The sequence below is a fragment of the Lytechinus pictus genome, chromosome 15 (assembly GCF_037042905.1).
Source record: "Lytechinus pictus isolate F3 Inbred chromosome 15, Lp3.0, whole genome shotgun sequence".
In the NCBI taxonomy this organism is placed as follows: domain Eukaryota; kingdom Metazoa; phylum Echinodermata; class Echinoidea; order Temnopleuroida; family Toxopneustidae; genus Lytechinus; species Lytechinus pictus.
The window spans coordinates 29,931,751-29,996,681 of NC_087259.1; the positions used below are offsets into that span (position 1 = coordinate 29,931,751).

General features: G+C 34.1%; 2 protein-coding genes across 2 annotated transcripts; one reads left to right on the forward strand and one right to left on the reverse strand.

Moving 5' to 3' along the window:
- Positions 1-15,660: 15,660 nt before the first annotated feature.
- Positions 15,661-28,236, forward strand: LOC129278068 (LIM/homeobox protein Awh-like). The gene is made up of 5 exons (XM_054914285.2): positions 15,661-16,363; positions 20,170-20,354; positions 20,850-21,076; positions 24,332-24,751; positions 25,707-28,236. The coding sequence occupies exons 1-5, from the start codon at positions 16,262-16,264 to the stop codon at positions 25,784-25,786; spliced, it is 1,014 nt and encodes a 337-aa protein (XP_054770260.2). The 5' UTR covers positions 15,661-16,261; the 3' UTR covers positions 25,787-28,236.
- A 14,414-nt stretch (positions 28,237-42,650) lies between these two features.
- LOC129278069 (TBC1 domain family member 13-like) lies at positions 42,651-56,204 on the reverse strand. The gene is made up of 12 exons (XM_054914286.2): positions 56,155-56,204; positions 55,970-56,043; positions 54,280-54,320; positions 53,905-53,966; positions 52,574-52,667; positions 52,121-52,203; positions 51,558-51,717; positions 50,894-51,098; positions 49,164-49,406; positions 48,718-48,799; positions 48,176-48,233; positions 42,651-47,240 (listed from the first exon to the last, which is right to left on the reverse strand). Exons 1-12 carry the CDS (start codon positions 56,175-56,177, stop codon positions 47,172-47,174), a joined length of 1,194 nt encoding a protein of 397 aa, XP_054770261.1. The 5' UTR covers positions 56,178-56,204; the 3' UTR covers positions 42,651-47,171.
- Between the last annotated feature and the right edge of the window lie 8,727 nt (positions 56,205-64,931).

The window sequence follows — 64,931 nt, forward strand, 5'->3', positions numbered from 1 at the left end:
CCTACCTGAGGAGTTCAAGCATATGTTCTCCGTATTGAAAAGTGTGAGGTGTGCCAGCTTAGAGTGGTTACTTTGAAGAAAAAAATGACATGTAGGCCTATAGCTGGAAATCGAATACTAGCAAATTTCTTGGATCTTTCCACTAATTAGTAATTAGCATGAACCATATCAAATTTGACAGATCTTGAGAAAAATTGTGATTAGAATTTTCCTCCGTCATTTCCGTGGTTTTTCAATGAACCTTGATGCGACAATCCCCTGTGCATGCTGTAAGTGATCTCTCTCTTTATAATGCCCTGGTGTGACATGTAAGCATAAAACAGAGATTTGACATATTAATATTCAAATTAAAAAAATGTTCAAGGGTGACTAATTCGCATTATCTGGTATCATATCCGCGCCTTTATTTCATAAGTATAATACTACTATACGCATGATTATTAGCCTATATTCAAAATGGCATCAAAACATCCTTGTAAGAAATGGGACGTAACTCTTACCTTTTCAATTTTTTTCAAAATATATAATAAATCAATTTTATAATTAGGATCTAAAAACATCCGTTTCTTCCTAATCTCGTCGTGAAGCTAAAAATCTTGTAGTTTTTATTCATCAAGACAATACCAAAGTGATAATTCATATCTTTCTTGGGTATTATTTCATTATCCGCATTTCGTAACCTATAACCTTGATAACAGTTGATAATAAAAAGGACATAAAAACATACTCGTTTATAATTAGTAACTTAAAACATGTTAATCAGAGTGCGTCTACAAAAGATTTTGTATTTTGTTGTAGTCAAGGGAAGGGGGATCCAAAAACACATGAATTAAAGCCTCTTATAACATTGTAATCATGGTAATATAGGCCTGTCGATATTTCATTTGTGTGCGTGTGTTCTGCGAAAGTGAACTGAGAAAGAGAATCTTTATTCATTCCAACCCCCCCCCCCCAAAAAAAAAAATCATATAAAACATACAAGGCAAAATGCTCATAGTTTGTAACCCAGTAGGGTAAACAAAAATGAAAAAAAAAAACCTCATGAAAGAACGAGGGAAACTATACAACATATAATCCTTTTAAAACATGTTAAACTGTTACTAGTATACAACGCTGTTCACTAAATTACATTTACAATGCCTTTAAACAATAAGCGTTTAAAATCTTAAACAGATTTTGATTTCATTATTTAAACTTCAATAGATTAAACACGGTTGTGTGAACTGTTAAACAACATTAAAGAACGTTGTATAACAGTTTAAATAGCAGTGTATAAAAGTTTAAATGGCGTTTTTACTGTAAATGATTATTGAAATATGGACAAGGACAATATAAAAATTGAACAAGGTTAAAGTCCAAATATGACCAAGGATTTTTTTAATTAAATATGCCAAGAAAAATAATAAGAAAATGTATAAGAAAGGCATTCTAAATAAACGAAGAGAAAAATGAACAAAGAAAATTTCAAATATGAAGAACAATGAAATATACAACAACACAAAAAAAGAGAGAAGACGAACAAAGAACGATGTAAATTAATGGGCACGGGATTTTCATACCAATGTATAAAAAAAAAACACCACACAACAAAACAACTATAACGAAATGAATGTAGATTATAATTTACTTGACAAACAATAAATTGAATGAGTATATTGCACCAAGGCCGGATCTGTAAGATTCCACATACGGGCAATTCTAATGATAGAACTTTTTGTACGTCTGTGGTACTTCCATTAGTGACTCGAACGCAGTGTCATATTCAGCACCTTTGTCCTCCATATTGTATATACAGATTATTGACATAAATTAAATACTAGTATGTTTTTAATATGTATTCCGATTGCTCACCAATAATAGCATTATGATATTAGGAAGCAAGTAGTGAAGTGATGACCCAAATGAGTCGCTTTTACAATTACAATCATGATATGCTATACAAATGCGAATAAAATGGCTTCATGCTGGAGCTTATTCTTTTCCACGACCACAATGTTGTCTCTCTCGTGAAAAGAAGGATTTCAAATTTCACACGGCACTTCTTCAAAGGTATGTTTCATTATTGAAAAGAACCACTGTATTCTTTCGATGACTTTCTATGACATTGAATCTTGGTGGGGCATGTGTATACAAATCCCATGGGTGATTCCTTTGTGGTAGGACAGATTATGTTTATAATAAAAAAGAAATGTTTAGCTCGACTGTTCGAATAACCGATCATCTAGTATCATCCGCGCATATAATGTTCATAACTTTATTATTTGACATGTATTAATAGGTATGAAATCGCAATATCATTGCACATTGCTTTTATTGTTACTTGATTAATCAATTCTATTTATTTATTTCACTCATTTATTTATTTCTTTATTTTATTAATCTAGTCTGGTCAGCATTAAAAAATGCCAAGCAAATATAAGAAAACATTGCATGATTTTTCAAATTTCGTGTATTTTCCAACGTTTCGTTCGTACATCTTAATGTGATAAGCAACAACACATAGAGCAAATTTCTACGTATACAGTGCATCCCACAAAAAAGGAAAACCGTTTTCAAAGATAAATTTCACAATGATTAAATATCATACAAACAGGTTGGGAGTGGAGGAGGCTGCTAAAATAGCGTAGCTTGTAGAGTGCAGCCTCTCTATTCTTATATACCCTAAAACAAACAACGATTCACTGATCGACAAGAAAATGAAACCTAAGGCATGCGCAGGTTTCAGGGACGGTGAGTTGAATCTTTTGATCATTATCTTTGAGAATTGTTTAACTTAATTATAAGGATTGGGGATTCTAAGATGGCATAGTGGAATCGAATACCACGCATGATATAAAATCGGATGTTACGGAATTTGGTACGGAATACGAATAGCAAGGTTAATAAGGTGACATTGTACATACAAGCTGGTCTTCTTCAGTCATGTCAGGACTATGTCTAGATCTAAATTGCGAAAATGAAAGTATTTCTTAGTATAAGAAATCACAATGAAATGCACATGCAGGATACGCTCTGAAAACATAGAAGGCATTACACTGCACAGTGAGAAACAAATTAATTTAGGCGATCACTCGCTCGCATGCATGATTCCTGTATATTATCCATTGCAATATAGCCATCGAAAAAATCGTTATAGCCCTTAAGATGGTAGTATTATGTACACGGTTATATACCCTCATACAATATAGCCCTTGGTGTTGCGGTGTCCCCCAAATTTTCAATTCTCAGGTCAATATATTGCTATCACCCCCCCCCCCCCCATTGCTCGGACTAGAGTGCTTTACATAACTCCGATGAGGGTCCCCATTCTGATCAATGTAACGCGTTCAAGCAAGCATTTTAGTAATTTTCACAAAACAAGTATAAAAAATACTGTTTTTGGAAAAACATCATTTTTGTGTTCATGCTGTGCTCATTAAGCAACGTCAATTCTTTCATACTTATTGTCTTTTATATAAAATAGTCGATGATTTGTCGCCTGCCTATTTAAAACAAAGATTTATTTTATTAAGACATTGAGATACCATACTCGGAAAGGTAATCAAGTTGTCTTACCCAAACCTAATACGGAAAAATGCAAATGTTCATTTCAGTATCGTTGTGGAAAGTTATATAACAATTTACCTCTATACATTAAAAAACTTAACAATTTTTCTTCTTATCAAAAAAAGTTTTGCAAATAACCGGTGAAATGTAATGATTGTTTCATGTTAGGACTGTCTAGAGGGGGGGGGGGGGGGGCAATGTGATCTTACACCGCAAGTTCATTCATCAATTCTTTTACATTTTTATATTAATTTGTTCTATATGTATTTATCAATAATTTTTCATACTGTAATGTTGATTTAATTTATTTATTTTTAGGAATCCCTGGGAAGAATAGGTTGGTTATAAACAGCCAATCTGAAACGGGTCTATCCCTGCGATATATATATAATGTATTACATGCATTGTTAAGTTTAATTATTGTTACATTGTTATATTGTATATAATTATTTGATCATGTAGTGTTTAGTTTGTTTATATTTATGTATTTTTTAAATCGTGAATAAAACCAAATCAAACCGAACCAGGTCACGAGATGTCGTTAATTTTCGAAACAAAATTCTTCCTAACAACCCTAGCTGCATCCCAAGCTTGGCTTAAACTTGAATCATTTGTTATGCTGGAAATTAAATTGGGTTCTTTAAACTTTAGGGGGAACTTACCTTCCATGTTGTGTTTATTTATGATTTAAAAAGCAGAAATGAAATTAATATTTTAATTTTCGTGTCGTTATAGGCTGCATGTGTTTCTATAATCTCTTTTTCCATTCTTTTTTTTATAATTTTTCCCACTCTATTTTATTACCCGGCTATTTTGGATTCCAAGTATATTACCAACAATGAACACTAATAAAGCATGATGAGGTTCACAAAGGAGTGATAACCGTGTGTTTGAAATATGCACAATATAATAATGTTTCAAAGATTACAGTCTGTATTAGCCAGTGTGTGCTGAGATTCTTGTAATAATTACGGTGATAAAAATAAATGTTTTAATAATTATGTCTGAAGATGTCAATAAAATTGATGTCCATAAATGATAAGGATGCAAAAATGTTTGCATTCAATATAGGGTGCAAACAAAATGTAACCTTTGACAACTCTGCTTCTATGTCAAAATGTAGCTACCCCCTCCCCCCATAACGGGACAGCTTCTTATAGAGTGAAAAGCACATTCTGACTCCATAAAATAAAAATAAAAAATCTACGGCAAAATTGGTTTAAAAATGTATAGGCCTACTATTAACATATTTAGGATTTTTTTTTGTCAACTGCAAACTTCTTGACTTGTCATGGATTTGCCAACTGCAGCTAACATGGCTGAACATGAGTTGTGTTCTGTTCTTTTTAAATCTGAATTTTTCCAACTGGGCAGTAATTTACCGACTGGTAGAGCCTATAGTGTTTTGCCACTTTAATAGGCCTACTCCATAATTTGCCAACTATACTATGGCTTCAATTACTTAACTTTGACTTTGGAAATTCACCTACCCAATTTTATTTAGGCCTTCCTAGTTTTGCCTCTCCTCATTATGCAAAACTAGTGTGTAGGTCAAATTGTCAATAATTGTGGTATAATTTGCAAACTCATTAGCTTTTTTTTGGCTAACTTTGTATTTTGCTGACTGGGAGGGCCCTAAGCCTGTCCATGAAATGGACTTGGATGTGCCAACTGGAAATCTTTACCAAGTCTCCTACATTCTGTAACCTTCTTCGAAGGTAGTGTCAGGCTCTCCCCCCCCCCCTCTGTCTCTCTCTCTCTCTCTCTTTCTTTCTTTCTTTCTTTCTTTCTCTCTCTCTCTCTCTCTCTCTTTTTCTCCCCTATCCTCCATTTTGCCAACTGGTATATGATTTGCCAACTGCCATAAATGCTGGGGATGTCACACCCCCATAAGCCCCCCCCCCCTCTCTCTATCTAAGGCCCTGGTACAACTGCAATCATTGCAATTCAATCTTAGGAAGGTAAAAATTTATCTCCTAAATACAACAGTTTGATCAAAGCAAATTCTATTTGAAAAATAAAAATAAAGAGAACATATTTTAACAAGTTCATAGTATTCAATTCATGTCGATCAGGGGCGGATCCAGGATTTTCCAAAGGGGGGGGGGGCACATATATCCCGAGCAAAATTTGACAAGCAAAAAAGGGTTTTATCCTAAATTTGAAGGTCATTTCATTTCGTCCACAGAAAATTTGACAAGCAAAAAAAATGGGTTCTCGCTTTCAAAAAAAGGGGGGCACACTTGTGTTAAAACGGCAAATTTACATTAGAAATTTTGTTTATGCATCTCAAAAGGGGGAGGGGGCACGGCCCGGATGTGCCCCCGCGGATGCCTCCCCCCCCCCCCCCCCTGGATCCGTCAGTGATGCCGGTGATGAGTATGATTTACAGTTACATTTACTTGCTAATGATTCACCTCTGTTTTTTCTGCTCGCCGCATTCCAGGAACTTCAAAATAGCGAGTTAAGACAAAACTGCATGTACACTAAACGTGGGCGTATACACAAACAGTTGTTTCAAGAGGACTTCGGTATCACAAACATTTTCTGCTCCTGTTGAGCTGGAGGTCCTGGCTCTTGGTTTGTCGATTATGACCCATAGCGAGACGAGGGATCTGGCGAGAGCTGCGAGCCAGGTGACTGCTCTGGGTGCTCTGGCTCGCCTTCAGAACTCCCAGCCATGGCGAGCAGAGCAATTAAGGAGCTTTAAAGCCCCTTTAGCGGAGTATTGGCTAAAATATCAGCCGCCAGGCCAGGGCCTCAATAAAAGGCTATACCAGGGGCAGATCCAGGAATTTTCGATAGGGGGAGGGGCACATTTTCCTAAGAAAAATGTTGATAAGCAAAAAAAAAAGGGTTTTAACCCCCAAATTAAGGGGATTTTGTCCACGAAAAAATTTGACAGGCCAAAAAGAAAAAAGGTATTCACTATCAATGGGGGAACACACTTCTATTTAACTGCATTATTACATTACAAATTGCAATTGTGCCTCTCAAAGGGGGGGGGGGGCACGGGCCGGCTGTGCCCCCCCCCCCCCCCCGCCGGATCCGCCAGTGGGCTATACTACAGACTGAATCGCTCCATATAATATGACTTATCGGAATCCTTCTCTGATCCACAACATGATGTGAATTTCAATACAGGGTCGGTATAACTATCTGAGAAATGCATTATACAAAACAACATCCATAGTGTACTTACGTCTGAATGAGCTGTTATCCAGGTTGTTATCCGATAAATTCGAAAGTCAGAAGATATTCGCCAATCACTGTCCCCAACTGGTTAAATGCCTATAAAGAAGACGAGAATCGACTTTCTAAAACGTGATACATAAATTGTAATTTCATCACTATAAATTGATATCTCACTAACATGGAACGATGGAAAAAAATTGTATCGGTGAGCCAGTCCGGAAACTAGAAGAATTAAGTTACAACAATGCGGGCAACAATGACTTACGTTACGCACCTTCGTATCGTATACAGATTCATGCATCAATTAAATCTGTTGTATGCCGGCCGGCGGCTGCTCAACTATATACGGAAGCAAACGGGGCGTAATGATCTGAAATGAGTCGTTTTACAATTACGAATATTCCTTGCGAAGAAATTGCTTCACTGGAGCTTGTATTTATTTTTTCCCCTCCAGCTCAAAAATAAATTATAATTGATAACCTGTTGTCGATCTCGCTATCGCTATTCAGCTAATGTTTCTTCGATGACTTTCGATGACAGTGAACTGTGTGGCGCGGCTATTATTTGTACTCAAATCCCATGGATCATGGTGGATGGTTCCTTTTTGTGTGGTTGGAGAGATTATTATGTTTATGATTAAAAAGAAATGTTTAACTCGACTGTTCGGGTTATCTTGTATCATCCGCGCCTCTTTTTCAGAACTGATTATATAAGCGTATATATTAATCGCAATTATCATTCTTCTGGTATTTGTTTAGTTAATTCATCTATTTCTAAATTGATTAATTAATCAATTGATAATTGATTAACTAATTAATATATTCATTTACGTATCTATTTATCTGTTTATTCATTTAGTTTTACATAGTAGCCTGATAAAAACAAATGCCCTCAAATAAAATAACACAGCATGATTTTTTTCATCATTTCGTTTATTTCAAACGACTACAATTTAATGGTTAATTGGTTAAGAAGCAATCAAAGTTAACATATGTAATGTTATCATTCAAACAGTTTGGGAATGGAGGAGGCTGCTAACAAAGTGAGGCTTGTAGAGTGCAGCCTCCTATTTAAAATATTCTAATCAGTGGTGTAATGAGCCAACAATTTTGAGAGGGCCAGATATGGTTTATCGGGCAAAATTAATAAAAAGGTGCTAGAGAGCGAAACGAGTGAGCAAAAATTTCGAGCTTTTTTATTTAAAAATCCATGCAATTTGAACACAATCTTCAGAAAAATCACCTTCTCTCTTTCCTTTTCTCTTTATTCTTGGTCTTGAATTTTTTTTGGGGTGCCCCCATCTGTACGCCACTGATATTATAAACCCTAGAAATACAAGATGACAACTAGAGCATAAACCAGTTATTAGTATTCACAAAAAAAATAAAAAGGGGGAGAAAAAAGAAAATGAGAAAGAGAGATTCCTGCCTCGGCACAGACAACGATTCACTGATCACCAGGACAACGAAAGGCGAGAGGAATGAGGATGGATAGTTGAATCAATTGATGTTATCTTGGATTTTTAAAAAAAACTCAAATCTAAAAGAGTTTTTATGATTGGGGGTTCTAAAACCGGATGCTACGGAATATGAATGGCAAAGTAATACGGAAAGGTTACACTTATCCCATTTTCAAATGAAATTTAATAAAATAATCATGTTCTTATTCATTTTCATGCGATCTTCCAGCAATTATAGTGATTTATCTATACAATAGTCTTTCCATGAAGCTAAATAACCGTGTTATGTAATGTCACAATCACAACCTTCCTTTTATTCTATTTAATTCCATTTCATGACAGGAGTTCATAATCCGAAATCTAGTAAATCATGTAAATGGAAGAGCAGATTGAGTAGGAGAGGGTGGAGGGAGAGGTATAGGAAAACGTATACATGTAAGTTGAGAGTCACTTTTCAAGTGATATATTTTTTCCAAATTTTATTGTAATATAAAACTTCAAAATAAGTTCTGGAGATATGACATTCAGAGCATGTGTCTTTTCAAATAACCCATAGCTTTGTACAAGAAGATTATTTTGAGGTAGACATTGTCAAAATTTTTTATTTACATTGCCTCCTTTTTGGAATTTTTATTTATACACGTTTAAAATCATCACTTAATTAAGAATTAAGAATAAAAAAATTATGTGTATACATAATAAAAACAAAATGAGCCCTGGTCATGAACTATATTACTGTACATTACATGCATGGAAAACAAAGGTAAATTACAGGCAGAGAAAACAAACCATTTATTACATAATGCTAAAACTAGGGTGCTATTTGGTTATATGAAACCTATTACAATCATAAGAGTTTGATGGTGACAACAATATAAATACTATTTCAAAGGTATGAAATTTTCCCATTTTAACCGCGTAACCAAACTTACAGCTCTTTATGACATCTTATTTTGAGAAATAAATTAAATTTTGACAAGAGAGAGATGGGGGAGGATGAAAGAGAGAGGAGGAGTGCAATCCATGTTGTTTAACATGAATTCCTTTCTCTTACATCAGGTATACAAATTATTATGATAATGAAAATCCATATATTATTGTTCGAAATAGAAATCTGAAACAGAAATTCTCCGAAAATTACTTTTGCCTATTGAGCGTGAACCCGGCAGCCACGCGAATGTCGATATTTCCCCATTTTTACATTGAATTCACTTTCCCTGTTTAATTTCTTTATTTCCTCTTTTCACGATTCTCTCTGTTATAAAGATGTGATAGCGTCTGAGTTTTTAGCAAACACTTGATGGACATTGAAAGAAAAAAGTGTATACTGCCATCATTTGTCAGTAATTTATCGGTTCACTGCTGCTGCGGAAATTGCATGGGATTTGGGTGGGAAAGTTGAAAACATCGATGAAAACGAAATAAAGGTGGATCGTTTAAATTGAGAGGCAAAATGAACCCACCCATCTCATACAACATTCACTCAAGAATGTTCGGCATATTCTATCATAAATTCGGTCTAACGCATTATGTTAGTATCGGCAAGCATCAAGCTCATGATATTGATTTTTCCTTCATATATTATCTTGCTGCTATATTAAATTTATATATTTTGTTGATTATCCTTTTTTTTTTCTTGAAAACCAATTGAAATCATAAATAAAAGATGTGCAGTCTATACCAGTTTAGGCATTGCTTTCTCTTTTCAAAGCATATTCTGAGATTAAAACTGAATTTCAAAGAATTTTCAAAGATGCCATGGAAACATATAGGTTACGATTATTCCCTCTTTTATGAATTATAAATTTTGTAAGCCAATGTCTTGAATCATAACTGCTTCATATTTTAACTTTCTACATCAAACTTTGCGAATGAGAGTGCAGAGCAACTGGGAAAACACATATATATAGTTGATGAAGAGATAGATAGATAGATAGATAAAGAGATAGATAGATAAAGAGATAGATAGATAGATAGATATATAGATAGATAGATGGAGATAGATAGATAGATAGATGGAGATAGATAGATGGAGATAGATAGATAGATAGATAGATAGATAGATAGATAGATAGATAGATAGATAGATAGATAGATAGATAGATAGATAGATAGATAGATAGATAGATAGGCAGACAGACAAAAAGACAGACAGATAGATAGATAGATAGATAGATAGATAGATAGATAGATAGATAGATAGATAGATAGATAGATAGATAGACAGACAGACAGACAGTATAGTATAAGGAACATTTAACAGTGAGATAGATTAATTCAAATTAAAAAGGGATAGCAGAGAAGAGAAGGAAAATAGAAAACAAGGAGGGATTGTAATGAATCGATAAACTTAAAGGGGAAATTCATCCTGAACAAAAATTTGTTGTAAAAATAGCGGGAAAATTATTAATATATCGGTGAAGGTTTGAGGAAAATCCATTACGAAAGTTATTAGAATTTTAAATTTTGGATTTGTGACGTCATAAACGAACAGCTATGTTATGTAATATAAAAAGCACAATTTCAATATTAATTAATGGTTCGTGATGACTTATTTCTGTTTTCTTCTTAGGAACCGGTTGAAATTATTAGTCTATTGATATGCTGAAGGTGCAGTAATAACAATTTTCAATTTGCTGAGACAAATGACATTTCATTGTTTTTTTTACCATACGATATGTATGAAAGCTGGTCGCATAAGATGTCACAAAAATGAAAATTCTAGTAACTTTTTATTCTTTGATTTATTTTTCTCAAACCTTCGGCAATATTCTTCTTTTTTTTTTGCTATTTTTATAAACAACTTTTTGTCAGGGTGAACTTCCCGTTGACCATTTACTTGAAATATCCATATAGCTATTCCAGGGCTCCGTAACACATAACGATCGATCGTACGCTTGATTTTTACGATGGATTGTATATACATTGTAGTCAATGCAATCAATCGTCAAAATTTGTTCTACGATCATTGCTTAGCTTTGTGTTACGGGCTCCTGGAATCCTTAAATAATTATCATTGACAATCCTGGGAATTTAATTCTTGAAATTATCATTGAACTCTCTCTCTCTTCCTTTCCCTTCCGTGATCTGCGCACGAGCAGAAAAAGTCATTTGAGATAAACCATGAAGGTGGCTTTCAAATTCATGATTATTCATGTATTCCTTTCAAAATATTTATTTTATCACATCCAAGCTGAAGAGTGATAAATAGAGCCTTCATAATCACTGGTATTTGACAGTAGCCTAAACAACAGTCAAATGTGCCAAAGGCAGACAATAAAACAGATTTCCAAACTTTATCCCTGATGTACTATTCTAGTCACCTGGTCTATACAATGCCTTTTGTTCTTAGAATTTGAATACTCTACCGGTAAAGCTTACGCAACATCTACATTTGAAAATCATAGTGCTTATCCTAATGAAAAATCACAAAGGTCATTTGAGAAAAGTTGATCATGAGCTAACCGTGAACTGGCTTATTGCTATATACGCAAAATGCTCCAATATTGTCCGATATTTGCTCCGCCGAAAATACCGCTCCGCGATAATTGCTCCGCCGACTCGTCCCACTTTCACTTTATTCCATCTCTTCACTTCTCCTCTCTCTTCCACTCTCCCCCCTCTCACTTTCTCTTTTGCCCTTCCATCTCTCCATTTCCCATCTACCTCTCAACCACATACCTGGATGTTTAACAGACTTTCCACTTAACTTGACTCGGACATAAACATTGATTATCGATCGAATCGTAGAAACGATAGACGGGGTTGATACAAGCTGCCATTTTCCTTGCAGTGTGCAGTCAATCGTATACTAGGGGGTTTTCGCTCATAGACGTATACGATGGGTTCAAGAACAGCGTAGTTGTATTGCCAATTTCCGTCAAATAGACAAATGTTTTTAATGTTTTTTAGAACCGGTAACTTATTATCTATAATATTTATTATATAATGCTTTGTATTGCGTATAAGGGAACTTATTTCATGACCACATGACCTTACCTTTACCTTTTTTTTCTTTTTCAACTGCTAAATTTCTGTATGTTTTACACTTTCTTTCTTTTTGATTGAAAGGCATTGTAATGGCAATGTAACTTCTTTAGATTTATTTTATTTGTATCAATTTGTATATAATTGCATTTTCATTATGTTATATTGTAATGACCTGTTTTTAGGTGAATGAAATAAATGATCAAACAAACAAATAACAGCTAAGAAGTCTTTGTCGAAAATTTGTGAACGGAACACCGGTTTCGTCCTAGTTTTCAGAGCTGATGGAGGATTTCAAGTGTATCGTTTGTCCAGAATGAAGGACTCGACTGCTGTTTTGACTCACCACTAATTTTTTGACAACGTCTTCTTGATCGTTCTTTGTCATGACGGGCATTTGACAATACATTTTACTCTGTTCTTGAATTATCCGTACTGTGCGACGCTGAGAGAAACTACAGACCAATGGGCGTGAATTCTCGCCCCCCCCCCCCACACACACACATCCACCAAGAGGATTCGCGGCGGACAATGACCGTGGCATGGAAGTATCAATACAGTTCTACCCTCGGTTGTTTCGGAAGTGGTTTTAAGCCTGTATCGATTGGTTTATGGCCTCAAATCATTTCACTTGGATGAACCATGGACCTGTAGTAGGTCATGGATGAACTGACTTCGTTTGTAGTATATGTGACTTCGTTTCTATCCGCAGAAAAATATGTATATTCTATTCCTTGGGAGAGGCAATGTGACTGCCCCCTATAGCATCAAGACTATAGCATTTAAAAAATATAAATTTTGAAAAGGGAGTTAATGGAAAGATAGATTTCTTTTTATTTTTTAATGGTATCCACACGTATCTTAAAATTTTGTAAATAAAAAAACTCTCTCTCTCTCAAGCTTGCCCTTTCCCTTTTAATACACATCTCTCATTACTACTGATCAATCTGTATAGTTATTTTTTACAGATGAAGATTGGAGTGCACCTTACAATCAGTGTTTAAGCAGCCCGCCCAATACCAATCTATTTATGAAATTCATTTACACTATAAAAATATTGGTTAAAAATGCTTCATGACCATGAGGGTAATTATGTGTCCAACCAATATTGGGCATTTTCATTTATCCAGTGTGATGAAAATTTTGCCCATTCTATAGTAAATGCTGCTTATTTTTTAACCTAAAAGGACAATATGCTTCCCGTATTGGGTAAAATACTGCCCCAAATTGGAAACATAATTATAACTACCCTCGTGCTGGGTAAAATTTGACCCAATATTTTTTCAGTATATATCAAGATTCAAGAATTTTGTTTTATAAAAAACAACATGAAAACAATAACACGAACAGAAAAAAATCCTGTAACGCCTTGTATATTATGCCAGTATAAGGTACTAAACAAATCTAATTGATAAAACGACATAAATACAATTTAGTATCTCATTATAACCATGTGTTTTTATTGCATGGATATTGAAATAAACAAAATCAAGTGAAATAGATATTTCTTGAAAACAGCACATTCTTTAAACTTGACTATTCGCCAGATTGGAAATAAGTAAATAAACGCCAAAGCTGTCAAAATTAAGTGTAATTAACATGAAGTTATACTAATCCCTTAGAGCTGTATTCAAAGAGATGTGCGATAGACAAATCATATGTATTATTATACATTATTGACAGTTAATAGTAGTTTCGATGATGTTGATATAAAGCAGAAGAGTTTAAGGAGGTAACAATCATGGTGAATACTCTGGAAAACCATGAAGTCACCAGTCATGAACAATATGATATTAACCGGCATCAGTTCAGCCGATACTTTACATGCTGTAGAAATTAAGAAAAACTGTAATTTGGTAAATTGAGTTATAAGTGTCTTAAAGCGATGTTTTTTTTTGTTTTTTTTTTGTGCAAAAGCAAGTTGTGCAAATTATTAAAAATTTCAGATGGTTATACAAGAACCTTCAAGAAATCCAAGATCTGAGAACTCCTAGCCAACTGCATGCTAGAGTTCCGACTTTCCGACATTGGGAAGCACACAATAAATACTAAGATGAAGTTTGGAACGTTAAGGATGAGTTCCCAGCCGTCAGTCACCTCGTTCGACAGGATGGCCTTTGAGAGGTACGATGGTCAAGACAAAAGCACTTCGACTTGGAAGTGATCAAGGAATTAGGGTAGGATAATCCTTCCGTTGTTCTTTTGACCGTCTAAAGCCACGTTCCCTGGTCATCTTCCACTAGGATCCACCCACTGTTTGCTAGATCTGGGACTTCTTTTAAAAGCATTATGGTTCCTTTAGAGGGATGATGTGTCAATTAATTGGTGTGGTTTTGTCTCTTTAATCCCATTTATAAAGTGGATCAAGATTGACGGGGGATCTCGAGGCACGCTTCAAAAGATCTTCAAAATAGACACTTGCTTTTATCAAGGATGGCCCTAGTCAACTGCAACACTTAAGTTCACATTCATTCCGTTTATTTTAATCACTATGCCTACGATTTAAGACGAACTTTCCCTATAAAAAATGTATAAGAGACTTTAGATTTAAGATTCTAAACATGATGAGTAACCTTGAAATGTACTGGTAAACATTGCCATGTCATTATCGCGATGGTTTACATAGGAATATTTCTTAATAAAATTCGGCTGTTTTTGCATGACCGCATTGCATTAAATCCACATTTATCAAATACTCAATGATGAACTAAGATGAAAGTAGGCATCACTCGAATACTGCATCCAAACTATATATACCTAATCTGAATGATATAAAGCGACAAATATCATGAATATATTGCAATTATCCTTACTTGTTATCTTTCACATCAGTTGCTTTCTGAATGATATGTACAAATTTCTTTTTGTATGTATGATCCATTCAAAATTAATTAGTCTCAATTAGAATCATGTTCTTGTTATGAATTTATTTTTGTCTGTTCTGCAGGCATACGGTAAATAATGCAACCGAAATGTAATGAAGTTATTTTGTAACAGAACATTCAGAAACACCAACAGCTATCCAGTACTTAAAAAAAAACCGGTCAAACAAAATATAAAACGTCATAACAATTTTATTTGTACCAGAATGTATGTCAATAAACCATTCATAACAAAATTCGCAATAAAGAATGACAATTTGTGCATTTAATAAAATGATAGATATTAGATTATGGACCAATTATGTAAATGAAAATCAAAATACATCCAAACATAAAAGCAAAGCAGTATTTAATCATGGAGATGTAATAATTCAAACTAGCATTTAAATGGGATTATACATGACTTAATGCCCAAAAGCGACTCAATGTACACTATATAAAATACACTTGTGTATACCAGGGAAAATGTTTTGCTATTGGTGTGAATACACTGACCAGTAGAGTGACCGCCATTGAGTGGACTTCAGGCCAGCGATTGGTCAAGAGCTAACAGAAGGCGTAATAGATGACACGACAGCTGATAGCTACGGCCAGTCGATAGTACGCCAGCTTGATCAAAGCTTCCAGCCGTAGCGGTCAACGGACGAATCCGTGTCGCCTCTCCGTAAGGTATTACATAATCAGCCCATCAATAAATCCATTTCAAGAGCTATATTCCACCAAAAAGCAAATAGAGAATGCCATGTACACATGCGTTTGTTTTAACACGCATATTCAGTCGTCATAAATAATTGCAGGCCCGTTTCCCGATGCAGTGATCTTGCGATTTGGATTGAACTAGGGACTGACGATTCATCTTTTTTTTCTTCAGTAGAATGTTCTTGAAACAATGTTTAAATCTTCGCATTTCCGTCCTTTTTTGTGAATTGGATACTTAACTTTCGTGAAAAATTGCAAGCAGTTATTTATTTACAATCATTGTTCGCCAACGTAAACAATTTAGAAAGATACATTTCACCATTTCGTCTTGGAAAGTTAAGAAGAATGACGCATATTCTCCATACAAGAACGATGGCAGTAATTCATCTCAAATGATTTATCTCTCGGACTTCAACAACTTAAGGAGAATCTTAATTTAAGGACCTGATTTCGTTGACTTGGAATAGTTGGGGTTAAGAGACTGGGGGTCTGTATGGGTCTTGAGACGCACGGCTCGGCGGCCGCGGCGGGGACGGTTCAGGAAACGATGAGTCAACTGGATTCCAAGTCCATAGATACACCATGTACACCGGAGGTCTGCATCAAAATTGTTTCACTTATTTTCTCTCCCACCCCCTCTTTTGATCATATTCTACCGATTTATCCTTAACATTTTAGTTTATTAACTTATCTCCTTGTAACCCCAACTAGAATTTTCTTTAATGTTATTTAAACGTATGTTTTGTTTTTTTTTTAACTATACTTAATAGGCCTATAAACTGTTTTACATTGTACCCTGAAATTGTCCAGTCACCTCTCAGAAAATACTCAATTTCTTGTATCTAAGACATTTGGTCTGTTATGGTCATAATGATCATGACTTCCAGAGCTATATTTTTGGATTTCATCACATTCTCAAAGATTATAAACCATGACAAATCAGGTTCGAAATATGCTTTCAAATGAAAAATGAACAAGAAATAGAGATTTCGTCGGTTTGGTTTTACAGTGCGTTTTATTTTGTCCTTGAAGAAGTATCAAATTTGCCGTAAAAGTGTGTAGACTGCTAAACTATTTACTTTCAAAATCATTTTGATAAAGATATATATGAATTGTGATAATGTTTAAAAGAAAAATTATAACTATTTGGCAAATTATTATCTATATTGTAATGATTTTATGATAATATAATTCAAATTAGGATTGAATCAAAGAGTAGTGTATAATCTTGTACATGTCATTCTAAATTTCAAATAGACAGCAAAAAATACCCCTATACAATATTTTGATGTTCAATGTTATTGAATTGTGAAACGAAACTCGAACAAAAATAAGGATATCATTTTGAATCAGGTCAATTCAGGATTTGAAAATATTTGACACAACCATCCTCTGAACATGGACCTATGATCTGAAGTACAGACCTTACCAAAGAAAATAAATAACCATCGAGGAAAACATAAGCATCTTTATTGTTTTACGTCTCAACATAATTAAATGTTATGCAGTAGGAATTATCTTTTCATTAAAAAAATGACTATTTGAAACGGAAAGCTGATTTAGTACATTCCTACACAGATCATGAAAACTACACTATACAAATTTATTGATTAACAAACAACATTGCCCACGGCCTGTTTGTACTAACGTTTTTAATATCTTCATAAACTTTCTTATATGAAGATAAATAATAACTTTTGCAAATTCATAAATTGAAAGACCACAATCAGATCCTTCCATATATTGTAGAATACTTCGGTTAAATTATGAATGAAACTCAATATGTTTAACTCAACTCTTCCGGTATATAACAGAGATTTATAGGGCTGATAATTGTTTTATATTTTCAAAACGAACAGATATAATGACAAATAAACAACTGGTACATGAGAATTAAAATAAATCTTCGATGTCAGTAAATGTTTACCAACAAAGTCACTTTAATTTTTTCGAATATGTCAAATTATCAATATATACTTTTATAGCTATATATCGTATCAGTCGTACACTAAATAAAATAAATCTGGATCAGATTTGACCCGGTAGTTAAAATAAAAACCGAAATTTTTAACAGTTCGTCAGTTGAGTTTATGACTTATATTGCAGGCTATCTTTTAAAATGTACGATGTAAAACTGAACCGAATGGAACACATCTTCAGATATTAAAATCACCATGGGGTTTTAATTTAATACCAAATATGTCGATAATAAACATAATTTCGTATGATAAAGCACAAAAGGATGCTGAACTATGATTTGAAAGGGGTGTAACTAATGCTAAGTGCCACCGACTTGTGTTTGATACCTCTCAACAAATATTGGGTAAAAATGCTCCATGAGGGCAATTATATGCCCAACCAACATCGGGCATTTCTTTGGGGCATTTTTTTTATCCAGTGTGATGAAAATTTTGCCCATTCTAAAGTAATTGCTGCTTATTTTTTAGCCTTACTGGGCAATATGCTTCCCGCATTGGGTAAATACTGCCCCAAATTGGTTGGACATCGAATAACCCTTGTGCTGGTTAAAATTTTAACCAATATTTTTTACAGTGTACCACTCTCGGGGAAATAAATAAAAGTCCTCTTTTAATATTTTATAAGAACTTCTGCTTTCCTTAGATCAGTAATCGTGTATTGATTTTCTCAATATCAAGGTACATAGGAGTCCTTTATAATTCAATTTGATCAAAAGGAAAGTGATTAGATATTCTTCTCTTCTGCATACATTCATATCATTCGTAAAAAAAATCATAGCATAACAAACATAACACTGTTTACGGTTTTTGGCATTATAGATACTAAAAATATACAATCTAAATTCGAAGGATTTAAAATAAATCCAGATCGGCTGTCAATGGTGACCAGCCAAATTTTGAATTCATTTTTAATCTTTAGGATTAACTTTTAAATCTCAAATGATTTAAATTCAAATCTTTTACCATAATGTTTGAATCCTAATGGTTTGAATCTTAATCTAATATTCGACTGGTCACTATTCACAGCCGATCTGGATTAATTTTAAATCCTTGGAATTAAAGTGTAATTCAACATAAAATATTATCTACTACCAAACTATTACAAAATTTACAATTAGCAGGAGAAGGATTGTCATCATAACTGATATGACATAAGAGGAAACTAATTATTGAAGAACGTGAAAATCTCGAGAAAATTAATAATCCTGATTGCTAAACTACATATTTCATTCATAATAAGGCTACCGTTTATTACTGCTCAAGTGGGAAACCGTGTGAGAGTAATTACTGGAGTTATCGTTCTCGCACAAATACGAACTGAAACCAAAGCAAAAAAAGTATTTAAACATTTCGATATTCATACATTTCTACTATTTTGTCCACAGCCTAAAATCTCCTGAAGTTTATTATTCCAATTCCGAAAGTGTAGTTTTGTATGATTATGATATGATAAAACAAATTATTATATCTTAATTTTGACTTTAAATCTTTCTTTAAGACAACTTTGCATTTCTTGTTCTTTCCCGACATTGTATGACCGTATAATAAATATATCCAATGCTCCATCTATATACTCTGATCTTTTTTCCTTTCATCCTCAATCTATTGAATAGATTGAATTTAATTTATTTTCACACTTTCATCAAAATTCATAAAAATCACATACAACACAAGACGATTGTAATATTATAAATGAATACTGCATCAAAAATTGATTCTTTTCCACCTGTTTTACTTGCGATTAGTAATAATGATAATAATATTGATAACAATATTAATAACGATGTAATGATAATAACTCTAACGATAGCTACTTCTGGCTTCCAGCAGGCCCTGCGTAAGTTTTTGATTTTACAATAGTAGGCCTATACCCATGATACCAATTACTGATCTGTGCATTGAATCTACAAGCATGATCCCTATGATAGCGTTTGAGTTGGATTTACGTATTTTATTGATCCCTGAACGTCACTCTTCACCTAATTCGTACCATAGTCTATCTCTGTCAACCAACCGATGTGTTTATATTTGTTTTACGACCGTTAAGAATTTGTCACGCTTTCTTTCAATTACAATAAAACGGTCGTCTAACGCAATTTGATTGTTCAATTCAACACTACACGTAAGATTAAATGATTATGGCTCTGAAATGCGAATGCTGTGATCCATCTTATTATCAGAAAATTTAGTATGTTTATATAAGTATTTTGAAATCTCTTTGACTTGTTAAGTATTTAATTGGATTCATGGTCACTTCGGCACCATCATCATCATCATCACCATCATTATCGCTTTCATTAACAGAATAATATCATTGTTGCTGTTAATATCTGACTTCATCCTTTTATTCTCTTTTATCTCCTCCATTCTTCTTGTCTTTCTCCCCCTCTCCCACCTGCTTCTCTCCTTCCCTCATCTCCAGAGCAAATTTGAGAAATGTATTGGTTGTTCCAAACCTATAGTTGATCGGTTCTTACTGAAGATTGGGCGTGGTCTTAGCTGGCATTCATCGTGTCTTCGATGCCTGGAATGTGAGGAGAGTCTGAGTTCACATCAGAGCTGTTACTTCAAGGACCAGAATGTATTCTGCAGGAGATGCTATTCCAGGTGAGAAGAGGTTGGATGATGAAGATGTTGAGGGTGGTGACGATTACTATCATGACTATGGTGGTGATGATGGTGGTGGTGTTGGTGGCGGCGGTTGTTATGATTGAAGTGCTCATACATCATCATCGCCATGATAATTTATGATGACGATGATGATGACGTTTCTGATGGTAATGGTGATGATGATGATGATGATGATGATGATGATGATGATAATGATGATGATGATGATAATGATGATGACGATGATGATGATGACGTTTATGATGATGATGATGAAGATGATGATGACTTATTATGATGGTAATGATAATGATGGTGTTGGCGGCGGAGGTGGTGGTTATAATGATATACTGATAACGATTAAGAGGTTATCATAATAATCACTGAGCTGTATTTCTTACTGCTAAAAATACAAACATCACTCATGAATGATGAATCAACGTTTTCTTTTAAATTAACATTAATTCATATCCTATTTGTATTTAATTACAGAGAGTTCGGCACCAAGTGCGCCCGATGCCTTCGGAGCATCGATTCAAGCGACTGGGTTCGGAGGGCGAGGGAGCACGTCTACCATCTTGCTTGCTTTGCTTGCGACAACTGCAAGAGACAACTCTCAACGGGGGAAGAGTTTGCCATGATTGAGAATAGGGTGTTGTGCAAGTCGCATTATCTCGAGTTGGTGGAAGCAACATGCCGCAGCAACGGAGACGGAAGCGGTAAGCATTTCTTATTAATTTGCAGTGATTATTTAGGCTATGAAGTTTATCTGATTGGCAAGAAAGTTTGAATGTTTGTGGTTGTGGGTATAGCACCTACAACATGTAGAAGACTGACAGGTTTGGGTCATATCTGAGGAACCTTAGGATATAGTTAAAAAAGGGAGATAGAACACTGACTTTGTCTTGCATTTGAGTTGTAATCATCAGTCAGCAACTGTCATTTCACCTCAGCTTTGACGCATCCCTATTTAATGTATTATGAATTAGCATATATTTTACAACGTTGCTTACTTTATGAACCTTATTATACAGTAGATGTTTAAAAGACTAAATACCCATGCTTAATTTATTGAGAATCGAATATTAAGAATTAAACTTTGTGTTTTAATTCATATATAGATTCACATAATAAAGAGTGTTATAAATATTTTAAACATCGTTTTTACTGTGTATAGGCCTACATGTTTTATTTCCCACAATTTCCCTTTGTTTCTAAAGAAAATAACTTATTATGAAAGAACTATTTTTATACCTCAGTTACGAATGATTACATTGCATAATACGTTTGAAATTAAAATTCAAACAGTACACTTCAACGAAACCAGGGATTACAGTAATTTTAATGTTGTCAGAAAACGCGTCTTAGAGAATTATCTTTCAATAGACGATCATTAGTAAAGGCCAATGCAATTAAGACATCACTGCTAAATGATCGTAATTACATTCGTCAAGACAAGAAAGGCAAAAACCAGCAATGAACGCCATAAACTATCATTTAGGAACTCGGCTTATTAAGATGGGGAAGAGGGCTATATCTGGGAATAATGTTATTGGTAGTATTATCATGGCCCTGGGAAGTGGGGGTGCTGGGATGCTGAAGCACACCCAAGATTTCCCCAGGGGTGCTGCGTGTATTATTCTCCATAGGCATCAACCCCCCCCCCCCCCATAGGCGATATGTAAGGAAAAGGACCAACATTTTGTGTTGTGCAACCCCCCCCTTTTTTTTAAGTCAAATTCTTGGGACCAAACCGAGCCTCATTTTGTAGTGAATACCTTTTTTCTTCTTTTTCCCACTCAAAATTACTTTAGCACCCCATGCAAAAAAAATCGTTCACAGGGCCCTGAGTATGTGCATATAGCTGGATTAATTCTTGTTTTTCAAAATGTTCTATTTTTTTATTTCACAAATATATTCAGGACGTGATTTCACTTCTCTGCGATAGGTCTATAAAGTTTTCTTGGTCAATTTAAATATTTTTCCTCACTTTCCCCAAATTACGATTGTTATTGTAATTCAATCTGATGCATTTTCTATCTACTTATTATTTGAGTTTAACTATGTATAACTTTCTTTCTTTTGTTATCATGTTTTTCAATTGATTGGGTTTACGTTCAAATTTTAATCACTTTTGTTCTGTCAAATATCATTTTCCAAATATATTCTATTCGGATTGATGAGGATTTTTATTAGGCTCTTATTCGTGGCTAATAAAAATGAATAATAGTAAATTCTACTCTGGAGGGTGCTCAGGGCGCTTGTTACCGCTATACCGTTACCGTGTTTTTTTTTAATATAAACCTGTTTCATAAAGAACGATTATGGTTACCATGGTAACTTTGTCATAATCCATGCAAACTTTGATTTTATTTGACTGCTGAGGCCTGCTAACCATGTTACCATAGTAACTATGTAGTAACCATATAACCGGTTACAGATTACGTCAAATCAACATGATGAATTTTCAGGGCGGAGATTCATCAAAATTGTCGTCTGATTAAAGTTGTCATATATTTAACAATTTTCCGTTGTTTTGCTTGGCTGAGAAGACATTTGTCGTAGTAACGTTTTTGATAATATTGTGACAACTTTCATAACAGTAGTCTCGGTGACTATTGACCTCAATGTGTTTACTACAAGTCTAAAATGATTCGACTATTTACATTTTTCCTTTTTATTTGAAATATCATATTCAGTCCTAAATACTCGCGTCTGATTGGTTGAAAAAGCAAGTTACGTTGGATTTTTGGAGTTGAGATTGAAATCTTAACGGAGCCTCCCTGTCTTCACTAATTATAGTTCCCCTCTTGACTGAATGACACACAATTTTCTCTCTTGGTCGCTTATTTCTCTCGCATTCAAAATAATGAATGAAACTTTGTGGGGTTTGAATTTCACCCCAGTCATTAAAAAAATGATGCATCTCAGAATTATCAGCGAGAAGGGGGGGGGGGGGGGGTTATGACAGCCCCTACTGTAAACATTCTGCTTCCGCAGTTGTGTGTATAGGCTCATAATGTCATGATGAACCTTAAACGTGGCAGTGTGTTTGTTTAGTTTAAAAATTACAAGGTTTTATTTGACGTCAGAGAAGCTATGCATTTCAATACCATTCTTAATTCGTTATTGTAGCCTAGCAACCTCTCTTTATCTTTTTCATACTTATCTTGAATACTATAGGCCTAGTACATCTAAAGAAACGAGGAAAAACAACTTTCTATACCCTGCCTATATGTTTGCCTTAATCAGTCCAACCAACAATTACCCGGGGCAATTACACTACTTGTTTTGGATGAATAGAGAAAATCAACAAAATAACACTGAAAATTTCATCAAAATCGGATGTAAAATAAGAAAGTTATGATATCGATGAACTTTGCTTATTTTCACAAATCGGTTATGCCCTGTTTGCAAATAAGTGAGCCAATGAGGTAACACACTCACAAGTTCTTTTGTATTTTATCATGATATCAAAATACTATATGATTTTGATAACTTTGGTGATAAAAAATCTCTTTACTGATTCGCAGGAAATTGAAAAACTGTACATGTTACATAAGGAACAAACCAAGCTTTATATTATTTGAGGGGAAATAAAAAATATATATATATATTCAGATACATCCAAGTAATGAATATTAATGAGTGTGTGACATCATTGACTCATTACAACTTTGGTTTTTAGATCACGAGCGTAGAGTAGAGTCTTCGAAGCGAGGTGCTCTGTTTTACGAAATGTAATGATTCAAAATAATCTAAAATAGTTTTAGTTATATTTTGTTCGAATGGTAGTGTTTGGCCGCTTGTCTGAACCCTAGCTGTATTTTAATTAAGTTTAATTAACTTGATTTTGTATTTAAAAAAATTGTAGGATTATACGATGCATTTGTACTGCTTATTTCTGCTTATATTTTCCAGTATTTATAGGATGCAATAATTTTTTTCATCATTCTCTCATTTTTCACGATTAGGTTCGGAGTATGGAGGTGAAGGAAGCGGTAGCGAACGTCCACAGCAAAAGACCAAGCGAATCCGAACAACTTTCACCGAGGACCAACTCGAAGTCCTGCAAGCGAACTTCAACGTGGATAGCAATCCAGATGGGCAGGACCTCGAACGTATCGCCCAGATCACCGGGCTGAGTAAGCGTGTCACACAGGTCTGGTTTCAAAACTCACGGGCACGGCAGAAGAAACACAGCACACCGCACGGGATGGAGACCGCCGCGACAGGCGGGAAGTGTACGCCCGGAGGGATGGGGAGCGGTGGCGGCACAGGTGGAGGTGGTGGTGATGGTGTTGGACTGACCGGATCGGACGGGTACAACGGGAGGAGTGGTGGAGGTCTGTCACTCGCCGTGAGGAAATCATCCCCTTTGCAGCCAAAATTTGGTAAGACGTGTTAACATGGTTATTGAGCAGTTAGGAAATATTTTCAGATAAAAATATTGGTCGTGCCATTTTCGAGTAAACTTTGCAAAGGCTGTTTTTTTTTAATGATTTGTGATTATAAATCGAGGCGGAGGGCGGAGAGGGGAACGGGGTGCAGGGAGCATTTATCTTCCCAAGAGATCGATTTTCAAAACCCACTATCTGTTGAAAAGAAATTAAAAAGAAGGCACGCCAGTGTGCTGAAAAAGTAAGTTGTACGTCAAATCTGTATATACCTATTAATTTGAGTATTTTCTTTAACTGATTTGCATCTTATAAAATTATACCCACTATATTAAATTTTTGAACCCCAAAAGGAACATTTATACCAACCTTTGGGGGGTACACCCTTATTGGAAAAGGTTGAAAAAATGCAACTTTTAAATTTAAATTTGCACCAAGAAATGCTTGTTTGCTCCCTAAAAGGCAAATTTGAACCTTTTGAGGTGAATAATACCTGACATTAAAAAGGTTCAAATTTGACCCCTTATTATATGGTTCATTTATGCACCCTATGTGGTGCTTAATATAGCTAATTGCACCCTTAAATGTACACAAAATGAGCAAAACTGCATTAATTAGCACCCTTTGTGATGCTACTATATTATAAAACATTGGGGTTCAGTGTGTACGCCTTGATTAATTTGTTTTTACGAGTCTTATCGATATCATCACTCTCAATTATGTCTTATAATTACCGTTATTATCATCATTTTTAGTATTATCCTCATTATCATCATCATAATCATCATTCATGTCACTATCTTGATAATCATTATTATTATTAATTTAATAAGATATATCAATACCATGTTCAACCTCATTCGGCCATCACTATCACTTCCACTTTGTGTATGACTATATAATATTTATATAATCATTACTTATTTTGCTATTCTTTTTGTATTATTTACAGTGGATATGTTGGAATCCTGCGGGAAATGTGGAATGATCTACTGCCTCTGTGAGAAACTCGCCATCTCTTCCTCATCATGACATAATCACGTGACACGATCACCTGATGCAATCACCTGATACAATCACATATCACCTGCAAGAAAGCACACAAAACCAAAGACTATATTTAACCTTATGTGGAGGAGATGGGAGAAAGTTTTAGCTTCGAAAATTGTGGAGAAATTCTAATAAAAATTGAAAATATCCAAAGCAAAGGACATTCTGCATAATTCTCCAGGAAACAGTATTATATACTTGTCATCATTTTTCCTGTTGATCAAATCAGAAGGGAGAGGGAGGGGGGTTGGGTAGACGGAAAGGGTTTTACTGGTGATAGGTATATAGTGTCACTATGATAATGTATCATGTTTAATTTATGTTTTAATGGAAGTTTCAGTGCAATATTAAAGTTTGTAGGTAAATGTTGTTGACATACAGTATTTTTCTGCCATAGCCTTCAAATCTTTATCGTATACAATTTTTGTTTTCCAAATGTGATCTATTCTTGTGAAGTTTGTTTTTAAGATTATATGATTCACTGGGAAATTAGAATTCATTAAACATAGGCACAATAAAAAAGTTCTCTCTTCATTTCCTTTTGTTGCAAAAACATGAATCTGTTGTCACCCACGCACAATAAGCTTGTTACGTACAGAAAATGATTTTATTTATAGAAAAAACATTCTTTTCATAATCTTTGAGATAAAGGGAGGTGATCTAGAGAGGGATGGAGGGGGTATAGAAAATAATGTAAAGGTGAGAAAGAGGGTGATAATAAAGAGATGGAAACATGGTTTACGCAAAAGAAAATTTTCAAGATTAATTTCTTAATCTAAGTTATGGTAAATTTGATATAGGGGCGGAGAAAGAGTTATGCCGAGATAGCCTGCGCCTGTATGGGCGTCAGCATTATTCTCATTATCAAGTAAAAATGATATGAATTATATTAGAATATTATTTTATTCAGTAGTTTTATACAATCTAGTTCGACAGTGGACGAGAACCTAGTCATTCTGACCAGATTGTGGTATCATTTTCGACGAGAGTCATACCAATCAGTCGATGACCTGTGATTTTAGATTCTGTTCGCATCTAGTCGTGCATCGAAACTAAAGTACATTCACTGGTACGATCCCAAAGTGCGATGGCGCCAAAAATACATTTTGCATTGGTTTTCAAACGTTGGGTGTGTTAAACGAACGAATAAATCTATACAAAACGATCGCTTAAAAATTTTGATATAGCAGGACAAGGCCAATTTCCGTTTAAATATTGGTTAAAACAAAGTCAATCGATGAGTTTTTAAAAGTACGTTATGGGGTCATGCGAAGTAACGAACAGCTGTTGTCAGTTTTGGCCTGTGCGCAGGTGGTCTGCGCAACATTACGTAACCTCATCCCGGATTCATATTTTGTTTCTTCGTCTATGTTTTTTGTATTGATTCTTCAGTGATGTGTAAAATTTATTTTCATTTACTAATCAATGAAAGGTTGTTTCACTTTCCGCAAAACAACTATTTGCGACTATTGTTTAATCATAAATGAGATTGGTCAATACGTCTGGCCTGATATATTGTATGACCCATTTTGATAATCATCATTATTACAAAAACAAAAATATTGGATTAAACGTACCAGAGAAAAAAATTGTTGACTTTAACCATTCGGATTTGGCCACAATATACTTGGGTTATTTTGAAAAATGTTATTTCTAAATGTTGAAATTGCTTTTTTTTTTACTAACAAAGATCATTATTTGAAGGCACTTTTAGCTAATTCGATTTCCATAAAATATTACCATCACCTATATACAATTTGATAAAGACGTTTTTATACTTTTAATATTTTAAAAGTCTTGTTTGGTATAATTGCACTTTTCGGAGAAAAGTATATTGCTGATAATTATGATTGCTTATTTGCTGTTGAAAATTAGCCTGTATACTGTGCACAACTCTTAACGCATCATAGTGATTATTTACGATGTAATTTTACTTGCTTAGTTAGGATCATAAATTGTGTTGTCATTTCATATAGTTATCACGTTGGTCGAGACTTGAATTTAAGAACTAAGGTTTGTAAACAAGAATGTTCAACAATTCAAGCGAATTTAAAATGTACTTAAAACAGCAGTTTGCAAAGTATTACTTTGAAAACTTTTTTGTCGTGAAAATATGATCCCAAGTAATTTTAATATTCATCCTCCTTTTACGAAAGCCATTTTGATTTATCTGAATCGCGTTTCATAAATACTTGTTATAATAACAAATGCTCAATATCTATAACAAATTTACCATCAGCCAATCAGATAAAAGGATTTCAGTTGCTTTTAACTGTCATTGTAAATGTGTTATCATAACAACTTTTATGAAACGGACCCCTGTTCTTTGTGATGTATTGTGTTATTGAAAGTGAAATTATATTTAAATCTACGAACTTTGTTACAAGAGGCATGATTAAATGTTCGAAACAATATCATGAAAATCCAGTCAATGAGCAAGATTGTTTGCGTATGTTTTTATTTATATATAGATATCCACAGCCTTGCTCAATTGAGATGTTTTTTTATTATGTATAGTAATCATCATGATCATTGAAAAAAGGACTGAAGCCAGATAATATTGAGATGAGAAAAGTGATTGAAAGAAAAAAAGGTTGAGATCGAGAGAATGATTATAAAGGGCAAAGAGGGGGGGGGGGGGGGTAAGGGATAAAGGAGAAAAAGAGGGGAGGGACGAGAATGAGTGGGAGAGAGAGAGGGAGGGTCGGGATGTAACAGAAAGATTATCTTAAAATATTTGTCTATTTTCGATGTGAAAAATTACTCTCAAAGCATCATGTAAATAGGAATGTAGGCTTACAGATATTTATATGAAGAAAAGAATTGAAGTATGCCTTGCTGATATTATAAGAACATTATCTTTGAACAAAACATTTTTTTTATAAAGCGTCAATCAAGTAATCTGAAAAAAAAAAAACAATCATCGAAAATCTCTATTTTGTTCAAACATCAGAAGAGTACCAATGGCATCCATCGTCTTGATCATGCTCATTAGTAAACAACTTTTCATCACTTCCATCTGGTTGGACACAGTGGGGTTATCATTATTATAACCAAAATAAAAAAATTTGGGAAATGGAAAAAATGAGGGGAAGGTGATAATGGAAGGAGAGAGGATGTGAAGAGGAGAGCGTTGAGTCGTATAGAACAATTAGTTTTTTGTTCATTGAGAACTTAATAAATGAAATACCCTATAGCTCTACCCCTAGCTGGATTGAAAATAATAACTGCAAGAACATTCAATAAAACCATGTAAAATTATACCATACCGGTTGGTGCTGAGAAAAGACTACATCAAACACTTCACACTGGTGTTAAATGAAGGTGTTAATTCAACATCCATTGGTGTAATATATCAACACAATTTTGGTGTTACATTCTAAACTCTGTCATGACTGTCTAGTGCACTTTTAACACCCAATGATGCCTCTCACAACAATAACTATTGCTTTTAACACCATAGTTTTGTAATACAGTGTATTGGATTCGATAATGTATTATTGTAGAATCAATTCATGTCACAAATATTAATTCTGTAACAAGGTATATCGAACAGTTTCAGCAGACAATACTCGTCTTCTTAGAAGCTTTTCTCTATCGCTTGATCCCGCGGGCATTGAGCCGGTCGCATCCCGCTGCGTTGCATCTCCTTTGACTTCAGCCTCCCCCCGGCGTCGAACAGAAGATCTATGAATGACCTCACGCTGAAACCCCCTTATAACCCCTTTCCTTCCACACAGGAGGTCAATCCCCTCTAAAGAACCCTTTACCAATATCATCCTCAAGACCTTTAGCCCCTCTCGAAACAAAGATCTTCAAAACCTTGTCTCTTCAGCCCGTGTATAGACGATTTTTAAAACACCCCCTCTTGACGTCCTTTTCCAGTTATTGTTCATTTTGGAGAATAACAATAAGTTTTCCTTTCCTATTATCTCCGTTATAGAATTCATTTAGTATATGATGTTTACTTAGAGAGGGCAGACCTCTCATTCGATCGGTCAGATGTAAAGCTTCAAAAGTGAAACTTCATGAAGTAGACCGACAAAGATTACTAAAAAGCCAAGAAGAAAGATATACTCGGGTTAGTTTAGATCGGGAGGATATACGGGATGGGCATCCTTTGTTTGAGGAGATAAAAGTTAAAGTACCTCTTCCTTTAAGCAGTAATAGCTCTATGCTTTAAGGGTGTTTGAAGAGGTTTTCGTTTTGGAGCACCCTTCAGCTTTGGTTTTAGTAAGGATGTATTTCAATTTACCATAATAAGATAAAACTCTTTACGCTGGAAGATAAAATTATTTACGCTGGCTGGAAGGAACAGAATAGCAATCGGGTACCAATAGTTCATCGCTAAAAATCTGAATTTTGAGAGGTCAAAGCAATACTATTGCTATCATACGAGTGAGCAAAGTGGGCGGCTGAAAATGATTGTGAAAAATAATGGAAAATGCAATATTTTGCCATCATAATACGCTAGACCAATACCTACCCACACTTCCACGTCTGTGTTCAGAAATTAATGGCGTCGAAATGTTCATCAAATAGCTATAGCCTATACACACATATCGTCTTCGAAGAACTTAAAAAAAACAAGTGTTTTTCTGCTAAGACCAGTGATCGCCTCTTTATCAGCATTTTCTCCCATGTCAGACGTTGTATCAACAAATTTTGGGGTCCAAAGTTTTAATGAGTCAAATGATTGGATTATAGATAATATACGAGATTGCAACTGTTAATACGGTCTGCGTCGGTATAATGCGAAGTACTGCATTACAATTTTGACGAAATTTTTTATTGTTTCCATAAAATCAACAAGTTGTAAATATATATATATATATATATATATATATATATATATATATATATATATATATATATATATATTCTTGGACAGAACAGAGTTCTGTAAATGTAATTCGAAAACGATTAGTGTAGAGAAAGTGATCTAAAACAGACCTTAATAAAATATTTTTTTGACGAATGTAATCTCAAACCGTGATAGCTCAGTACACTCACATGAAGGTCCAGCACTTGATCTGAAAAGACATGTCAATACTGAAAATAATTCAAAATATCCACAAAACAGGGTTTTTAAAAGTATATTTTAAAAATCAGTAAAAGATAAAAAATATCAAAAATATGAACGAATTAAGATACATTCCTTATAAATGTTCATTCATATAGAATATAATTGTTTCTATATAATAATAAAATTGTTTCCATTTTACAATAATTGGGGGTAATAAAAATGACCAAAAGCTTTTATTATCTGATTAATTGATCGGTTGATTGATCGAAGAATAAACGATTTATCTACCGTACATATTTTAGTTTAATAGCATCATCGAAATGATATTGTTTTCTTGCGATATTGTATATCATTTTGTCACAAGAACAAAAAATGCAGACATAGCCCTTCGCTATCTATCCTCGTATACACTAAATCAATACTTCTGTCAAAATGAGATGTCGTCGGTTCTAGATACCCCTCAATTTTCCCTTCTATTAATCAACCAATATTGACTACCTCATCAATCCTCTAGTATCTTATTTTTTCTTCCAACACCCTGAGAATTCGATTTTCAAAATAAAGCCGATCTCCTTTTGAAGCAATTGGCTCCCCGGATGGCAATTAATTTGTGCCTGTTGAGACTCATTTTCTTCCTTTCTGAAAGCGAAAAAAAGCCCTTTCCCAAAATCATACGTTGTCATGTCTGCTTTCCTCGATCTATTCAAGCATTTAGGTCCCCGAGTGTGGCATCCCACTACCCTTTTCTTTGTCACACCCCTCTCAAACTCCATAAAACATTTCCCTTTCAGTCTTGGTATGGATTGAGGTCTCAGATATCGAGAGATGTTTATTGACTAGAATTTAATGCTCTTTGAAAGTTTGAATTGGAAAGGTATAATAAAGGTCCCACATTTTTACGGCTCGGGCAATTAGTGACGCAGTTTCGCAAATCGTTTTATAGTAATGTAAGCTGCGATAAATAAGTTTAAAGATCTGATATTTATCTTGTCTATTTGGCGATGTTGTTTACGCTGCAGTTTCCTCTTTTATACTTTTATATTTTATTTTATTGAAAAGCAAGCTATTTGTATACATGGCATTTGTTTTGATGGAGCTTGTTTTTTTACAGATGTTTTTCAGCTCCATGCAAACAGTGCAATGTAGGCCATGAACCATCAAATCTATGATCCTTAATGTTTTAAACATTAATCTACACTCTAAAAACACCGAGCAAAATTTTTACCCGATATTGGGTAGAAAGGGAACATGCATGTTTGCTGGGAATTTTTTTCTTACCCCATATTGGGCTAAATGCAGGTTTTAAGGGTAAATTTCAATGCAACATTGCGTAAAATTTACAAAATATTTGGTATATTTTTACCCAACTAACATACATGTTCCCATTTTATCAAATATTGGGTAAACCTTTTTTAAGAGTGTAAACGTTCAGTACAGTCTCATTTTATGTCAATGTTCCGGATTTCGCAAAGGAACATGAAATGGTGAAATAAAAAAATATAAAACATGACCCATCAGCTATCCATGGCAAGCCCAGATTCATCAGTGTTCGTTGTATGTAAGAAACACTAACTGTATGCATTTTTTTTAATGCAGTCTGTAAATTTTCTTGTATGTTTTCCCAGTAGCTCTGTGGTTTTTGTTACATATTTTGTTAAATCTTTCTCCTCCCATGATCTGTTTTTCCAATGTTCTATCAGTTCAACACATTTTGCCCCATCTCTAATATTCTTATGGATGATAAAAGGATGTTTTCCTTTATTATATCTGTCTTTCTCTCTTCTATCCTTCCATATTTAAGGCGGAATGGAGGAGGTTAATCCTCTTTCTTTTGTCTTCCATCCTTCCATCATAAAGTTAGTGTGAAAGGGGTGAAGCCCAACAAATCGAACAAAAGGCGACGAAAACTGGACAAGAAGTAAAGGCTTAGAGCTCATTAGAGCGGATTAAACATAGAGCATGGTTTCCCCCATCACCACCAACGAGAGGATTGACGAGGGGTAAGGGAGTGGTATTAGGGGTGCAACAAAGACCCCCTACCTGTCAGTCACCTGCCAGCTTCGAACCATCGAGACCTCACAAACCAATATCCTATCACACCACTGCTCCCCTTTTTAATCTCCGGTTAAATGATTTAACCCCATAAAAGAACCTAGATACTTAAACCCTTTTGAATTCATTTTAGAAACGAAAATATGCGGAGGATGGGAGCGAAATGAAAGAACAAAGAAAGTGACAAAATGATTTTTAAAAGCGAACTAGTGAGGCATGGAGGTAAGTCTGAGGAGCTGAAAAGGAAATGTGTAAAGGAGGAGGGGTAAAACAGATTTCCTATTGTATTGATAGTTGAAGTCTTTATGGAATGAGAGAGATAGGTGAATAAGAGAAGAGCAAGCCGGTGGCGCCTCCTTGGCGGTGGCGTGGACTGGAACTACGCCATAGAATGCGTACGTAAAGCTAGTCGCTCAATTGACTTCATCGCTAAATGGAACATGACAATGGTTCTAGCAGGGTTATTGGTCACGTATCGACCGACCTAATGTCATGAATAGATTGTTTCCCCGCACACGTTACCCTGTCAATCAGTTGTTTAAATGTGATATCATCTTGACAGGTTACGCAGACTGAAGCCCCAAATGCTAATAGTTCTCGCACTTTAATATATCCAGACGAAAAAAGAGAAAGGGAACCGAAGGAACATGCTCTGACGGGGAGTACAAAAGCTACCTCAGGACCAAAGAAAACCCCCTGCCAGTAAAATCATTCGAAAGATCTTGAGTTTGAAAAGAATTTTAACATTGGTTTGGAATGTTTGTTAATTGAAGTATTAGGACTAAAGAGGGATAGGTAGTAGAGATTAGACGCCGTGCTAATTATCAATTTGAAACACGTCTTGATTCTTCTCCAATATTTCATGCTCTGGTATATGCCGGTTATAGAGGTCAACAATTCAACAAAAGTATAAATGAAATCAAAACGGGGAGTAGATCATGTAGCAAAGTATTACGCTAATGATATCAACCAGCAGTAAAATAAATGCAAAGGGATTGGAGAAGGAGGCAAAATACATATGCCGTTATTTTCTTTCTCCCATCCCCATATCTGTATTTATGTTTTTTTAAGAAGAGGGGCGACAGTCTACCTTAACAGTCTTTCTTTATATGTATTCACTGGGAATAGGAAAAATTCTCAAATCTCCTAAGAATGTGTGTGACACTGTTTGAGAATAAAATACCATTGATACACGATTTGGTATGCAGTATATTCATGAAAAATATCGTGCATAATATACGACGGAGCGCTGTTTTAGGCAAAAAGTCTTGTAATTTAAATCACAATCGTAATCATTAATGATCAGTTCGCAAGTTACATTTTATTGTTAAATAGAGAAAGTCCATTCTGACGTCGTGCTGATTTAACAAAACCGAAAATCGAGAGAAACATAATAATCATTAACAATTTTTGCGAAAACCATGAAGATTTTCTTTTCAATTGTTTTATATAACAAAAATAATTCCCTTGGCCTCTAATAAGCAGACATTATAACAAAATATATAAAGAAGTATAGATAACAATAAATTACATAAAGGAAATTAATATAATGCACTTTTGATATATGCCATCGAACATAATCTTTAAAACGGGCATCTTTACAAAGAACTGAGTATTAGAACATTTGGTAAATGCATGACTTTCGTAATTAATTCATGATTGACGACAATTTTAAAAAATCTTCGGAGTGATATTATTGACGAAACAAAATTGTAGATTCATAAGACAGTGACAGGCGTGCCGATTTTAGTCTCGAACGTGTAGTCAATGGACCATTCCCGTGTCACTAAGACTTATTTCTATACAAATTACTAGCAGCAAATTAGATTGAAGGATTCCAGTACATTTCAACTGTTATTGTAAGTTTAAGAAGTTTTATGAAAAGGTTAGAACTGATATTGGCGCTGGGTGCATGTATTGTAAATCTCTTAGGCCTTAGGAAAGGTAGCCTCCCTCCAACAAGAGCCATCATGGACGATCGACGGCCGGGATCTCAGATGGCAGGTTTCACCCCACCCCCTCCGGCAGCCGGCAAGATGAGTCTAAATAACCCGGCTCTAATAGGGTTAAGCTGATGGCATCGCCTCTAGCAGGTGAAACGAGTCAAAACGCTTGAAAATTGGCATTGGATTAAAAATCAATTATTAATCAGCAGATTGAGAAATGGATTACTGGCGGATGCTTGAATCGAGCGACTGATTGTAGCAGATGTTACCCGCATGAGAAAGCTACTTGCTTGAACAATAATAATGATAAAAATATATATATTTATGCGTATGATCATCGGCAGTGCAACAGGGGCGGGCGAGGGGCAGTTATTCACAGCCTTTATGATTTTATGAGAAAAGAAGAAAAGAAGAAGAAAAGAAAGGGAAGACTGTAAAGCAAGGATAGAGATCTGGATCATTATTATTTAAATTGAGGAACTTTACTGCATGGCACCACCTTTAAGTCATCTTCCCCTCTATCAAATTACCCGGATCCCGCCCCTGCATAACAATATAAGTCCGAAGAACTTGTTTCATATGAGGCGCCGAATGTACCATTATTATATAGAACAATTATTTGTTATATAATCATTATTTATTTAATAATAACTATTATTTATATATAATTTACATTTTATTTGTAAATAACTACTATTATATAAAATATCATTTCTAATTATTTATATATAATTCCAAGTAATACTTCATTATTTGTAAATAATAATAGTTCGACATTCCATTATTTATAAATAATGATTATTTGTTTTTCATTATTTATAAATAATGATTATTTGTTTTTCATTATTTATAAATAATGATTATTTGTTTTTCATTATTTATAAATAATGATTATTTGTTTTTCATTATTTATAAATAATGATTATTTGTTTTTCATGATTTACAAATAATGATTATTTGTTTTTCATTATTTATAAATAATGATTATTTGTTTTTCATTATTTATAAATAATTTGTTGAGTTTTCCATTATTTATAAATAATGATTATTTGTTAAATAATGAAAACGTCTACTTCATTATTTATAAATAATTTTTTCGAGTGCACCATTATTCTCATTATTTATAAATAATCATTATTTAATGTTCGAGTTTTCCATTATTTATAAATAAAGATTATTTGTTAAATAATGAAATATCTACTTCATTATTTATAAATAATAATTTTGTTTCAATATCCCATTATTTATAAATAATCATTATTTATAAACAATTTTTACAGTTTGCCATTATATACAAATAATCATTATTTATATACAAATAACCATTATTTATTAAATAATGCCATTATTTATTAAATAATGCCATTATTTATTAAATAATGGAAAACTCGCTATAACATGCAAATGTGGGACCGCCCATGATATGAATATTCATGATGCGATTTCCTTTTTCGTGATTTTTCTTCACAAATTTTTGTCCATTTCCTCTTCATAATGACATTTCTTGAAGCAATTTTCTAGGGATATGGTCTGATTGTAATATTCTTCATTTTCTATATAACTTCGTCTTCGTAGAAATATCAAAAAGTGTAATTTTATACGATTTTTCCTACAGTTCACAATCCCCATAGGCGCGCGTGTACGGTAGGGACAACCGGTGAATCGACGGAGTGCTCTTCATCGAAATACTATATACGTTGGTTGGTCCCCGGAAGTGGCGGGCGGAATTTAGCCCGAATCCTCGATGGAAGTCGATCAAGTGCATATGAGCTGAGAGAGTGAAATATTAGTGTACTTGTACAGGCCCTTCACCAAAATTCACCAAAAGTGTGCACGAAAGCCTTCGTATTTCACTTTTAAAACTCCGAAAAGTGCCCAAATGACAAGCTTGGTCGCTTCGCTGTGTCGCTTTCAACTTGAGAACGTTTACGCGTCTGCTCCCCCCCCCCCCTCCTCCGAAAGAAATTCTGTATACGGCCATGCTCTAAAGAGCCTGGCACATTGATTTATGTATACTTTCATTTTCATTATTTTTATCTCATTATCAACATGGCCTTACGCAGAATTTTTTCCAGGGGGGCCGGGGCCGGAGCATGACGCGCGTAAACTTTCTCAAAAAAATCTTGAAAGCGAGACAGCCACGGGACCAAGCCCAAATGACAAGCTTTGTCGCTTCGCTGTCTCGCTTTCAACTTGAGAACGTTTACACGCGTCTGCCCCCACCCCCCGAAAGAAATTCTGTGAACAGCCATGCTCAAAAGAGCATATGGCACATTGATTTATATGTACTTTTCATTTTCATTATATTTATCACATTATCATCATGGCCTTACACAGAATTTTTACCGGGGGGGGGGGCAGCTAGTTTCTCAAAAAAATCTTGAAAGCGAGACAGCGACGCGACCAAGCTCAAATGACAAGCTTGGTCGCTTCGCTTTCTCAAGATTTTTATGAGAAAGTTTACGCGCGTCCTGCTCCCCCCACCCCCCCCCCGGAAAAAATTCTGCGTAAGGCCATGATGATAATGAGATAAAAATAATGAAAATGAAGTATACATAAATCAATGTGCCAGGCTCTTTAGAGCATGGCCGTATACAGAATTTCTTTCGGAGGAGGGGGGGGGGGAAGCAGACGCGTAAACGTTCTCAAGTTGAAAGCGACACAGCGAAGCGACCAAGCTTGTCATTTGGGCACTTTTTGGAGTTTTAAAAGTGAAATACGAAGGCTTTCGTGCACACTTTTGGTGAATTTTGTGATAATTTTCAATAGAAAAATAAGTTTTTAAAAAATTAGGGGTCATCCATCATGCCCCCGTATTGTCGTTGCGAGCATTTTGGGGCCAGGGTGAAATCGCCCCAAACGCCTCAAACAGACACTCCAAAATGTATTTGAAGTGCATTATTAGAACTGAAACTTATTTCTACACCAGGAAAAATTAACTTAACAAAAAAAGCAACAAGAAATATTTATAAAAAGTAGAAGGGCCTGTACAAGTACACTGATATTTCACTCTCTCAGCTCATATGCACTTGATCGACTTCCATCGAGGATTCGGGCTAAATTCCGCCCGCCACTTCCGGGGACCAACCAACGTAGTATTTCGATGAAGAGCACTCCGTCGATTCACCGGTTGTCCCTACCGTACACGCGCGCCTATGGGGATTGTGAACTGTAGGAAAAATCATATAAAATTACACTTTTTGATATTTCTACGAAGACGAAGTTATATAGAAAATGAAGAATATTACAATCAGACCATATCCCTAGAAAATTGCTTCAAGAAATGTCATTATGAAGAGGAAATGGACAAAAATTTGTGAAGAAAAATCACGAAAAAGGAAATCGCATCATGAATATTCATATCATGGGCGGTCCCACATTTGCATGTTATAGCGAGTTTTCCATTATTTAATAAATAATGGCATTATTTAATAAATAATGGCATTATTTAATAAATAATGGCATTATTTAATAAATAATGGCATTATTTAATAAATAATGGCATTATTTAATAAATAATGGCATTATTTAATAAATAATGGCATTATTTAATAAATAATGGTTATTTGTATATAAATAATGATTATTTGTATATAATGGCAAACTGTAAAAATTGTTTATAAATAATGATTATTTATAAATAATGGGATATTGAAACAAAATTATTATTTATAAATAATGAAGTAGATATTTCATTATTTAACAAATAATCTTTATTTATAAATAATGGAAAACTCGAACATTAAATAATGATTATTTATAAATAATGAGAATAATGGTGCACTCGAAAAAATTATTTATAAATAATGAAGTAGACGTTTTCATTATTTAACAAATAATCATTATTTATAAATAATGGAAAACTCAACAAATTATTTATAAATAATGAAAAACAAATAATCATTATTTATAAATAATGAAAAACAGATAATCATTATTTGTAAATAATGAAAAACAAATAATCATTATTTATAAATAATGAAAAACAAATAATCATTATTTATAAATAATGAAAAACAAATAATCATTATTTATAAATAATGAAAAACAAATAATCATTATTTATAAATAATGAAAAACAAATAATCATTATTTATAAATAATGGAATGTCGAACTATTATTATTTACAAATAATGAAGTATTACTTGGAATTATATATAAATAATTAGAAATGATATTTTATATAATAGTAGTTATTTACAAATAAAATGTAAATTATATATAAATAATAGTTATTATTTAATAAATAATGATTATATAACAAATAATTGTTCTATATAATAATGGTACATTCGGCGCCTCATAGTTTCAAGCAAAATGTCTCTTCTCTTTCTTGAATCTGTCTGTTTCGCCTTCCTTTCTCTCTCTCTCTCTCTGTATAACTTTTTTCCTCTAATTTTCTTTGACTTATTTTCCCTTTCTGTAATAATTATATTTGTGTCTTTGTTCGTTACTTTCTTTCGATGTTTTTTTTTATAATATTTTCTTTATTCATTTTTCCTTTTTTTTCATTAATGGATATTCAAATGTATAAAGTAAATAAAGTAAATAAACGGGCCGCATCTCAGACTTTTTTTAAATTGCGTTCCATTTTTTTGCCCTTGCAACTCTTACATCTCATATAGTCCCTTCTCTTTCTTTTCTCTCTCCCCCTCCCTCCCCTCCCCCTCTCTCTCGGCCTTTCTCCCCAGTCTCTAGCAAATGGACAAGCTTGTTTGTCGTTGAAAAATTAAATAAATACACTTTGAAAATAGTCTAGCACGAATAATTAGAGTTCTGTTACCAATATTCATTACCGGGATTCATTAACTACCTAGAAAGCCTCCCACTTTCCTCAGATATTTCCATAATACCAATAACGATCTATCATAATAGACCATTCCAAATAAAATATAAATATATCTTTCTGCACTATCTATATAAGTACGGATTTATAGAAGACGTGAGATGTGTTCTATTTTTTTAAGTGCCTGGGTTGAATTATACAATCTCAATAGAAGATTGTATGTTTTATGCACATTATATTCTTATCCAATGATACATCGAACTGATGGTACGTAAAAAGGTAGAAATTTGGTCCCACAATCATAACGCTTATCAGTTTTATTCAACATCTTGCTGAATATTATCTTGCATGAATATAGAAATGCAAGGAAAATATCCCGTAAAGCGCTTAGATGAAAAAAAAAAATTGATACTATCACGAGAAAAGTGCATGGGAGTAGAAAAAGAGGCAAAAAAAATCTAGTTAGTGACTACTTTCTTTCATTTTTGTTCTTTTTCTCTTTTAAACACTTTTGGGCCTTTGTTTCTTTCTCACGTTCTTTGTTCCTTTCTTCCGTTCTCCCTTTCTTTGTGTTTATTTATTCATTTTAGTTTTCTTTCTTTTCACTCTCTCTCTCACTCACCCTCTTTCCTTTAACTTGATTTTTAATAATGCATATGTGAGGTAAGTCAAGTTAGAGATCGTTGGAAAAAACTCACATTATCCTTCGGTGTATCGAAAGATAAAAAACAAACAGTAAAAAGGACAACACTCAAATAACTACAATAAAAACAACAACCGAACTCGATAAACAAACAATGTTCTATTTAATGACTCTGCTGTATGAAAAAAAAACGTGGAGTATTTTCTTCCTGTACTCAAGGTTCGTTCATAGTCTCTGAACAATTAGATGTTTTCAAAATCTAAACCAATATTATCAAAAGCGGCGGTGGGTCTCCAATATAGATTTTCACCCCATCTTTTTGACAAGAAGGTCGGCCAGAGACGGCTAGGTTTCCGGTCCCACTTTAGCCCCTTTTCACCGGGGCCACCAAAATCAATGAACACTTAAAATTTCAAGGCAGCTATTTCCAGTCTTTGAGCAACGATTCTGAGTGAGTGTATAAAATCACTCTAAATTCTTTCATGTCAAACCGTTCATGACAAATTGACAGATCTGTTGATTGTGTTGATAATAATTGTGCTATTCATAATCCATTAGTATTTTAAGGAGGAACATATCCATTCAGAAATAAAATCGAAAAGGCGTCCTTGGACACGAATAACTGATTTTGCAGGCGACCGAGAAGGGAAAGTGAGCATCGCGATCGATTGATCGTATTATCGTTTTCGTGTAAAATAAACCGCGCTCAATTTAATGTTTCGATGCGCATTGCAGACGATATAGATCACTTAGTTGGGATTAGCGGTGTTCAAAGCATCATTGTTGGTTTAAGTGGGTTTGAATGATGAAATAAGACCTCATTAGTGACTGTCTTTAAGTAAATAAACGTTTTATTACAAGATGATCAGATGATGGAAAATGGACAGAAAAGAAATCGATGTATCAATCGAATTCAGATTATCTTAAAAATGAAATAACAGTACATATCTAATCATCTCCTTTCCCGCTCATTACCCTTGTCAATTCTCTCTCAAACTGTCAACGTGTTCTTCTCTTCATATCAAACATTTTACCGTAACCATTTCTCAATAAGGTATATTTATTTTGTGTTTGTTACATAAGTGTTGTCTTTCCATGTCTTTAAATGCACACAGAATAATGAATACATATGTATACTGTTAAAATTATTTTATTTACTTATAATATATTCCCAAGCAACAACTATAATGTACATTTACATCTCATAATGAAAATACTTGAGGTTCGCTTTGTCTGCATAATAATGGTTACACAATATAAAATATACTTCCATTTACTTTGAACAAAGGTACACAAATATAAATCTCAACATTTTTATTACAAGGCATACAGTACATAGGGTATTTTACAAAGCTGTTCAAAAATACACATGGCTTAATGAACTATACAAGTGACCTCTTGTAGGGTGCTCTGTTTTAAATTCGATTCTCAATATTTTTTATTCTATTAACGGAAACATTAACTGAAATATGATATCTGGTCTTTGAATGAAAATCAATAACTGTTAACTCAAATGTGAATGCAATGTTTGTTAATCCCTATATCAAAATCTATATAATTAGGGTTATACAAATTTGAGCCTTACTGTATTGAGAAAACAAAGCCTGATGAATCATTCAAGTGAAATATGAATATTTGTAAGTACTGAGTGCCAATATCCAAGATATATATATTTTTTTCCTTAAAAAAAAACACATCAGAAACAAGGTTATATTTTTGTAATACAAACTCATGAAGTTGTTCAATATCAATTTGTTTTCATTGATCAATATTCCATCTTGTTTAGTTGATCAATATCAAATTTATAACTTTACATGTATTCCATATAACATAAATTATTGGACTTTCCTATATTGAAATGTTAAGGTAATCAGCACACTGAGTTGACACACTGGGCTCCTAGTGTGTTCTTAGTGTATTTTTGTCTTTCAGTGTCTATGCAAAAAATAGAGGATAAGCCACTTTATCAGTAAAATACCACAAAGCTTAGCAATGATTGCAGAACATTTTTCTATGATTGATTTCATTGACTGCAATGTACAATCAATCGTGAAAATCAAGCGTACAATAAATTGCTTACCTTTGTGTTACGGGACCCTGGTCTAAAACCGTTTGGTCTAAAACCGTTTGGTATACAACCATTTGGTCTTATCCCACATAGTCTAATCCTAGTTTGGAATGATCGCATACTATAACTAACCATTTGGTCTAATTGCCATTTAGGCCAATAACTGTTTTGTTTCATGCCCAGTTGGCAGGGAAAAATTAAATGGGGCCTTGGGGGCAATTTAGCCCCCAAAATGCACAGAAGAGTCCTGGAAATCCCCATTCATTGCAGTGTTAGAGCTCATCTAATGTTGATGATTTAGGCAGTAAGCTTTTTTGCCTGCAGGCCAGTTGGGTTCATTTCATCTAATATCTACATGTACCTGGTCTAATGCAACTTAACCTATGATTACATGAACTGTTTTTCTTTTAATCAAATGTTCATGTGAAAAACTGCCAAATAATAAGACAAAGTGGAGATTAGACCATCTAAAGATTAGACCAGTCACCAAATGACTGCTAGACCAAACATGTATTAGACCAAGTGAATATTGGACCAAATGATAGTTGTACCAGGGCCCAAGGAATTTCCAAACACCCCCTAAACAAGTTTTTCCTGTTTTGTTATAAAAATAAATGCACAATTTCTATAAAAAAAATAGATCTGCCAATCACATTGAAGGATTTCAGTAGCTTATAACTATCACTGCAAATTTGTTATAATTAGAAGTTTTATGAAGCAGCAATTAGACCAAATTGCTAGTAGACCAAGTGGGTACAAGATATTTTATCACATCAATATAAAAATGGACAAGTTCCTATCTTGGACGGAGAATCCAGTGGTTGATTTGGCAGGGAAGGAGGGGTGGGGGACCCAGGGGGGGGGGGGGTGGGGTCAGCAAGGTGACTTTCTAAATCCTACACCCCAAATCATATTTCAAATTAAACAAAATATTGCCCATGTCCATGGGGTTTCCAAACTAAACGGAACATTCAATATACTATGTAATGAGTCAGATATAAGTTGCTATGTCATGTCAATATGTTTTGTCTGGAACACTTCAAATAATACCAGATAAAAATCCTAACTTGATACATGTAGATCTATAGAAGGACAGGTGGTTAAAGGTGATACTCAAGAGTTACATTGAATAGCACCAGCCCAAGGTTTGAACTGCTAGAACAGTGCCCGATTCATTACCGACAATGCAACAGTTTGGTCATGTAGTCTTAAAAAACAAACCCAATAGAATGTAAGCAATATAAACATATAAACTTACTCTATGCAATACTCTACCACAAATGTGTTGCTTTTATGAAAACAGGGTCATAGATTTTCTTCAAACATTCCCAATTGGCATCATCATTTGTATCAAACTTTACAACAAATCTTCAAATATTTTATTAAAAGGTATGATGTATCAAGAGTCAAGACTAGTTTACAGGTAGGAGTCTAGACCCCCCCCCCCCCCCATCATGTACAGTGCCCAATCCATAATGCAAGATTTCCAATGCATAGGGATTAAGTTTCACTCTTTCAGTTTTAAGAGCTCACCTCAAAACCTAAAAAAAATAAATGAGAATGCTGACAGCTAGCTTAGAAGGCATGGTATGAATGTATGATATGCTTGAATTGAAGACAAATTTGAAAAATATCTTAGAAAAAAATTATGGGTTATAATAGATACAATTTAAGTTTCCATTTTCAATAAATTAATAAGATTGATAAATTCACATATCACATTCAAACATAAGATGGCAAGACCTTGCAAAATTTTTGATTCATTATCATACTCATTACACCATTTCATCATGAATATTCATGAGAAAGAGAGGACGAGAGAGAGGCAGTGAGAAAGAGGGAAGGATAGAGAGGAAGTTAGAAGAGAAAGAAAGAAAGAAAAAGAAAGAAAGAAAGAAAGAAAGAAAGAAAGAAAGAAAGAAAGAAAGAAAGAAAGAAAGAAAGAAAGAAAGAAAGAAAGAAAGAAAGAAAGAAAGAAAGAAAGAAAGAAAGAAAGAAAGAAAGAAAGAAAGAAAGAAAGAAAGAAAAAGAGAGAGAATGACAGTAAGTAAGTGATTAAGTGTGCATGTAAGACAGAAAGAGAGATAGAGAGAGAGAGAGAGACAAAAAATGAGACAATACATCTAAAACAATTATTCAAGTACAACAAATCATAAATGTACCCACAACATTAGTTCTACCAACTAAACTATATCATATTTACTGTCATGAAAGTATTGTGTTTTCCATTCATTTATTTCTGAATATTTTGGCACTTTAGATAAATTGTTCTCTTTACATATTTTTATCTACAGAGTGATTTTAATTCTGAGTATGTACACACCTGTGCATATATTGAGTAAAATTCAAGTAAAACTGAAATGCATACATGTACATGCATATAAAACGGAGTAACTTGTTTGTATAGATCAAAATGCACACACATAAATACTCTGGCATGGTATTTGGAAAATGGACAATGATGTTGGATTTTATTAATGTGCATTATACTTCATTTAAATATGGTGCCCAACATTCACAGCACCAACTACTCAATTATTGTAGTGAATGTAACACAATATAGGAAAATCATTGTATTATACTGTAGCAAAATAGCACTTTGATCATTTTGATCGGAGGCTGGCATGCTCGCGCTGACCACTGAATGTACACCGTTGTCCCATGATAAAAGGAAGTAATTCCGTGTCATGAGCTTTTTAGCAAAAGAGGAAACTGTGTCATTTCTATGTGGAAAATATATAGAGTTACATGCTTTTTATATGTCTATATTTCAGACATCTGGGTGACGTGACTCCTCTTTAGCATCAAGTAGAGCTTGCATACAGAGAATATACACATTCAAGAAAAGTCAAATTTGAAGAAAAAGCAGAGTTGCTTCCTTTTGTCATGGTATAATACAACAAAATTTGTTATACTGATCACAATACCAGTATGATTTGAAATTGAACAAAACCAATATCACTGTGTAATAAGAAGAAACATGTGGGGGAAAAACAGTCACCTTTATATTGGGGTGTTTTTAGTCTGTTCTGAAAGTAATATACTCTGTTTCTTTTTAAATAAAGACCTGAAACTATGAGATGCATTACAAAACATCATCAAAACTAAAATTCGGATGATTGAGTTTCACAGAAAAAAGAAATTTGTTGTATCACTTTGTGCCTGAAAAAAAATACATTAACCTATTGTTTATTAGAACCATGTGTCCCTCTTTCAAGCCTATTGGATTTCAACAACCAATTAATCCAAAACCTCACAAACATTATGGCTTGAGTAAATTATGAAATGAAGTTAAAAAGTATAAAAATGAATTAAGTCTGATATGCAAAAACATTTGCTATTTTATGGAATTGCCTAACTTATACAATAAAGGTACAACTTAAAAGTAAAAAAAAAACCTCATGCAACAAATTTTGCATACTAGTTCAGTTATTATTCATTAGTTATTGTCATCTGATCTAAGACCAAAAGTCACCAAAATGAATAACTCGTGACTTTATACTTTGTCTTAAATAAAATTAGTAGTTACTTTAATGTCAATCCTTAAAATACTTTCTTTTTTTTCTTTGATCTGCAATAACAGGGGCTTTGATTCAGTCCACATTTTCACGGAAATCATTATACACACACATTGCATCCCACATTACATGGCTCTATGTTTCTATGAGCAGACATTCAAACTTATTAGCACCCATTATACCTATGCGCATGTGCATATTGATCAATTCAATACTGATAAAAGTGGATTTAACTGTATCTATGTTTGGAGCCAAAATGTTAATTCTTATACTTCACACAATAATTATCATCCATCTGGGTCAAGTTGCAAAAAATTACTATTATAGAAACTTTGGCAGCAACCATGGTAGCAATCTAAACAACCAATCAGAATCAAGGATTTCAGGGAAGTTACCAATGGAAAGCAAAGTTACCATCAAAGTTTCTTTTATGCAACAGGGCCCTGGCTCTGAAATCATAATACATTTATTATGGTTTAATGTATCAACTGTGACAATTTTGTCATTTTGTAGGGAAAGAGGGGTTAAGGCTACAATAGTTACAATTTTTAATATACAGATGACGTGCATTGCACTTTGATTTTAATGCTTCATCACATACAGAACATTCAGCTGCAGTTTGCTGATGTGTATCTGGAAACGTTTCATATTTTTGTGTACCTTTCTTGTTTCCTTTTGTTGCTCTCAGAATTCATCATTAAATTTAAGAAATGGAGTACACACCAGAAGATCAGAATCATAAGAATCTTTAAGTGACTTGGGTGATTGCATAAGAGTGGCATATCTAGGGGGGGGGTAGGGGCAAGAGACAAATGTTCCCTGGGTGTGGCTCTCATGGAGTCCAAAAAGGTTCAAGTTAAAAGGAACCCAAAAATAGCTCATCGCATAAAAAATGTAGATTAGTTGCCATTCTAATGCTTACCCCTTGCGTCAGCTGCTGGAATGGGCAGGACTTCAGCACACACCCCCAGCATCAGAGGTTAAAAGGGGCACAATATTAGCACTGACCCCGGACGCTGTTTCCTAGATGTGCCACTGGTACAGGTGCACAGCATAGATCAAGATCATTAGCAAGAAAATTTGGTCTTGAGACTAGTGTACATTCCATCTCTGATTAATCTATTGCTTGACAAGAATGTAGGACAACTGCATCATCCAATTGTGCACCTCAATCAAAGCAGTACAAGGGATTCCGAACAGCGTAAGAGTCTTGCAACAAGCAACAATACACCTTGCACAAGCAGTCAATATAAAAAAGGTCCATCTGACATGACTGTGCTGCGTGAAATGGCCAACCTCATCACCAGGTTTGTCAGAATTGCTTTGATCATGAGCAGAACTCTCTTACTTCAATGGCTTTCTTCAGTAGTTCATGCATGTCTATTGCTGGAAAGTGCTACAGTATGAATGAAAAAGGAGAAATATGAATGAAAAAAAGAGAATATGACAAGGATTTAAAAAAAGAATTCATAATTTTAACAAGTGGAGCGCCTCTGGCAGTCTCACCTGCTATGTAGGTGAGACAAAAACAAATACATTATATCACACATATAACTTTTACATTACAAGACATAAATAATTCTATCCTGGAAATTTTATAGAGAATCATTGGAATTTATACATTTTAGATATATATCAAGAATATTGGTAACAGAAAATTTAAAGAATTTAGTTTGAAAGATTTAATTGATATCTAATGAGTATCATTACAATTGACACTATTAATTTTCAGTCCGAGAATGAGATATGTATACCTTGAAACATCGTCCATTCATCAAAATAATGTATTTTCTTTATCATTTTTTGTCTACAAGTTATTATCCTGTATCAAACTGAAAATTGTTGTCACAAATAATTTTATAATCTGTAGTTCTTCTGTATGGTTGACAAAGTCTCAAAATAGTTTCTGTAATAAACCAATAAAAACATATTTCTACATGATGTCTCAAAATAGTTTCTGTAATAAACCAATAAAAACATATTTCTACATGATGTCTATATCATCACAATGAGGATTGTCACAACAGACTTTTTTTTAGCAGCAGATATTCTATTGCTTGACATCTTGCTACTCTGCTAAAGCCAGGGTAATTATGTTGCATTACTGTAGAGCATTTAGAGTCTTCCGATCAAGTAAGTTTTAAGCGCCATATAAGCAACTACACCAGTAATTAAAATTATTATTTATGCTAGGCCGGTGGGTGATATTGCATTGCATTGTGTTAAAATTTTTGAGCAGTGGAAGAATCAGGACCGGCGCTGACCAATGCAGTGACAATACTGGACATAACATCCATAGACCAAGTGGCAATCATATCCCACTAGACTCACCTGTAGCATCTTTATATTCGTAGCAAAATCTCCTTCAAGGATGATATCCTTCTGAGATCTTGTTTATCAACAGAGAAATGAATAAGAAAATGACAATGATTTACTGTAGTATATACTCTACCAAATTAATGCCAATTACTATGAAATATTGAACATATTGTGTATAAAACAATAAATTTCTGCCTTGTTCGTGGGGTTCAATTTTTATTCTTTGTACAAAGCACACAGAAAGACTCACAATTCCTGTCATCAGAGTTTGTTTATCATCATGGAACTGCATGGTTTGTTAAACATTATTGTTAATGTGAATAACCAAACGAAGTAACATAGCAATGTTAAACATTGTCGAATGGATAATTGGCACAACTGTTTTGGTATTTGAAAAAAAGAATATGCATAAAATTACAATATATAACAAGATAGATCAGTATGTGTGAGTGTATTACACATACATTTTGTCTATACTTGTTTTGCTTTTTATGCTTTTAGGGCACCTTATTAAAATATTGTTCAAATAAATAAAACAAATAAATGATACTTACAGAATCATTGCACAGCAAACACATAGAAGAAATTCAGGCTTGCCTTCATCACATAGTAATGAGTCCCATAACCTGGTAACATCTAAGATATAAAAGAAGGAAACATAAATCAGATCATTATCACTGTCATAATGTGATATGCTCAATCTATGTCAAGGTTCTTTGAAGTGGAGTCTATCTGGAAGAGGGAACTCCTGGGTGAGTCAGAGAGTCAGCTATCAGAGGCTTCAAGGCTTCAAGTCCTACTTCTGGAATTGAAGCCAGATCTCTAGGTATTGTCACAACACTTTTGAAACACACTTGAAATGTTTCTCACCTGGATGAGGAATGCAAAGAACCGAGGCTTTAGGTCCTGCATCTGGAAATGAAGTCAGATCTTGGCATTGCAACACTTCACTTACATCAGATGCTTAATCTATGTCAAGGTTCTTTGTAGCAGTTCTTACCTGGAAGAGGGAACTCCTGGGTGAGCCAAAGAGTCAGCCATCGGAAAGCAAAGAACTGAGGCTTCAAATCCTGCTTCTGGAACTGCAGCCAGATCTTGGCATCACAACGCTTCACCATCTGCATCAGTTTGACCATCTTGGCGTTGATCCCTGTCGGTGAGTCGTCCAACGTCTTGATAAAGGTATCACGCATCTTGGACATGAGGTTGGTGAAGCAGAAGAATGTGTCGGCTTCTGCGTGTTCTGCAGGTGGTAGAGGTAGAAAGGTTGTGATAGAGATTTTTTTTTACCTGAATGCTAAAAAATATGGGTGCTTGTGTAATGATAATAATATTCCACATTTATATAGCGCTTAAAGGACAAGTTCACTACAAGAAAAAGTTGATTTGAATAAAAAGAGAAAAATCAAACAAGTGTAACACTGAAAATTTCATCAAAATCGGATGTAAAATAAGAAAGTTAAGACATTTCTAAGTTTCGCTTAATTTCACAATATTGTTATATGCACATCCTGGTCGGTATGCAAATGAGGGAACTGATGACATCACCCACTCATTATTTCTTTTGTATTATAAGAAATATAAGATATTCAAATTTTCTCCTCATTGTCCTGTAAAAAAAAAAATGTTTTATTTCTCCCTGAACATGTGGAATTATCATTGTTTAACATTTTATGGTTTTTTATGGCAGCTGAAGCAAAAATATTGAATTTTTCAATACAAAAATCTATATTTTGACATAATATTAAAAAATTGAAATATTGTATAATTCAAACAATAAAAAACAAAAGAAATAGTGAGTGAGAGACATCATCGATTCACTCATTTGCATGTGACTAAATTGTGCATATAACTATTTTGTGAAAAATAAGCGAAACTTTAAAATGTCATAACTTTCTTATTTTACATCCGATTTTGATGAAATTTTCAGCATAATGCTTGTTTGATTATTCTCTATTTATTCAAATCAACATTTTTCTAGGGTAGACTTGACCTTTAATAATGATAATTATAATAATGGTATATTCACCCAGGGTAGGCACTTCAGTTCAGAAAACTGTTCTCCCAGCGGGCCCTGCTATTATTATACACATCGGAACGACAGTGTAAGCAAGCAAAAAGACGACCAAGGGCTTAGTAATGAGGATAAATGCCTTACAAGTTGCTAATTTGAGATTTACGATGTCATGGTGGTCATTTTTCAAACAGCCATAACTTTTGTTAATCTAACTTTCATATTCCTTGCCCAATTTCTTTCAAAATTTTCATGTCGTCTTTGTTTTCCAAGGTTGGATTCTCCTTTAACAAAATTATGACATGCCTAGTAATAGAGAATATAAGATGAAGAAAAAAAAGTACAAGCAAACATATGAAAAAAAAAAACATAGAGAAATCAGATATTACAGGAATACTAGTAATAACAAAAGAGAAGGTTATGAAATACAAACTGTCATTAAATGTTTTACTTCATATTTTATGAGATAGTTGTATCAACAAAGTATTCGTTTATGACAAATCTAAGTTGCTCTGGTTGTGAAACATATATATCCTTTTTACTGTATCCTTGAATAAATCATTGACCAGAACACATCCCTCATTCATCTGATAGTAAGAAAGCAGAGAAAATACAACAAAATAAATTAAAAGAGGACAATTAGAAGGAATGAAGATAAAGATCAGAATAAAACTGATACATTCAAAGCAAAAATGAGTTACAGATCAAATACATACCTCGCCAACTCAAATCCTTATCAGCTGCAAATGCATAGTAGAGAGGTCCAATGATTTCATTCATTCCTTGGACATAGCCTTGACCTGGATTCAACTTGGCATAGATGAAGAGAATTCTTTCTAATACTTCCCAATGAGCTTCTTGACCTTCTTCTAATGTATCATGACCAAATTCCATTTTCATTGGTTTCTTTGAGGTTACCATCTGAAATGAAAGGGTAATGTTGTCAGTGAAATCTGTAAAGTCAAACATAGTGTTTGCATTCTTTATGAACCAACATCACTAGGAGTATTTTATTAGTTAAAATGTATTAAATGATATTGGAATGTATAACTTAATCCTATTTTAAGTAGGATTTCAGACAAAGCTATTACAAGAGGGGGAATTGATTTCACCCTCCCACATATTTCAAGTTTAGCAAATGTTATAGATTTTTATTTTGCAAACTAATATATTTTTAATTTATTATAATGAATCATGCATATTTACCATGAATGAATTCTATCATTGTATTAAATCTCTCAAATTAAGAAGGGAAAAATCGTCTTTGACCCTGTAGAGGCATTGATGATCAAGAAAAAAAAAACAACCGGTATTAAACCAATTGGTAATAGACAAGAAGGAATTAGACCAAGTGGTTGATTAACCCATTGAATAACTTACATTAGTAATACCAGCCCTAGACTTTGCCACAGCCACTGAATGGAGCATGGTGTGTTCTATTCTCTTCCTCAATGTTTCAAGGGTGGTAGATGCATCTACAAGTTCCTTACATGGGTAGTCTGTAGCAGTCTGGAAGAAACCTATGTCGGGCTGTAATCTCCTGCAACAGTGGACAACAGACACAAAAATTGAGGAAGGAATAGTAGAAGTTTATAATTAAATATAATCATAGCAAATATTTCGATAAACTGTAAACGGAATTCTGTAGAATCGTGTTAAAAGATTGGAGATTTTGATTTGAATTATATTTTTTACAATAATAAAACTATGATAAAGTCATAAGTAAACCAGGGTCCCATCTTACAAAGGGCTACGATTGATCCCATCAACCTCAAGTATATGGAAATCCATCAATGTCACAATTTTTTCTCCAGGAAATTTTCACAAAGTTCTCTGTAAACAAAGATAAGCACACTAAATTTTCAAGAAATCTATGAATTTATGAATTTACAATTCTTTGTAAGACAGGGCAAGTGCTATAGATTCTGTTTTGTATTTCATACCTAGTATCTTTGTCAATCTGAAGAAGAACCTCATTATCCTTAAAGTACTGTGACCATTGGCTGTCTGGTTTGGGATTAAGAGGCTGAAAATAAAACAAGTATAAATCATTTTGAAAACATGAAAATAAATAATTTATGCCTATAGTTGACATGTAATGTTGGATTATAATAAACAATTGCTTATACAAATACAGAAGCAATTCTTTCTTTTGGGGATTCTCAAAGTATGTACGCAAATTGAGTCATACAAGAATTTACAATCCTGAATATTAAAAAATTTCATGGTCTTGTAGAATCAGATTTATAGAAATAGATTTCTGCATGGATGGACAGGTGATATGTGTCTGACCTTAAAGTTTGCAATTATATGATTAGAAATGTAGATGGAGCAGTGAGTTTCCGTTTGAATTCTGGCTAAAGTGACAAATTGCCTTTAAATTGAGGATGTCTTACGTGATCTTCCATTGTAACATCTGTTCTCTTAGTACTGTATTCCTTTGACCCAGGTTGAATTATCATCTCTTCAAGAAACTCTTTGTAAAGTTGTCTAAAAAGGAGAACAAAATGATGACACTGATAAAATCAATGATTGTGATGCTGGTAATGATCATGACGGTAAAAATGGTGATAATGATGGTGAAAGAGAAAGGAATCTAGTATGATTAAAGCAGTGAAAGAATAGGAGGCATAAAAAAGTAAAGTATAAGACATAAGCAACAAATAGATGAAGAGGAAAGAGCAAGAGCAAAAGTAGAACTAATAATAACAGAAACATTAAGGACAAGTCCACCCCAATCATAAGTTGATTTGAATAAAAAGAGAAAAATCTAACAAACATAACACTGAAAATTTCATCAAAATCAGATGTAAAATAAGAAAGTTATGATATTTTAAAGTTTCGCTTAATTTCACAATACAGTTATATGTACATCCTGGTCAGTATGCAAATGAGGAGACTGATGACGTCATCCACTCACTATTTCTTTTGTATTTTATTATATGAAATGTGAAATATTCTAAGTTTCTCCTCATTGTCAAGTGAAACAAAGATTAATTCCTTCCTGAACATGTGGAATTAGTATTGTTTTCATACTATATGGTTCAGTCAAATTGGTCCTTATTGTCAAATCTGTAAAAAATGAAATATTGTATAATTCAAACAATAAAAAACAAAAGAAATAGTGAGTGATGGACAACATCGACTGTCTCATTTGCATATAACTGTTTTGTGAAAAATAAGCGAAACTTTAAAATATCATATCTTTCTTATTTTACATCCGATTTTGATGAAATTTTTAGCGTTTTGTTAGTTTGATTTTTCTCTATTTAAGAAAATCATAATTTTTCTGGGGTGGAATTGACCTTTAAGCAATAACATCCGCAAAATGTCTTGTCTCACCACTTTCACACAAGCAAGTAATTATAATTCTTCTCCTTTTTAATTTTTTAAGTGTCCTTTTCTTCTTCTTCTTTCTCAACTGCGCGATGAGCATCTTTTTATGATGGATACCGGTGCATTACTGATGTCCATATTATTATTATTATTATGTGATTATCATCATCATCATCATCATCATTATTATTATTATTATTATCAAACAGAGATAGTAATAGGAGTAGTTGAATAAGTGAAAGAAGTGGCAGATATAGTGTAGGAAGAGTAGAAGTTTTATCAAAATATTGACATTCCAGAAACAAAAAAAGATTTTCCAGAGAAATCTATTTCTACTAAAAAAAAAGAATAAAAAATAATGTGAGAGATCAATTGAAAAATTTGTACATACCTCTGTTTTGCCAACACATCTGGCCATGTTGTTCTGGCTGCTGGTAGGTAGTTTAACAAGATCTACAAAACAGATACAATCATATTTTCATTTTTAAAGAAGAATATATTAATAAGAAAAAAGTTTGAGCATCTATTTCAGTAGTAATTCCAAGCTCCATTGAAACAAATAAAAAAATAAATGGTGGGGTGTAAAACAGGAGTGTCGTTAAATACCATAATCAATGCAATAATGTTAATCTAATTATGAGATAATTCCATATTATGTTGTGATGACATGCAAGCAAATGCAAATGTAAATTACAAGTAGCTTCTGGTAATGTATTCATAAATATTTCTCAAAGGGGGAGGGAGGGTTAAGAAAGAATCAACTTACTTTCCAACAAACCGATCTCATTCCTGCAGAGTCTGGAACACCTACAAGTAAAATTAGACAGAGAAATGATACAATTATTTAGACTAGCTAATTACTAGATATACATGTATCTACATCGATCAGTGCACTTAGCGTAGAATGAGAATCCATTGCTGAGAGCACCTTGTAATTGTTAATGCTGACTGTGGTTCGGCCTGGCCTTGCCTGGAGGTATCCAAGAGAGAAAAAAATCATTTAGCGAATGCAAGCTTACCCCCCCCCCCTCCCCCATCTAATCACTACATGTACCCCCTAGAAACCTGTACAAAATCTGGTAAATTTGAAATAGTAAACATATTGGATGCCTTTTGGTGATGATGACATCTGCCACAGGCCAAGTATCAACAATCAAAACATGTGCAGTTCAATGTAAAACACATTGTCCCTTATTCTGCTTGTTATTGCTATCTCAATGCCACTCATATTTTGCATAAGTACAGAAATAAAACAAAACATAGTTTTCTCTAAGAATAATGTATAATAGAATGAAAAAGTTGTCTAAATTTGATCAAAACAATAATCACATGTTGTATATCACAGGATTTGAAATTAAAATAATCGCAGCTGGTACGACCCATGATTCATGGCATTAAAATACATAATATAATTAAATAATTGTGAAGATATGTGCTTGGTAATATTTCCTGACATTACTTTCAAATAATTTATAAAAAAAGAAAAGTGCGCAGGAAACAAAATTGATAAGAAAAAAAAAAAAAAGTTATCAACCCAACTTTTAGGGCGGGACCACACATGAATTTTTTTTTGGGGGGGGTGGGCGCCGCCTATGTCTGCACCCCCGATAAACTAGCCTCATCATCCCACTCTCGTCTCCCGACTGAACTCGCAAGACATCTTGCTCGTTCAGTCCCCTTTCATCATATATTTATTTGTTTGTTTATTTATTGTATACATGCAAAGAATCTTTATTTATATGAATTGTGATTGGAAACTTATTTAAGGAAGAAAATAAAATATCATTAAAAAAAAAAAATGATTGATTTTTTTTGGTACAATTTTGTATTATGCGCCGACGACTTGAAACGAGACTGTTCGATAGGAAAAATTTGCATTTCGATTGTTGTTTGCGTACTTTCCACCGCAGTATTAAGGATCGGATGGAGTATCTTGGCCGGGATTTGGAGGTAAGCGTTAAAAATCACTTTTATAAATAATTTCGACCACATTTAAAAAATTAAATTAGATAAGATTTAGATTAATAAAGTTAATAAATTTAGAAGATTTTGGCTTGTTTTATTCTCTCACATTCGTGTGATGAATGAAAACGTCAAAATTCATTATGAAATGACATGCGTTGTGCGAGGTTAGTACAACTAACCTCGCATGCTTGAGTGACTGAGTGGGAATTCCGGAATTGACCGAAACTGCACTGTGTCTGTGCAGCTATGAATAACCTCGCATGCTTGTGTGAGTGGGGCTAGGCATAACAAAAATCATCCCCAAGAACATGAGAAAATAAGCCATACACTGCCAACCTTATTTCACCACACACAGGGAGTCCTATGATGAGGAAGAGGTTATGTTATTGGTGAATGGATTACTACTAACTTGTTAATGTTATAACTGTTAGAACGCAGCTTACATGTCCAGCATTATTTTGCATATGTGGGACTGAATAATACCTGCTTACCATTGAAACACATCTTTGTCAGCTCGGTGACGTCTATTTTGGGGCCTTTTAAGACATCTTGAAAGGACGAAACCCTGAAATATAAAGAGAATAATATGAAAATCGAGTTAAAAATAATCAACAAATAGATCAAATTGTACATCTAAAAATATATTTACAAATGTTCAAATGAGGGAAACTCCCACCTCTCTGAATAGGAGGCTGCCATCTTGAATAATGCCGATGATATGCCATCGGCGATAGCTAGCTACTCCGAGAATTAAAGAGAGAGAGCCGGGGGAGAGAGAGAATAAAGTACACTGCTGAAAATGCCATCTTGTAACTTTTCAAACACAGTTAGAGGCCTATAAAAGGCCTACTGTACAACAGGATGGTCAGAGGACAGAATAAATGTCACAATTATTGACATTTTCCATTATTACTTTGTTAGATCTCACCATCTGAAATATTGGCAATTTCTGCAGATGGGTGAAGGATTGCTTCCCCTGGGCCCCTAGCTCCAAAATTTATTCGAGAGTTTGTAAAACTGTTCCAGATCAAATTATTGACATCTCAACAACTCATTGACCAGTCTTTCAAAACTACCCCTTTAAAAAAATCAGTGTTTTTTCAGGACCATCTTCATTTTATGTTTGGTGTTATACTCCTGTTAAAATCGACCTAACACAGCACCAAAAGGTTAACGCTGAACTTGAAACCGGGACTTGAAATTACCAAGTGAGAACGCTTTTGATTGAATCTCAATAAGTTGCAACATTTAAAGGCAATTCCACAGGTTCAGGGTGATATCAACTTTGTTTCGCATTATGCCGAATGAAAACAAAACAAATTAAATCCATGGCTAATTCTTCAAAATGAGTTTAAAAAATCAGTGTTACTGTCATATATAACTGTTTGGCTCCCTCATTTTTCTGTTTTTGCGAAATAAAATTTAATGAAATTTTATTTTTGCCAATTTTTATTATCTTTTATCAAATATTGTGCTCATTGATTGGCACAATTTGTAGTTGTAAAAGCGCAAAATATCTGTCCCTCCAATCGCTCGCTTGATCTTACTTCAGTAATTTGAAAATAATATTTTAGCCCAATATACGACGTACCTTATGTTAAAGGTTTTATGTAGGAATAACCACATTACTAACTATTATTATAAAGCTACCGTGTTTTTTTTTGCTTTGTTTTATGATAATGGCGTTCTAATGATTTTCAGCTATTGCTTATTATACAGTCGATGCACATTGCCATTATATTGATGGGTGGTTCTATATAAGGGACGATCAGGGGTAGTTTGAGCCGCTGTCACCCTCTCAAATGCTCCTACATGCAGGTGACTAAAGCTACACCCTTGGTGGTTTCTTGATGCCCGAAGTCAGTATCATTTATTGTACACTGAAAAAAATATTGGGTAAAATATTTACCACCACAAGGGTAATTATGTGTCCAACCAATTTGGGGCAGTATTTTACGCAATGCTGGAAGCATATTTCCCAGTAAGGTTAACCCTATAAGGACTGGGCTATTTATTGAGGACTGGAAGGGGGGAGCATGATGGCCCCCTTCTGATCTCGGCCGCCGTTCGCACGATCTCGCCGAAATTTGACACGCACATTTTTTACTACATTCACTACAAGCTAGTATATAAAAAAATATTCTGAAAATAATTATTTTTTATTTATTATGAATAAAATATGCAAATTTATTCATGAAAAATATTATTTGCATATCCCAATTTCACTTCAAATTTTCTTTTTTTTTGCAGATGTCATCTTTGTAATCTAATTTAAAGGTTTCCACAAAGAAAAATTGCGAAAGTCAAATTTTTCCTCATGTATTTCTTTATTTTTAGAATTTCTTATGTATTTCTCTGTTTTTTATCTTTTGTTTTTCATTGTTTTTTTTTCAATGGAAATTAGTGCAGACCATTTAACAACTAAATTAAACCCTAAATTTATTAAGCAGACCAATTAGAACGAAAAATAATCACCCTTTAATGAATTTCATCTCCCATTGGCATAGACTTTGTACACAAAGTATAAAAATGAGCCATTTTCGGCATGACATTGTGGGTCTCGTAAAAAGTCACGTGACGTCGCGATGCTATAGCGGTTTGTTGCGAATTTGGTCTCAAAAGTTGCGCGAGACTTTAAAAAAAGTCATAAAATTTTGCGGCACAATCTATTTGCGTATCGGAAATATCGTGCAAAGCGTCGAGGGGGGGGGGGGCATCATGCCCCCAGTCCTTTTAGGGTTAAACAATAAGCAGCAATTACTTTAGAATGGGCAAAATTTTCATCACACTGGATAAAATGCCCAAAAGAAATGCCCAATGTTGGTTGGACACATATTAATTACCCTCATGGAGCACTTTTACCCAATATTTCTTAGAGTGTACGCTCATGCCCTTTCCTTCCTTCAAGCAACCCAATACCTCATGGCTACCAAAATTTCGGACCCAATTCCCCCCCCCCCCCTCCCCGCTCTCGACGTTCTATATACGCGTGCATGACATTCATGTCTTGCCTACCCCTAAATCCAGAACACTGCTTAATATACCCCCTATCTCAAGTGAGTTTTCATTATGGATGATTTTAAGTGACTTTAAAGTATTTTGGTACTCCCCCTGCCGAAAAAGGTGTTGACAGGGCGGCGGAGCGAAGCTGAAAGTGGGGACACATTTTCTTTCGAAAAGGCACCATCTTCAAAAAAAAAAAAAAAAAAAAAAAAAAAACGTATCTACACCACTCACATGACTCGTGAATCTTAAGGCAGGATTATTCTTAAAGTTTTTTCCTTCATAAGTAATGATACAAGTTTGAATTTTGAATATTTTACGTAAAAGCATATAGGCCTACTCAACCCTTACCTTTAATCAAAAGGGAAAGCTATGAAAAGAATGACTGTCTCTTCTGATTATTTGAGGCATTTCTGCATGATGTGTCTCTTGAATCAAGAAAATCACAGGAGAGCAACGTCTTTTATTTAACTAGATACGAAATTGTTTTTACAGAAAAGCGCGACAAATCATTATGATCGGATAAATCGAGGCCTTATGTACTGAAAATAATGGAATAACAACATTATTTTCATATAACAAAATAATTTTGATTGGTGCATATATCCTTCTTTTTTTAATGAGAGCTCCGTTAAAAACAAATCAACAACAACAACAGTGATCTGCGCAGCGTTTTGTTTCGAATATATAGCACTCGTATTCCTCGAGATAATTATGTGAAATTCATTTATATTATGTGTTTTTCCAAAATCATATAATAGGAACACTTGTTCCAAAGGAAAAGCGACACCATCAGAACATTAACAGACTGAACATTTTGAACAGACTAAAAAAGAAAAGGGACATTTATCAAAAGTAAATAAGGGCATATAATGAAAATAGAGGCTAAAAGGGATGAATTTCATTATCAAAAGAAAAAGAAGTAGCGAAAGGGATAATCATTTTGAAAGGGATTATGCGATTAATAAAAAGGATATGCACTTGCAAAAGAAAGCAGAACGATAAATAAGAATTCAGTCGCTCATCGGGCACGAAAAAGGTGTTTTTTAAGGACAACAAGAACAGACACCTATGAGAAGGCAAAGGGACACTCGCTAACACATAGAACGGGTCCTTCTCAGCTCAAAGGGACACAGAACACGTTCGTGAGGGGCACTTTTTTTTGGGGGGGGGGGGGGGTAAAAGGGGCAATGATACGAGAAAGGGCACTTACAAGAAGGCAAGGGGGCACTCGTTAACACATATCGGGTCATTCTCAGATGAATGGGGGCACAGCTCACGTTCGAAAGGGGCACTTTTCTTTCCTGAGTAAAAAGGGGCACTGATTCGAGAAAGGTCGCTTACAAGAAGGCAAGGGAGCATTTGATAAACACATAAAAAGGTCCTTCTCAGGTGAAAGGGGCACAGAACACGTTCGTGAGGGGCACTTTTCTTGGTTAAAAAGGGCACTGATATGCTAACACAAGTCATATATAGGGTTATTCTCAGGTGAATGGGGCACAGCTCACGTTCGAAAGGGGCACTTTTCTTTCCTGAGTAAAAAGGGGCACTGATTCGAGAAAGGTCGCTTACAAGAACAATGGGGCATTTGATAAACACATAAAACGGGTCCTTCTCAGGTGAAAGGGGCACAGAATACATTCAAGAGGGCGCATTTTTTGGTAAAAATTGGCACTTGTACACTCTAAAAACAGAGAGTAAAAATTTACCCAACATTGGGTAGAAAGGGAGCATGCATGTTTGCTGGGTAAGTTTTCCCCCCAATATTGAGTGGGCAAAATATATGTTTGAAGGGTTAATATCAATGCAACATTGCGTAAAATTTACAAAATATTTGGTATCTTTTTAGCCATCAAACATGCATGTTCCCATTTTACCCAATATTGGGTAATTTTTTGAGAGTGTACGAGAAAGGGCTCTTGGTAACACCTAAATCGGGTCCTTTTCAGGTAAAAGGGGCACAGTACACTTTCGTGAAGGGGCCATTTAGCTTGCGTAAAAAGGGCACATTTTCAGTGCTTCAAAAAGTGGGTGGGGGCACTGTGCCCCCCGTCCCCCAGGATCGCCGCCCCTAGGTGTTGACCACTCTAAATGAAAGTATATGGTCTAAAACTGGTGTTTGGTGTTTATGATAATTATGAAATAATGAAAAAATAGAAAATTTGAAAAAATAGCAGTAAGCACTCGTGCAATTCACATGAAATACAATTTGTTGATTTAACCATAACCGATTTCGCATACATTCGTATTTCCGCAGCTTCGTTATTTCGAAGGTTCGGATATTCCGAAGGTTCGTTATTCCGAAGGTTCGTATTTCCGAAGGTTCGTAATTCCGAAGGTTCGTTAGTCCGAAAACAAAGTGAGGTTCGTTATTCCGAAGGTTCGTTAATCCAAAAAAGAAATGAGGTTCGTAATTTCGAAGGTTCGTTAGTCCGAAAACTAAATGATGAACTAACCTTATTTCGTTTTCGGACTAACGAACCTTCGGAACAACGAACCTTATTTCGTTTTCGGATTAACGAACCTTCGGAACATCGAACCTTATTTCGTTTTCGGATTATCGAACCTTCGGAATAACGCCACAAATGTTCGGATTAACGAACCCTTTTACGTTTTCGGATTAACGAACATCGAGGTATAGACAATTTGCGTGTTTCGGAATTACGAACCTTCGGAATTACGAAGTGTAACCCATGATTTAACCCTCGAGCTTATCGCGATCTTTCCTCCTCTTGATTCACACTGGAGCAAAACATCACGATCTTTCTGAACTCGTACACAAAATATCGCGGTCTTGCAGTTAGCCATGCATATAGACGTTATATATTTCAACAATCAAATATTGCGAGCGCGAAGCGTGAGCTGAAAATATTTGACATTTCTACCTAAAGAATGGAAATCCAAGCACTTCTTGTAACTTAAACAGGATAGGTATATATAAACAATTTATGCGAGCGCGAAGCGCGAGCGGAAAATTTCGAGATTTAGACCTAAAAACGAGACACTCTATTTATGTTTTGTAAATAATGAAAAGGATGAGTAACTGGGGACCTTTCTTACATTAATAATGCGACCGCAAAGCGCGAGCCGAAATTTTTAATACACGTTTTGAACTCATCAAAAAGGTACCTGTTAAGGAGTGCTTGCAACTATATAGCCATGAAGACGTTACATATATCAACAATCAAATAGTGCGAGCACAAAGCGCGAGCTGAATTTTTTTTGGCATTTTCTACGTAAAGAATAGAAATTCTAAGCACTTCTTATAACTGAAACAGGATAGGTATATATATATAAACAATTATTGATGCAAGTGCGAAGCGCGAGCGGAAAATTTCGAGACTATAGACCTAAAAACAAGACACTCTATTCATGTTTTGTAAATCATGAAAAGGATGAGTAATTGGGGATCTTCCTTACATTAATAATTCGAGCGCAAAGCGCGAGCATAATTTTTTTAAATACATTTTGAACTGATCGAAAGGGTACTTGATAAGGACTTCTTGCACTTAGCCATGAAGACGTTACATATTTCAACAATCAAATAATACGAGCGCGAAGCGCGAGCTGAAATTTTTTTACATTTCTACCTAAAGAATGGAAATTCTGGGCACTTTTTGTAACTTAAACAGGATAGGTATATATACAAACGATTGATGCGAGCGCGAAGCGCGAGCAGGAAAATTCGAGATATAGACCGAAAAACGAGACACTCTATTCATGTTTTGTAAATCATGAAAAGGATGAGTAATTGGGATCTTCCTTACATTAATAATTCGAGCGGAAATTGCGCGCATAAAATTTTTATATACGTTTTGAATTGATCGAAAAGGTACTTTATAAGGACTTCTTGCACTTAGCCATGTAGACGTTACATATTTCAATAATCATATAATACGAACGCGTAGCGCGAGCTGAATTTTTTTGACATTTCTACCTAAAGAATGGAAATTTTCTAAGCACTTTTTGTAACTTAAACAGGATATATATATATATATATATATATATATATATAAACAATTGATGCGAGCGCGAAGCGCGAGCGAAAAAAATCGAGATATATACCTAAAAACGTCTATTCATGTTTTGTAAATCATGAATGGATGAGTAATATGAGATTTTCCTACACTAATAATGCGAGCACAATTGTTTTAGTATTGTGATCTGAAACTGGATAATGATTTAATTAGAGAAAAGGTTGCGTATCTGAATAAACATGCGCGCACTTTTTTCAGATTTAGACCTAGAATCTAGGCATTCTAAATACAAATTTTATCATGAAAATCAAAGTGAGCGCGAAGCGCGAGCTTAAAATATTGAATATTCCGATCTGAAAAAAGGGTCCATTTCAGCTCTATATTTTAAGCACTTTGCAGGAAAATTGTGAGGTGGATATGGATCGAACTAAATAAAGAGCTGATACACTGTAAAAAAATGAAGTGCTAATTTAGCACTTAAAGTGCTTGTATAGTGACTGCACTACGAGTGCTGATTTTCTAGTTTAAGTTTGAACTAAAAAATCAGCACTCGTAGTGCAGTCACTATACAAGCACTGTAAAGTGCTAAATTAGCACTTCGTTTTTTACAGTGTATATTTTTCCATTATTATTACTTTGAGTTTAATTTGACATAGGACCGGGACATCCTTAGGACAGGCCATCAAAATGATGACTATCTTCATATTCCTCTTGCAAAGCGCGAGATGAAACAAAAGGGACAATTTAATCAGTAAATTTATATATTATTTGTAAATCTAATATCAAATTTCAAATTCAAATTCAAATTTATTTTTATTTCACTTCCATCAAACAAAAACAAATTGTATACCATATATAAACATAAATATTTGTATCCGTTGCAAACAGAATTAATGATACATTTGATTTGATTTGATTTGATTTATTTATTTCCGTTTCACAATTGTACATAATATGATAAACATAACATAACAAGGTCGAAAATACTACAAGACAAAATATAATATATATAACATAATCATAGATTTAAGGAACACAATTCAGTAAATAAAGATATCTCAAATGACATTTGTATTTAAAAGTAAAACGGAGGGACTTGCCGAAAAAAAGCAAAGCTTGTACAAGAGACAAGCCCCTATCTCAGTTACATTACAAAATTACAACAAATAAATATTGGGTCTTAATAATAATTTTGTTTAAAAATAAATACAAACAATTTTTGTGCACTTGACAAAAACGTAACTGATGGATCGTGTGAGAAAAAATTACGTTTTACAATATTATAAGAGAGGGGGGTGAGGGGGGAGACAGGAGGGACAGAGGAGTGCAGTACACTAAGTAGAAAGAAAGAAGAAAGAAGGAGGGCAGCAGGAGCATGTACTTTGGCTAATTGCAATTTTAAGAAGAAAATAATTAAACGAATAATATACATGACTATGTGTATAATATGAGCGCATATAATACGCATATACACAAAAGTCGAGTATAATTAAATTAGTTATTCAGCTTGACCTGTTTGCGACGAGTATTGCAGAATTAAATTTTTTTTCAGTTTGCGTTTAAAAATATTTACATTGGGGGATTCTTTGAAATCTTGAGGCAGAGAGTTCCAGTAGGCAGGCCCAGAGAAGACAAATTAATTCTTTGCAAATAAAGTTCTTGTTAAAGGGAGATGATAATATTGTCGTTGCCTTGTTGGGTAGCAGTGTACGGATGTATTTTTACGGAACATATTAGAGAAAATGGCGGGAAGGTCGTCCTTGCTTAATTTGAACATAAATTGAAAATTTGAACATAAAGTTCGAAAAGATATATGTCACTTACTTTAAGAATGTTATTTTCAAAAAATAAGATATCAGTATGTGATCTAAAGTGTGTTTGAAAAATTATTCTTAGAGCTTTTTTCTGGAGAAGTAATATTCTATTTAGTTGTGTTTGTATTGCACATCCCCAGGCAATAATTCCATAATTAATATATGGTAGAATAAGGGTGTAATAAAATGTTTACTAAGTGCGGGAAGGGAGAAAATGTTTGAGTTTATTAATAATTCCAATGTTTCTAGAAATTGTTGTACATATACTATCGATATGAGGCTTCCAGGATAATTTGTCGTCAATAAGGACACCCAAGAATCTGAAGTGGAAACATTATTAAGAACGAAATTATCAAAGAAAATACATATGTTGTGAAAAAACACTTAGACAATTTCGGCAACACATTGTAGGTTTTAAATATGTATACTTTTTTTCAATTTTTCAATAGAAATTAAATTAAGATGGAAATAGGGGGACCCACTAAAAAGCAATGCTTGTACAATGTGGGTCCCTCAAAAAATAGATAACACAACAAATAACAAAGTATAAATACAGATAATCAAATGAGAAAAAAATAAATACATGAGAGAAGATGGATGGGTGCTGCTGTACGTAAATAGAACACATGCCGTCGTGGACTCAAGCAAACTGGATTCAA

Excerpts from the sequence above, each read along its gene's own strand:
- LOC129278068 (XM_054914285.2), top strand. The coding sequence starts at position 16,262 with ATGGGTCTTGAGACGCACGGCTCGGCGGCCGCGGCGGGGACGGTTCAG. Across the intron at positions 20,355-20,849 it reads TGCAGGAGATGCTATTCCAG|AGAGTTCGGCACCAAGTGCG; the intron begins GTGAGAAGAGGT and ends ATTTAATTACAG. Across the intron at positions 21,077-24,331 it reads CAGCAACGGAGACGGAAGCG|GTTCGGAGTATGGAGGTGAA; the intron begins GTAAGCATTTCT and ends TTTCACGATTAG.
- LOC129278069 (XM_054914286.2), bottom strand. The coding sequence starts at position 56,177 with ATGGCAGCCTCCTATTCAGAGAG. Across the intron at positions 52,668-53,904 it reads GATGTGTTGGCAAAACAGAG|ACAACTTTACAAAGAGTTTC; the intron begins GTATGTACAAAT and ends TCTCCTTTTTAG. Across the intron at positions 51,099-51,557 it reads CTAGGGCTGGTATTACTAAT|ATGGTAACCTCAAAGAAACC; the intron begins GTAAGTTATTCA and ends CTTTCATTTCAG.